The sequence below is a fragment of the Lissotriton vulgaris genome, chromosome 6 (assembly GCF_964263255.1).
Source record: "Lissotriton vulgaris chromosome 6, aLisVul1.2, whole genome shotgun sequence".
NCBI lineage: Eukaryota > Metazoa > Chordata > Amphibia > Caudata > Salamandridae > Lissotriton > Lissotriton vulgaris.
In genome coordinates, this window is record NC_141694.1 from 1,313,717,753 (window position 1) to 1,313,789,841 (window position 72,089).

Genomic DNA, 72,089 nt, shown 5'->3' on the forward strand with positions numbered 1-72,089 from the left:
TGATACCCTTTTGTGATTAATGTTAGGTGGGCATGTATTCAGAGCCGGTCATTAAATTGCCCATGGGTCCCCTTTACTGTATGTGGTTTGGAGGGCTGAATTATTAGTCACGTGAGTGCAAATGGTATGTCACTGTGACCGGGACCCTCATTTTTTGAGCATTTTGACATACTGCAAAGTCATTATCTTTTCAACAACTGAAGTTAAAAAGGCACCCAGAATATAACACCTGTGCCATATCCTTTGACTAGTCATATTGAAGGGTGCACTACCATATGTGGCCAAAAGAGGTCCAAAGGGACACCCAGTGACATCCTATGACACTGCACTTTCACAACATTGCTTGCTTTAAGGTGGAGTCCGAACTGCCATTTTCACTCCCAGTGCTATGGTACTATTACAGGTTTACTTTATAAAAAAAAACGCAACAGAGTTCTTTATTTATTTAAGGTGAGGAGATCTATTGCATAGGTAAAGAGCATTGGCATTTATAATGCCACTTTCTTTAACGCCAACAAATGCGAGACTATTGCATTTCGAATGCTTGTTTTGAAATATAATGGGGAAATAGAGGAGCGATATAGGGAGGTAGTTGATTAGGGAAGTGGAGGAAACTAACAAGGATAGTGGGTGAGGATGGCGTTGTTTATTTTTTCTAACATATGGGCAGTGGAATTACCACAAAATGGCATACATGAATGTTAGGACACCAGGTATGTTTAGTTTTTGTAAGTAAAGCACATGGTGGTCGGCTGAGACATGTAATGCCGTGTGGTTCATGATTCCCCCAAGAGCCTTCTACTCCTGCATTGCTCACCTGCTTGGGTAAGAGGGCATCCATAAAATAAAATTGTAGATGGTTAGTTGTCAATAATGTGGAGTTTTGCCCACTGGGGATCATTGGGCCACCTCTTACTGTCTTTCTAATGTCACTTGGAGCCCCTTGATGGGAAACATTCCACTTTTTTGACTGTTTCCCATCCATAATTGTATATATTCAGCATAGTAACGGGGCTTATTTTGCATGGTAGACTGAGTGCCGGTCCCAAATTCATTTTTGTATTCCACACTAATGAAAAGACCTCAGTGAATCAATGCATTTGTCAGCTATTGTACTTAGCTTGCTGTCTCTTTAACTGCAAGATGTCATCAGATAGAGTCCTGGGTACCAGAGATTCCTGATCTAGCAGTTGAAGACGATATTTTGACCTGAAGGCTGTGTACAGTGTTGGCTTGGGGTGGTTGCAATAAAGGACTTAAACCGGATATGTGTTGGAGCACTTCTTGACAAGTGGCGACAAAGATGGGATCCACCTTGATTGTAAGAACCCAACTCTCCCCTTCAAATATCGGAAGGGAGAAATTCCTGTCATGCTAATTGGCGCATTCCTATGTGCCCATAAGGACATCAGTGGACTTGACAAGGAATATAGGTTTTCTGAACAAAGGAGGTTTATGAAGTGACACACAAGTGTGATGTGTAGGAGCACATTACATATCAGATGAGAATGCTGAAGACATTTCATAAACAAAGTGAAGAATGATGCAAACTTTCCCCTTCTAATAAATAATTACAGTAAACTTGGCTATCTATAACGAAATCTGGAATACATGAAGTCGTGGTCGCCCCAGTGACATGGTGCGAGTGTCATTTATTTTGCATGTTTTTCCAGATACAGGTATTTTGGGGGGACACTCATGCATTTAGGTTATAGATGAGCTCTAAATTAGACATTTCCAATGTTTGTAAGCCTGAGGGTAGGCAATGAGAAAATGTTTTTTAGAGAGACATTCTCTGCTTAAATCAGACTCCTGACAGGACCTCATGAGACTTTTGTACACAAGATGTAGATGCACACTTGCATACATAACATTAAACCAGCTATTGAAAACCAAGATTTATTTGGAAAGTGTAACTTCACCTAATTTCATGCCATTTTCATGACATTTCATGATATTAAATAAATAATCACACAATTTTGTGCACATCGTTGCCTCTCCCTTTCTTAATAATTGACCCATGCACTTTGCAATGTGTTTAATGCATGAACAAAGGCACAGGCTGCTGGTCCTAACAATGGTGAGCGGCCGGTCTACCATCTTCAAAAGCACAAAAACCATCTTAAATTTTAAGGCAGTCCTCTCCTTACAAAGGAGCATATAGGCACTATGTAGGACAAACACATTTTTAAAAATGGAATCATCTCATTTGGAGCCCATGCAATTATTACATTGGTAAAACAAAACCAACAGAGTCGACATTGATTAAGTTAACCCAATGAAAGGAAATGCTTTTTTTAATTCTTCATCAGGCACAGATAGACTACCTGCACATCTTGAGGTCAGCCCAGTTTTAAGGCAGGACACAACTATGCGGCCATCTAGGCCAGCACCAGCAGGAGGAACCAGAACATCTCAGAAAGCATATTATCCTTTTTGTTTGAATGACAATACATTAAGGGAAAATGGCAGTCTGTTTCAGTTAGCTCAAAACATTTCACCTGCCTGGCTAGTGATTCAGTTCAAGAAAAAATATTGCTAAAATGAGCAAGTCAAATGTAGGAAATGTCTACTTTGACTGTTAGTGTTTCATTTAATGCACGAAATTGGTCTCAGTGCGTGGCATCCCACCTAGAGATTGACAGATCTACACAACCATGCCTAGAGTCAGAGCTGTCTAGAAGAACTAACAAATGTAAGGTGAACCATAGAGACAACATTAATTAGACAGAAGACATGTCACCTGTACTACATCCTGTAAATTCTACGCAAAAAGCATTGGTTGTATGACAGAGGCAGGCATGGCTAAACCTTGTGTGCCTCTACTACGCTGCCTAAACTATGAATGCGTCTGAACACCACATTTCTTTTCCACACATGACTTTATCACGACAACACCTGCCTTTACCATGCATTTCTTTACCACATAATTATGTGGTAAAGGCATGACTGGTATAGGGATGTGGGGTAAAGAACACACCCTATGCCACCTGTCCTTAGCCCTAACAACTACCCTGAGCCCTAAAAAGTAACTTGACCCACCCTGAACCCTTAAAAATAACCCAAACCCCGAGCCTTATACACTTCTCCAACCCTTCTGAGCCCTAAAAACGACCTCAACCCCCCTAAGCCTTAACAACTACCCGACCCCACCACTGAGCCCTAAAAAGTACCCCAATCCCACCCTGAGCCCCAAAAACTGCCCAACCCCCCTAAATCCTAAAAACTACCCTGACCCCCACAGCCCTAAAAACAACCCCGACCCCCACTGAGCCCTAACAAGTACCCAGACCCCACCCTGAGCCCTAAAATTCACCCATACCCCCCCCCCCCCAGCCCTAAAAACGATGCTGATCCCCCAGCCCTATAAACTACCCTGGCCCCCTCATAGCCTTAGAAACTACCCCAGCCATTAAAAAAGACCACACCACCCAAACCATGGCCCCAGATGTACTTCCCTCACTGCTTCCTCTCACTATCCTTCCTGTTCCTAGACCCGTTCATTCCAGCATCTAGACCGCGCATTGCCTTAACCACGCATATGCATGGTAAGGCATATGCATGGTTAAGGCAATGGCACTTGCGTTGGAATGGTATGCGTGGCTCTGCCCCGCGTTGCTCAGGCTGTTTTCCAAGGGCAATGCATTGCATGGGTCTTAGCATATCATCACCCAACTAAGTAAAAGTTTCTTCATAGATCCGGCGGATGATATTATAATTAGACAATGTAAATTAGCAAATCTGCTACAGAAATTTAAGCTCAATCTAAGGATTATAGACTATAACAAAAGGGCCAACACTGCCTTTTACATCATGGAGTACATAAAAAGAGCACTGTTCAGCTTGGTTGCAGGGAGAGGTGCGGCGCCACGGCCAGGGCGACTGACGCTGGGATCTGGGGATCACGGTTCCATCCCCGGCGTCCGCTGCAGATTAGCCCAGCACCATGTGACTCTGGGCAATAGCCTGCTTAATTTTCCTGACGGCCCCCAGCGCCTGGAGACCCTTACGGGGGATTGTTCGAGCTTTACAAATGTGGATTATTATATTATTATTATTATTATCGCATAGTGGTAACACTGGCCCTACTTAGATTTGTCATTATGTCTAGAAAAGCAATGGCTTCTCTAGGGAGGGGGAGTCTGTCATTTGTATTCATTGGCACGTTTCAACTGGAATAGCACGTTGAAGGTAGCAGGGCACACAGGTGGTGGAGGGAGACAAAGTATGCGTAATTTCTAACCTACACCCAGCATTTACATATGCTTATTTATAGCTATAGTATGCACTTCTGCACTTTTTAATTTATTGGATAAAAAATGACCTAAGCCCAACAATAATCTTTTTTAGGAGCTGCAACTACTTTCTGGATACCCTTTCCAACGGATTTAAGGCCCCAGCATTCTTGTTTGGCAGTCAGACACCACTTAAAATTGCACTGCTCCAGTCCTTTCCTTACCTACGAATGTCTCTATGTTTATCCTTGCCTAACTCCTCTTTCTTCTCTTCTGTATTCCCTGTTGCTACTAATGTATGCATCTGTTGCTTTATTGTGAAAATGCCCTAGTACTTTCTTAAGGAAGACAAATATATAAAACTGTTAAATACCTAAATGAATAAATAAATGATGTATAAATAAATACATATTATAATAAATAAGTAGATAAATAAATATTCATGCAAAGTATTGCAATGACTTCACACTACTGCAAAAATGACAACATGGGCTTCAACATGTGAGTTGTAGATTGTGCGCCATAGAGCAAAATGGTACAGTACAGATTTGTGTTCATATTTATCAATCTGCAAACTATGGCAAATCTTGAATGAATATAATTGTGAAGGAATATAATCAGAAGTGGTAGAGTGCGAATTAGATTTCAGCATAATGCACAGTAGCCACTGAATAGCTCCACTATGATATCCATTTTTTTTTCACATGCACTGTCGGCGAAAGCATTGTAAATAAAATAAAAACAGGGGTTGAGCCCACTCCTTGGTATCTGTTACTTATCATTGGTTGGCTCCCAGGTCACTCTCATTTCCTTGCTTTTCATTGGTCATGGCCACCTGCTGCTTCCACTTTCTCTTCAGTCCTTCTTGTTGCCCGGTCATCCATGGAGCTTGAACCATGTACAACTGACTGTCTCTGCAGCCAGTGTCCTTCCACTGGCTGCCACTTGTAGAGGTATTTTTTATTAATGTAGAACTCCTTAAGAGTGCATGTGTTTGCAGGCCATATCTACCCCTCCCAATCTATCTCCCCTCCAGTATTTGTTGTTTGCACTGTCCCTACTAGCCCTTCCTGCTGTGTTGTTGTCTCATGTAAAAAAAAACTTTGACAAAGCCAATAGATTTAACATAGGGGAATCATATTGGCTTGGCCAATGCTTGTTTCTATGAATGTGTAAACGAACAATTGTGACCTTTGGGCAACCCTCGCTCAAAATCAGTGCTTCTTTATCATGAAATTGACAAGCTAAAATGGCGGATTCATGAGCTTTTGGTACAAAGAACCTCTCTTATAACTGAGTACTAACGTTCAACAGTGTCTCTTTTATTTTTCTTCTGTCTATTGATATTCAGGCAAAATATAAATGACGACGGGCCACAATGGCGCTTGTGATGCTCTCCGTCGACATACAAAAAGACTCTCTAAGCACAAGTCAAGCCGGGTCTCTTCGAACACGACTCCTTCCTCAGCTGGTTGTGTGTTCATCCTGCTTCTATGAATGAATATGATGTTGAACAGCTCTTGCTCAAGAAACCAAGGCCCAGATTTCTCATTTGATGCGCTGCACAAGAGAGACATCAGCACAATTCTATAACTACAAAAATTGGCCTATAGCTGGTGTCATCCCCCTCACTGGTTCACCAACTAACTGCCAGGCGTGACCAGGGCCGGACTGGGAACCAAAACTGGCCCCTGCAAAGAGCTCGGCCAGCCTCCCTGGGAGCGGCTGAGCTGTTTGCCAGGGCCGGTTTCAGCCAATTTTGTTACAGGGGCCGGTGTTGGATCTATGCTGCAAAAACGTCCCTGTAACAACAAGCACTGGCGTTGCCAATAGGTCTCGCAGTAGGAAAGTTGGAGCTATTGGTTTTGTAAAGGACATTTTATATTCATGTGTTGTGATTTACAATGCCAATACTTTTAACTTTAGCAAATGTGACACTTTTAGCATTTGTAATGCCACATGTTTTGTATTGACGTGACTTAGATGTATTGATATTACAAATAACAATGGCTTTTAATTGTTTTGAATAATTAATACTTAAATAAAAGTGATTGTAATTTATAATGGCAATGGTACATTTTTGCCAGAGCTATTAGCTTTGGCAATGTATGTAAGCTATGTTCAAGAGCAGCTTGGCTGCTCTGAGGCATGCCATAAAGTTATAATAAAAAAAAGTGTTAAAAGCATTTTTGTTACCTTATTTATAACCAAGAAGACATAATGTAAAGCTGAAAAATGTTTATGCAACTGAGTTCAGGCCTGTTAAACTACCCACAGGGTAGCCTTTTATCAGGGTTTGTGTGGTATTTGAGCAAAGTATTTCCTTTCTGTATAAGGTGATAATCAGTTTCACATTATCGTGTTTGATAATAAGATCAAGGAGTGAGAAAATGAAAAAAGCATACGTAATGGTGGTGAAGATCACTGATATTGCGTGGCCAATGTGTGCAAGGGACTCATGCAATGCAATAGGTCTCGCATTAGGAAAGTTTGAGCTATTGGTATTGTAAATGACACATTTTTTATTTATGTGTTGGTTTTGAAAATAGCGAAATTAATAGCTTTGTCATTTACAATGCCAATACTTTTAACGTTTGCAAATGTGACACCTATAGCATTTGTAATGCAACATGTTTTGTATTTACGTGACTTAGATGTACTGATATTACAAATAAGAATGGCTTGATTTTTTTAAATAATACTTAAATAAAAGTTATTGTAATTTATAATGGCAATAGCTTAAACTTTTGTAAATAACTTTTGTGAAGATTATGTTCAGTGTATTTTATTGTGACGAAAGCCCAAGAACAGAAGTGAAATATTAACATCTTTTTGTGACATTTGTAATAAAGCTTGAAACATTGAGAGAACATATTTGAACCAGTTGTTGTTGAATGGTTGCACAGATTGATACTTTGGTGGCGCGAAGTGATGTTGTGTTGGCGACGAGGGATGCTGTGGCGTTCAGTGATGCTGTGGTAGCGCATAGTGATGTTGTGGTGCCCCTGAGTGATGTTGTGGTGCCCCTGAGTGATGTTGTGGTGCCCCTGAGGGATGTTGTGGTGCCCCTGAGTGATGCTGTGGTGCCCCTGAGTGATGCTTTGGTGGTGCGATAGTTAGAGTGCGGGCGATTGATAGATAGATAGATAGAGTGAGGGCAAAAGATAGATAGAGTGAGGGCGATAGATAGATACAGTGAGGGCGATAGATAGATACAGTAAGGGCGACAGATAGATAGATAGATAGATAGATAGATAGATAGATAGATAGATAGATAGATAGATAGATAGATAGATAGATAGATAGATAGATAGATAGATAGATAGATAGATAGATAGATAGATAGATAGATAGATAGATAGATAGAGTGAGGGCGATAGATGTGTGTGGTTGTGTCCATGTGTGTGGTTGTGTGTGTGGTTGTGTGCGTTTGTGTGGTTGTGTGTGTGTGGTTGTGGGTGTGTGGTAGTGTGTGTGTGGTTATGTGTGTGTGGTTGTGTGTGTGTGGTTGTGTGTGTGGGGTTGGGTGTGTGGTTAGGTGTGTGGATTTGTGTGGGGTTGGGTGTGGAGTTGGGTGTGGGGTTGGGTGTGGGGTTGGGTGTGTGGTTGGGTGTGTGTATGGTTGTGTGTGTGTGGTTATATGTGTGGCTGTGGTTGTGGTTGTGTGTGTGGCTGTGTGTGTGGTTGTGTGTGTGGTTGGGTGTGGGGTTGGGTGTGGGGTTGGGTGTGTGTATGGTTGTGTGTGTGTGGTTATATGTGTGGCTGTGGCTGTGGTTGTGTGTGTGGCTGTGTGTGGTTGGGTGTGGGGTTGGGTGTGGGGTTGGGTGTGTGTATGGTTGTGTGTGTGGTTATATGTGTGGCTGTGGTTGTGTGTGTGGTTGAGTGTGTGGTTGTGTTTGTGGTTGTATGTGTGGTTATGTGTATGGTTGTTTGTGGGTGTGTGTGGTTGTGTGTGGTTGTGTTTGGCTGGGTTTGGTTGTATGTGTGTCGTGGTTGTGTGTGTGGTTGTGTTTGGTTGTGTGTGTTGTGGTTGTGTGTGGTTATGTGTGTGGTTGTTTGTGGGTGTGTGTGACTGTGGTTGTGTGTGTGGCTGTGTGTGTGGCTGTGTGTGTGGTTGTGTGTGTGTGGTTGTGTGTGGTTGTGTTTGGCTGGGTTTGGTTGTATGTGTGTCGTGGTTGTGTGTGGTTGTGTGTGTGGTTGTGTGTGTGGTTGTGTGTGTGTGTGGTTGTGTGTGTGTGGTTGTGTGTGTGGTTGTGTGTGTGTGGTTGTGTGTGGTTTTGTGTGTGTGTGGTTGTGTGTCTGTGTGGTTGTGTGTGTGTGTGGTTGTGTGTGTGTGGTTGTGTGTGTGTGGTTGTGTGTGGGGTTGGGTGTGGGGTTGGGTGTGGTTGTGTGTGTGGTTATATGTGTGGCTGTGGTTGTGGTTGTATGTGTGGTTGTGTGTGGCTGTGTGTGTGGTTGTGTGTGTGTGGTTGTGTGTGTGGTTGTGTGTGTGTGGTTGGGTGTGTGGTTGTGGTTGTATGTGTGGTTATGTGTGTGGTTGTTTGTGGGTGTGTGGTTGTGTGTGGTTGTGTTTGGCTGGGTTTGGCTGGGTTTGGTTGTGTGTGTGTGTTGTGGTTGTGTGTGTGTGGTTGTGTTTGGTTGTTTGTGTTGTGATTGTGTGTGTGGTTGTGTGTGTGGTTGTGTGTGTGTGGTTGTGTGTGTGTGGTTGTGTGTGTGTGGCTGTGTGTGTGTGGGGTTGTGTGTGGGGGGTTGTGTGTGTGGTTGTGTGTGGTTGTGTGTGATTGTGTGTGTGATTGTATGTGATTGTGTGTGTGGTTGTGTGTGTGTGGTTGTGTGAGTGTGTGGTTGTGTGTGTGTGGTTGCGTGTGTGTGTGGTTGTGTGTGTGGTGTGGTTGTGTGTGGGGTGTGGTTGTGTGTGGTGTGGTTGTATGGGTGTGTGTGTGTGTGGTTGTGTGTATGTGTGTGTGCAGTTAGAGAAGGATGTCTGTCGAAGAGCAGCAGATCAGCACAGCAGAAGATAACAGGTGGGTAAAGAAGGAGGCGTGTGGAAGAGAGCAGCAGGGGACACAATATTCTGGGAAAATACTCTCACCATATGGTCTAATAGCAGTTGTGTTTTGTGGAATCCACTTGATTTTTGGAACATCGCCAGAGTTCCTTTCTTTTTTTACTTCAAGCTGTAGAGTCTGGAGGAGACGGGATTCTTAACTACGCTGCAGGTTAAAAATATAATACAAGAGAAGCGCTTATTCGGCAGAGGTGTGGTTGTACCGCATGGGCGCTAAAGATAATAACTGTGTGGGAGGAAGGAATCTCACGAGTCACGAACGTGTCTCTACCACCTCTGGGTGGTGGAAAGAACACCCCGGAGCCGGGAGAGGCACAGGCAATAGTAAAAACCCACCAAATCGCCATTTAACATTTGAATGTGATCCCCCCATTCACCCCGCTGTCAGCATTGCGCACCTGAAAGTGTCACCGTAGTCTGTTGAATATTGACAGCCAAACACCACACATAAAACTGTAAAAAAGACACAACAAATGTTAAGCCCCTGCTGGCCAGGGCTGAACGTGTGCCACTGCATCAGCGGCTTGCACTGCATCCCATCAACTTGAGACCTTTATAACTGGACTGCGCATCTTCAACAAGAGGCACCAGATATTGAAGGTGTCCCTGAGCGAAGCCTCCATTCACATGTCAGAGGCTAAACATCTATTGACCCATGGTTGGTGACAGGGAGAGGTAAGGTGTTTTTTCAGAGCTTGTGTTTTTAAAGATGTGGTGTTGGAACGCTTCATTACAGTATCCTTTCAGCATTGTTGAGAACAATGTTGGTGGCTGACAGCAGGGTAGCAGAGGCGATGAATCTCCTTAAGGAGCACAGACGGGTTGAACTCATATGTGAGGCAGTGGTGTCCACAGCCCATCAAGCATCAGCGCATTTGACTGCTGCAGTGGTGGTATGTTCGCCGCAGTGCATGTGACAGGCACCAGCTACTGTGAGGCTAAGTGTGAGGGACCAAACAGTGTTCAGGAGAGCAGCTTCTCAAGGTGCAGAGAGAGGAGGAACGTCAGTGTCTGAGGCGGGCCCGAGCACACCCCAGCTACCCCAGCGACCCAAGGGTGAGTAGAGGGCATGGGGGTTTCATCGCGGCTAAAGGAGATCTGGGCGCCTGGACAGTCACAGCAGTAAAGACCGCAGCCTGAGGCACCCAGTAATTGGGTGCAGCGGCCCCTTCATGCAGTCTGCCCATCACCGGAGCCAAGGGGAGTCGGATGTCTGGGAAGTGGGCAGCATCAGAAGAGCCGCCCACAATCAGCATTGCAGACTTAGCGGCACTCAAGGCAGCAAAGGATGCCGGAGTCTGTGGGAGGGTAGTGCATGCCCGGCAAGGCACGAAAGGGGGGAGAGATGTAGATGGTCGCTGGGGGAACTGATGCAGATTTAACTGCGGGCTGTGCATGGTGCACCGCCCGCTGTTATAAATCCAGCAGCAGGCAATATATTGCCAGAATTGAGGAGGGAGCACATGAGTTCTGTGAGGCAATGGGGTAGTACAGAGGCAAAGCAAGGCACCACCTTTTGGGATGACTCAGAAGTGAAGGGCACGGGGTGCATGAGGGTGCGGCCGCATAAGGGGAGTTATGTCACCGATATAGATGCAGGCACAGAAAAAAAACAAGCACATGAAAAGAAGAAAAAGATGCGAGCACAGTGTGAGGGTGAGGGGGCAACGCAGCGGGCAGGATTACAAACGCCACAGGAGAGGGGAGCAATTGGAGTGCGGCGAAAGCATCAAAGGGCTGGGAATGTGTGGGGGGAAGGGGCGCAACACAGTGACAATGTCACATACTTAAGATCAATTAACACAAGTTGTGAATGAAAGAAGGGACAGAGAGGAGGAAAGGTGGGAGGGAACACGGCCTGGGGGAAGCTGGCTGGGGAGGGGGAGGAGAAATACAAGTAAGGCTGTGTGCGGGGAGAGAGAGGGGAGGTGCTGGAGCTGGGGAACAGATGGCCGTGAAAGTTTATGGCCCAAAAGCGCGTGCCTGTGGCCACGTGAACTCGAAGAAAACCGCACCAAAAAGCCCTTGGTTTCATGAGTATTTTGAGCACTTGAATTCTTTCCATTTTCCATTCCTTCGGAATGGAAAAGGCGAGACCTAAAAACGGTCCCCAGGGGCCGAAAATCTGCCCCCACCCTAGAGGCCCACCTGGGAAAAGCCTGGTGCCCACTACGGTCAGACGGCCTTGTGCGTGACTCACAACCTCACACCATGATGCAGATGGGAGTGTGTGGTATCTAGCATATAATAATAGAAATAATTCCACATTTGTAAAGTGTGAACTTATCGCCCCTAAGTGTATCCAAGTGCTGAGGAGCCATCAGGGAGATTACATGAGCTAGTGCCAAGAGTCATATTATGCTGAGCTAAACTGCCCCGGCGACCGAACCATGGGCCTGCTCAAGGAGTATACAGCTCTGGCCACTGCGCCACACCCCCTGTACTGGAGGTAAATTCCTATAACCTAGATAAACTCTGAGCTCACCATTAATAATTACTTATAAGATCCTATGTGAAGCCGACAGAAAGCTGGTTTGCATCTGAGAACAGGTAAATGAGCTCCAGAACTGGTGATTTGAGTAATAATAATGCTTGTTATTTGCAGCTCCACGAAACACAGAAATTGCAGTTAAAGCTGCAATTTTGAAGATATATTTTGATTATTTGCCAATTGTTTGTTTATCTGTTCTTATCAATACAAAACTAACATGCCATATAGTGCTTAAATAAGCACAAACATGGCCATAAAAGACATCAGTTTCCCTGCGCCAGCATGGAATACCTTTGCACCACCATGGATGCGCTGTATTTATAATACGGCGCACCATGGCCAGGGCCGGACTGGCTACCGGGCTTTCCTTAATAAACAATGCAAAACAAATGTTTTAAAAAGTATGCTTTAAAGCTATTTGTTTTGCGTTGTTTATTTAGAAGGACCAGCAGTTCCCCAGCAACAAAATCAGCCCCTCAACAGTGAAACTGGACCCCACCCTGCCACCCCGCCAAAAAACGCCTGGTGTCCAGTCCGGCTCTGACCATAGTGCAAGGATTGACAGATGCGTCCGAAATTTTGACGCATCTTTTGGCCCAAAAGTCACGCATTGCTGGAGTTGATTTGCAAGTACGACGCAGGTCCAGCAATGCATGTTGAGGCCTAAACTCTTTGTACTGCATCACTCCTTACGCCTGATTCAAGCAGGAGTAAGGTTTTGACGCAGTGGTGCCCTAGAAGTGGCGCAGTGAAATCTTGTAGATTTCACAGCATCACCTTTATGAGGCTTTCCTTTGTGGGAACCCCCACCCTGCATACATTATACCTGACACAGGTATAATGTGACACAGGGCTTTACAACATGATGCATCTCCCTAGATGCGTGACGTTGCAAATTGGCTGAATTGTTTACGCTGCAGTTGTGTCACAAAAGTGATGCAACGGCGGCATAAAGTGTGCGCAAGGGGCTTGTAAATCTGCCCCTAAAACTGTACATACTGTGTGCTTATTTAATTAACCAATACATTGTAAAATGCTATTTTGGGCAGCCCAAATAAACAAGACCACTGCCGTGGTAGTCTCTATCATTATAGCAGTACGTGCAGTCAGTGCTTTAAGTGGGATGGAAAAACTGTGAGTTCTCTCAAAGGGGCGTGGTCATTTTATTTAAGGCGTGGCTTAAAAACACATAAGCTAAAAATCTGTGCTCAGCCTGGTGTGCTGCCCGACTGATATTTTGCTGCTTCTGTCATTGCATCCAGATATATAACACAACAGGTAACATTACACCTACAACAAGTCAGGACTGTTGGCTTTGTCAATGGCTGTCAGTTGCATAAAATAAATAAGCAACTTTGCCTTCCTTTTTTTAGGTCTCGGCTATAACGCGCTGAAAAGCGCGTTCTCGCCAGAGAACTATTGTCGGCGTCTCAGCAGTCTGAGACGCCGAAGTGAGACAAGACCTGGCGTCGCGCAGCGTTTCCCCATAGGATAACGTTGTGCGCGCGGCTTGGTCTTGTCTCCACAGCATCGCAGGGCAGACAGGATCGCGTCGCGCACCTCTCTGGAATGCAGGGGGAGTCTGCAGAGGGGCGCGCGGCGCTGTTCACGAACAAGCTGGCTGCCTCTCGTCTCACCCGCCCTCCCCCCTTCAGCCTCTCCCTCTTCAGCTGTTAACTCCTCCTTGTCGCAACATATTTGATGGCTGCAGATTTCACACCCTGAAAGCGGTGATGCATGCAACAATGGGAAGGTTCAATAAAGGAGATTAAGTTAAATATGCGGGCATCCTACAGTAAGCATAACTGTTCTTTACTAAACTGCTTGCACGCGGTAGTAACTGAACGTATCTAAAGCGCTCAACCAGCCTTTAAAAATTACAAACAATTACATAAATAAATACACGTGTAGTAAAAATATCGTGATGGGCAACATAAACAGTGTGTAAAACACAGTGGCCACACTGAGTCAGTAAAGATCGGAGCGTTGGTGCCAAAATAGGATCGAGCGGTTTATGCACTAGAGTGCGTGTCCCCACTAGCGCTTGTCAAAGCTTCGTGGCAAGTTGAGAGTGTGTGTAATGCTTACCGCTCACAAGCCGTGAATTCATCAAAATAATGCTCTCTGCACCAGTTACATTCCTTACAGTTCTGAGACAATGGTGCATATCACCCAACAATTGTGTTAAATTATTTGTTTCCCTAAAAGTGCATTTTTTATTAAATATTTATGCAAAAAGCTTTAAGTTCAGACCCCAAAATTCTTATTGAAAGGTAAGCATGTAGACCATTTGTTGCTATGTGTATGAATTATGAGTCTTCGGCAATTGCTTTTAAGACAGGCAAGTGCACAATAAACTCATTCGAGGCTATGACAGTGCTAATAGGAACAATGCAAGGCTTCTACTGAGCTAGTGAAGGAACAATTTGAAACACAGAGTGGTGTCAGAATATGTAATTAATGCGGCCAGAATAAGCACAGAGACTAAGGAGGACTGTAGAATGGCACTCAGGCGCTGCTTGGCTCCAGGCAGTGTGTCCTGCTTTAAGTGGAGGCGCCGGACCCCTCCCAGCTGTACAACTGGGTGTCAATAAATCACTTCATACTTGGAAAGCCCTGGCGCTGATGTGCGTGAGGAACAAAAGACCAACCACTGATACCTGCTCCTAGGAGGAACCAAGACATGAATTACAGTGTGCAGGCCAGAACTCAGGGCACCAACACAGGAGCTGGCAACCAATCTCCTACGAAGAGAGAGAGTTGGTTAATCCTGAGAAAGTATGATGACCATGGATTGGTTGAGAACAATCACGACGAGGAATTTGCTAAAGGCTGTTCTCCTTGCTTATTGGCTGTCGGGCTTCCAATGCTACACTTACCTTGGGATTGGCTGAACAGAAGCTTAGCAATTGTTCATTAGCAGGACGTAGCTTTGAGTTACACCCCTTGATACTATAGAATCTTGCGGACCCTCTATTCTCCCAGACCTTTTTATGTTTAGAAGGGCAGCACCTTGCAGCATGGATAGGTTACTTCATCTTTGCGCACTAGTGTATGCCCTTATGCAGGACTCAGATCCCACGCGTGAGTTCAGAGTTTCATCTACGTATTATATGTCTCTTGGTGTTCAATCCCCCTAGTCCCACAAGGTATCGGTCACATCTCCTCACTCCTAGGTCTTACAACATGCCAAGGGGTACTGTGTGGGGCGAGCAGTACACAGGCTGTCCCAGCACCCGGGACAGGGTGTCAAAGGCTGAGATGCTCACAGAACCATTGATAGATCCCAAAGTACACGAAAGAAATCCGCCTTTGTCTCGTTACATTGCGTGCAGGCGTACAATTGACGCCAGCCTGCTTCCAAAGCCACAGGGGAGTCGAAATATTCGTGCAGGAAATTAACTGCTTACCTTTTTTAACATGTTTAACATTTTCTTTTAAAGTTTAGCCATTTGTATTACATTTTAAAACAAGTTAAATGATTCGGCAACCAAATTGTGATGAAGAAGAGTAGAGATGTAAGAACTGAATTGAGGGCAACAAATGAATGTTATTGGTTAGCGAACGATAAGAAGCCAGGTTGGAAGGTTATTGTATGCAGCCTATGAATATGCAATCAATAATAAATGGTCTGAGGTCTCTGTTCACTTGTGTAAGTAGAAGTGTGAAAGGGGAAAACAGTATTGGTATAGAAATATTCTGTGACAAAAGCTGGTTTCGGGATTCTATATAATGAGGAACGGGCAACATAATTTTAATCACGTTAGGGCACAAGTAAGCTGGAGGATAAAATAAGCATGACAATCATTGAGGACTTAAAAAAAAGATACTAAGTTTGCTTTTTTTGTGTGCGTTTAACTTTGAACTAATTGACTCAACTTAATTGACACATCGTATTTTAAAACAACACCATTTCAATGTGGAATAATAAACTGTGGCCAAAGGACCTCTGGCGCTGGTGCCGATGAAGAAGGCCCCTGCCACCCCCTCAGCCCCACCCCCACGCTCTGCAGTGTGACCAGTGCCACCCATTTACAACAAGGTGACCTGTTTGCCAATAATTTCAGCTTCTATCTCTTTTGGTGCTACTTTCCATTTCCGACTCAAAACTGTGTTTAGTATCTCATGATGATACTGATATTCAATCACAAACAAGTACTCTGAAATCTGGATGCAGTAATAGTAACAACTGATCACATAACTTGGGCAGGCGTGTGTGTGTGTGGCTGTCTGTGCGTGTGTGTGTGTGGCTCTGTCTGTCTGTGTGAGTGTGTGTGTGGCTCTGTCTGTCTGTGTGTGTGTGTGTGGCTCTGTCTGTGCGTGGCTCTGTCTGTCTGTGTGCGCGTGGGTGGCTCTGTGTGCGCGTGGGTGGCTCTGTGTGCGTGTGGGTGGCTCTGTCTGTCTGTGTGCGCGTGGGTGGCTCTGTGTGCGCGTGGGAGGCTCTGTCTGTGTGCGCGTGGGTGGGTCTGTCTGTCTGTGTGCGTGTGGGTGGCTCTGTCTGTCTGTGTGCGCGTGGGTGGCTCTGTCTGTGTGCGCGTGGGTGGCTCTGTCTGTCTGTGTGCGCGTGGGTGGCTCTGTCTGTGTGCATGGGTGGCTCTGTCTGTGTAGGTGGCTCTGTGTGGGTGGCTCTGTGTGTGTGTGTGGGTGGCTGTATGTGAATGGCTCTGTGGGCGGCTCTGTATGTGTGTGTGGGTGGGTCTGTGTGGGTGCAAATGCAATAGGTGTCGCATTTGTAAGCTATTAAGCTATTGACATTGTAAATGACAATGTCATTTATTTATGTTTTCAAAACTAAAACATAAATAAAAATAATGTCATGAGCAAAGCCAATGGCTCGAACTTTAACAATGCCGAGACCATTGCATTGTAAATGCTTGTTATAATATTGAAGATGCTTCAGTTCTGACATGATGAAACTGTGAAAGATCTATAATGAGTCTCCTTGACTTTACATTAAAGGCAGAGAACGGTGGCACTGCTGCAGCGTTAATATATATTTTTTTCACCCTGAGGGTGAGGGAAAAAACTTGAGAGCCCGATTGGGACCTGTCTCACCAGCTGCGCTTTAGAACTTTCGGTGCTGAGCACTGGCAGGACCCAGCCTACTTAAAGCCCTGTGTGCAGTGGTACTAAGAGTGTAGGTGGGAAGGGGGCCAGGGTACTGCAAATATGGATTTTACTATTTGCTACCCAACTGCAGGGCAGGAGCCCAATTTCCATGCTTTCATCAGCGCCAATAAGAAATAATGCACAAGCGCTATACTGATGACAAAAGGAAAATCCTGGGTAATGACCCTTAAAAAGTAAAGAAGTGGTTCCCTTGAAAGAACATAAGAAAAGCTGTAAATCAGTTATAGTTTCTACAACAATTTCACGTGAATAAATCAAAGCCCCACTCCACAATATAGAAGTAAGTATGGTATATTTAAACAAACAAAGGCTCTACATAAAGTAAGACATTTATTAATTTACTCTACAAGAAAAAAAAGAGGTGCTTGAAAAACTACTCAGTGCCCATAAAGGGGTGATTCACACGAAGAGCGTTCAGGAAAATACATCAGCAAATGTATGACATACAACCTATAATAAAGAAAAGGTTGTATGTCGTACATTTGCAATTAATGCTAAATGAAGCACGTTTCTATATGTGAAAAATGTGCACTTGAATTCAGGAATATACAAATGCAATGAGACTACATAAGCAGATCACTCAAAGCACACGTCATTCGCTCCTTTTATTTTATTAGTATTTCACACCTAATCATGGAAATAACTTCATGAATTAGACCCGCACTCTTGTATCATATTTCCTTAAGCGATGTGTGAGGGTTACTACTACTAATAGTCATGGATGGATAAATAAAAAAAAGATACTCATGTTTGTTAGACAATACAGCTGTAATTTCCATATGTGTCCTCTTTTATTTGCATATGATTCACCAGCCCTGACATGGCATGTAGATGTAATATATGCATGTATGTATGCAATGTATGGCAATTAGATTTCTAAAGTACACACCTACCCAAAAGGCAACAAGCAGCCGAGTTCTGGGTGACATTTTTGTTCCACCCATTCCCCCATCCCCCCACTAATTTTAATCTTTGGAAAAAATCTTTCCTCTGATCTGAGGAAAATCATGACACCGAGTAGACTGTCTACAGTTATAATAATTATTTGAGGGTGAAGATTACACTGTTTGCACACCTCCCCAAAAAGTTCTGAGAATCAGGCCATGTGCGTCATTGAAGTTCACGGATTCTGATACTGACGCGGTTGCCTGAGCCTATCATCAGTCTGGAGCAGACAAAGTGAGCCGCATGTTTGATTGGGTAAATAGGAAATGCCATGTAAATGGCGTTGCATAAAAATGCATTATAAATTATAAATCAGTGTTGACCATGCATATAAAAATGTGCTGCAAGGGCGCTATCGGCTTCAATACAATCAAGGAACATGGACCTTCTTGCCCCAGATTGGGCAGTAAAACACAGACATGTTTGGGTGCATCGGGCCCATTACACTCATGGGCACTGTGTCACTACACCTGCTGCACTATTGCTAGTTAACCCTCCTGAATGGACATTGACCCTGAGGTGATGAGCACCAAGGGCCAGACCGGAAGTTGCCCTATAGTTTACAATGATCAAATAGTAAACCAAACCAAAACGCCATTGGTACTAGAAGTGACCTCATGAACCCTCTGACGTCTCAGGTTGATCCCCTGCCCCCACTCTTAGCATTTGGACAGACGCCTATTTGCTTGTGAGGGACTAAGGGAGGCCAAGAAATGGAAAGCATAAAAAGTAAACAGTGTTTTTAGAGCCCTGTTTACTCTTTATTCCTGCCGGTGCCTTGCTGACCCCCGGGATCATAGGTTGGAAAGGCAGTGACGGGGGGAGGGGGGAAGTACCAAAGGTCAAGACAGGGGGCAGCAGCTGCGACCTTAGCTATCCCTAATTGACGTCCTTGTGTAAACTCTTGCAGTGTTAGATTAAGCCCACTGTCCGGGTTTATGACTCAATTGAAATCGTTTTTGCAAAACGTGTTTTGTCACGTGGGCTCCAGTATTTCGCATTAAAATGCCTGCTGTTCCCAGACGGATCATTTCTCCTTTTACCCCGGTGTAAAGAAGGCGAGCGGCCGGCAGGCGTGCTGTGCGGTACAGTGCGCCTCTCTGACCTTTCAAGGCGGCCGAGCCAAAGGCCAGTGTTGGCAGACGACTGACCTGCTGCCCTCGACGCCATCACGTGACGTCCTATAAATACAAGGCTAAAGAGGTCGAGCCCAGCTGAGCCCACTTAAGGGCTTGTCTCCTGACATGACAACATGTAACTTTCCACCCAGTCAGGAAGTAATTCTTCTTCTCTGCTCTAGGTAACACGATGAGAACGTTCTGCTTTAATGAGGCGTTTTTTCCTGTTCTGGTGGTATGAAATAGTTTCCTTCTCTCGTCTGCTCTGCATTTAGGTTTCCATTAATTACCTAAACGCTTCCGCATCCCACACAGATATAGTAATCCCCATAGACGTGCTACATTTTATTTTTTTGTTGTTGCAGATTTATATAGCGCAAACTCGACCCGAAGGTATTGGAGCGCTTTACATGAGCACCAGTTAGTACACAAGGACACATTCATTTCTGGTAGCCCAGAAACACAAGATGCTCAGTCGACGCTGAGGCTCGAGCCTGCTTCCCCAGTTCCAAAGTTGGAAGCTCTTACCATAAGGCCACATCCTCTCCCCATCTTCACATTCATGTGGCATTCTGTGTCTCGCCACAAATGCTCGAAGTGGGGCGGATCTGAGCGCCCATACATTTCTTTTTTGTAATTTTAGAAAAACAGCCCCCCCCCCTTGTTTGTGAAACCACAACCGTCCCGGAACCCATAATTTCCAGAGTTGACATGTAAGGCAGGGAGTCTCCTGTGCTGTGACATCGAGGGAGGGGCAAACAGCTAAATAATTCTTCTCTCCAGGATGCCCGCCGCCAAAAATACACGGAAATATGTGCCATTTGTTAATCTGCAAAGGTAAAGAGTACCTGGAAGCCAGTATTGGCTTTAATTGATGGATTCACTTGAGGCCCCCTGATGACACACTTTTATTCTATAGGAGCCACCAGCTAAACTGAGAAGTGTGTGCTTTTAAAAGACAGTTATAAAAAACATTTCCAGTAAGTACAGTCTGGGTATTACTACAATCTATATTTTGGATTCACTTTTTTTTATCTTAAACGTTTTTGTTAACTTTGTAGCAGCCTATCCTATACTGTGAGAAATTCACATTTAAAATAATGACATATATTCACAGTGCCTTCCGCCACAGACTTGAACCTCATAGCACTAAACAAACACAAGCCATAATTCTCTACTGCACCAACCAGTATTTAATTCTGTGGCTCTCTGGTGCAGTGCATTAACTAATAAAGGCTTCATCATGTATGATAGTGTAGTTCCCACAGATTAACATAACTTGCATTTCAATTTCATTTAAGCTGTCCTGAAGGTGAAAGACCGGATAAAGCTACTGAATATTTCTTTTTTAGCCACGTCTTTGATCACCCCCCACTCTCACTCACTCCAGCCCCCACTGCGTGCAGCATCACAGTTACCATACATTTGTGAATGCACTTTTACCACTGCTCATTACAGATCATAAGGCATTGATAGCTCAGTAGGTACTCTACTTGCTCAGTTTTCGAATCACAACTTTGAATCCTTGCAGGCCTTCTGTGCTTCCTATCTGCCTATGATCAATTATATAATTACCATAAGGATGAACGCAGAGCTGGCCCTTGCTCCAATAGTGCCCTGGAAGAAATACATTTGTCGCTTTCATAGCTGCTACTAAATAAATTGAATCAGTTATCAACACCAGGGGCAGCCCTGAAAACCTGAGCCAGGGGCAAACAATACTAGAATCCTAACGGGCTCAAGGCAACACAATCAGTCCATCAAATTTTAAGGAAAAGCAAAGAAATTCAGAAGAAAACATTATAATATAAAAAATATGGAAAATGATACCAAGGAGGAAACAGGAAAAGAAAGAGAAACAAGGAAACCCATGTGTAAGTACATACAATTCATAGATTTTTTTTAATTAACAATGAGAAATAATTCAATTTTAAAACATGTAAGACAAAAGGCTCTCAACACAATACACAAACAAAGACATATAAACAATGAAATGTGTAAACAAACAAATGGCTGAGGAAAAAGTTTACAAAAATAAGAAGTTCAGGACAAAACTGAGACAACACAAAGCAAACAATTTGTTCTCTTCAATTTCGGCCACATATGTGCGTCAATGGCGTTTCGACCATGGAAGAACTAGTCATCATCAGGACAAACGATAATTATATGAGCATCCGTACCAATTTCAATAAAACATCTATTCTTAAAGAGAACCCAACCGAAGGTACAAAGATCGTATGGAGTCCTCTTGGAAATTGACTCTGTAGAATGATGATCCAAAGCAGATACTTTATTATAGTCCCCGGAGCTTATCCATAAATTCAATGGCTCCAGAAATAGGGGAAGTAATGGAACAGCCAGTTCCTTCAAATAATATTAAAAAGCCAAAATAATTGGCAGAAGACTTAAACCTCTATGCTTGTAGGTTGCATAATTAAAATCGTTTATTCATGAATAATAAACTGTCAGTCGCCTTTAATGAATTGGCACCAACATACGGTGGGCAAGACTCACTGGCTTAGTCCAGCCTAACAGGTTCTCGAGCTTTCTGTCCACATGATTTTCTCCCGTGATGTGATCTACAAGCAAGGAGGTTTAAGTCTTCTGCCAATTAATTTACACATGGGTTTCCTCTTTTATCTTTCTTTTTCTGTTTCTTCCTTGGTATAGTTTTCCATATTTTTTATATTATAATGTTTTCTGCTGAATTTCTTTGGTTTTGCTTTAAATGTGATGCACTTGTTGTGTAAACTCGAAACTCTGTTAGAATTCTAGAATAAATTGAATCAGCATCCCCTTTTCACAGGTAAATCCATGGCTGGCTACATCAAGGCAGCGATTTGCCTTTGCACACACATCTCCACACCTCCCGCAGCTCACCTGAATCAAGCAAAATATAGCTCCATCAAGCAGGTTCCAATTGGTGTGTTGGGTTGGGACACAGTGGGGGGTGATGAATGTGTCTCAGCAGAGGTTATTTCTTTTCTTTCTTTATAAAGATTTATATAGCGCAAACATGACCCTTGCGTGTATCAGAGTGCTTTACAATGATCTAGGGAGATGCATAACAATAACAACAACACTATTTAGCAAGGACAAGGTCTGTGTATCTCTCCTAGTGATCAGACAACCGGGTCCAGTAGAACAGAGTAAGAATATAGTTTGAGAGAAGTGAGCAAGCATGCAGGCAAGTTATAGATCAACCATGGAGTGTATTTCATGCAGCTTGGTTTGAAGACAGTGGGTTAGAGATATATTGGATGGCAAGATAGGTGGCTGATGGGGTGCAAGATAAAAATGATTACAAGCACTTTAACAAAATCACTGGAGCCGATGAAGTGGGTCATTGCTGTTTGCAAGACCTTTATGAAAACATTTTTTTTTCACCCAGCTGCATATTGGTGCCCTGGGCCTAGGCCTAGCTCTCCCATGCCAGGCCCTGGCCAAACATGTAACTGACAGAGCATTTGACTCTGTGCTGATGGTGCCTCCTTCAGAGCTGTGAGCTGTTACCACAGTGCCATATTTGCACTTCCTCGCAGAGTGAAGAATACTAGGTACTTCTGGCAGGAGGTGGAAAGAAGGCATAGAGGGAGGGGGTGTAGAACCAGCTTTTTGGAGACCCCCCACTAGGAGAGTCAAAGCCAGTGGTGCAGGGCACACCTTAAATCTACAGGGTTCTCCTTTTTCAAGTCATACATTACCAAAGAGACCAGGACAACCAGCCATGGAGGGAAGAAAGTTATTTTTTAGCTCGAGCTAAGGACATAGGTCCCAGAATGGTACAGAGACAATTCTACGGAGACTGCTGCTTACTTCACAGCATGATACATATTTATAGCGCTAGCCACACCCATTTGCACAGTACAACTTCACTATCCAGACAAGTTCCTCATCTGACAAGTTCTTCGTCAGTCTTGTGTGGTGCAATCGTGGCCGGGGGACATCTGTCTCTGATTGCACAATGTACGCAGCCCCCTGCTTCCTTGATCAAGTGGCGTGGTCATTGGACACAGCCTCGTGCTTCCTCTATCAGTTGGTGTGGTCACAGTGTACAGCCTTGTGCTTCCTCTATCAGTTGGTGTGGTCACAGTGTACAGCCTTGTGCTTCCTCTATCAGTTTGTGTGGTCACAGTATACAGCCTTGTGCTTCCTCTATCAGTTGGTGTGGTTTCAGGGCATAACCTTGTGCTACCTCTTTTAGTTGGGGTGGTCACAGGGCAGCTGGTGTGACAGGCTGAGTTACCAACAATGGACAGGATGTGGCTGAGTATCTGGCACAACTGGGGGGGGCACACAGGCAGGCTTCTTGGAATTGGCCCGACAACAAGGAGCAGGGGTTTTGCAAGATTCAATGAAGATGTGGAGGACAGTTTTCAGACAAGTTGCCGAGAGCATGGCAACACAAAATGGAATCATAAAGGTTATTCTAAAATGCAGTTCAAGAGACGCTCCTTTTGCCATGCCAAGGCAACAATCAATCGTGTCTAGACCAAATGTACATTATTTCCTGGACCTCTCTCGATCTGCATGCACTGTACTCCAGGACATCTTCATTTCCCTAATTACTTAACTTGGAGTTTAATAATATATATATATGTATTTACCGTAATTAGGTCTCTCAATGTACACACATATAACTTGAATAGGGGCAAAACCAGATCATCCTTTACTAATCAGAATGGGAAGCAATCCATGGGCCCTACAGCTAATAGAGACTATCACTACTCCATCTGTGTCAGTCCTTGTGTAGTATCAAATGGGCCTTAGGTATTAACAATGCTTTCAGGTGAAATGGGGATACTCTTTGTCTGAATTCAGGCCTGATACTGTTCTACTAAACAGAATACTACTCTTAAATAATGTCAGCAAACAGTAAGAACAGTCACACAAATCCATTTCTTGTTGGACCATTTTGGAACATATCTAACATTTGCTCTATAATATTAGACTGTAATTGCTTGTGCAACTCTGCTCAAAGTCCGTTCTAAGCCTCTTTGGTAGGCTTCTATCGTCCATCAAATCTGCTTCCATTTCCTCCTTCCGCGTTGGGCCTCTCGATCCATGCCTTTCCATGACGATGGTGCTTCTCAGTGTCTTTTGGAGAGCCCTCCTGTCAAACACTCACAGCTAAATCGAAAGTCTTAATGTCTCAAGGCAGTGCACCAATATCTCTCCTCTGTGGCAGGCACTACAGATATCATGCTCTTCGGTGGTCGTGGGCGCAGATCATATCGTGCGGACCCAAGTGCTGTTACTCAGGAAAGAGCAACAGGCTTTCACGTTCAGCAACACTCTCAGGCTCCAACACTTGTTATGCAGTGTCAGAAGGTGCTCGGGCTGCTCTTTCATTCTAATTTCCTTTCAACATGGGTACCACAAATGTAGTGCCTTTTGCCAATCTTGGATCCTCCGGTGCACTGCCCTTCCGTTGGAGCAAAGGAAAAGGGGGTGGGGGGGGCGAAATTCAGGCCAAGGGCGTCAGGGGACCGCATGCTGACAGAGGTTACTAGTATATGACAGGTGGGAAACTGAAGCCTCAAATCAGCCCTGCCATCAACAACAGGGATCCTTCTCTTTCTCTCTTTTGCACAGAAGCTTTCGTTCTGCCACAAACAGGAAACCAGCTCCTCCTTATTCTCTGATGTCCAATGCCGTCTGATGGAGCAAGCACAATGCTTTGGAGATACCATTGATGAAGCACTGGCAATCGCTATCCAGCCTTGTCACTTCCTGGGTGCTGGGACTGTAGGTTCAAGACGTCCGCCCCTCATTTGTAGCTGTCACTGACGGGAGTTTAGGACTCCTTTTCATCACCGTTCTGCAGGGTATCATGACTATTTCTTTTACTCTGGAAGATCCCGCAGAACCTAATGATGTAGGAAATGTGACACAGTTGTTAGTTTTCTTCAAAATAAAGCAAAAACAATTCATTGTATTTAACAATGCGACTGCAAGCAGGTGGCCTGCAATCTTCGAGCGATTGGCCATACGCCATGGGATTACTCTGGTCTAGAATGTACTGTTATTATCATAGGATATAAAAGAAAAGGCAGTACTTCTAATCTCTTCAATTGGGTACCCCTTCATTGTCCTCACTAACTACAATGTGAGAGCATATCCTCTGCCATCTAAGGGTAGATAGCTACATTGGACTTCATAGTGGCATTGTCTGCTAGAGTAAACATTTTGTTTTCTGAATGATTACATCTGTGTGTTCCTACATTCCTTATCTAAAACCTCTCAAAAGAAAAATCGCATGATACAGATTGTCAGAGGCATTCAGATACCTCTCTTTAACAATGGGGCATCAAATGCACGATGCAATACAGGCTAATGATCAAAATGTGGAAACAAAAGACAAGAACTAGAGAGTTCTGGCATTTCCATGATTAGTACACGTCTGATCCCTCCGAAAATCAAAACAGCAGGAACAAAAACCCAACTAAAATAGGCATTTAAATTATGTCATGTTCCAAAAAATAAACGTCAGATATTCTCTATTGAGGTGGAAAACTTGTCTACTATCCTATTGGGTCAGTTAACCAGTCCACCACTACTCTGGCAGTCAGACTATAAGAAACATCCAAGTGGGCATGAAGAAAATTCTTGAAAACCAGCCTGGTCTTACAAAAGGGACTTATACATAATATGGGGGTCCCTAATAAATCGCTACAATCTGGGAGTGTGGACCTGAACAATACACCAACAATAATAAAAGGGCTGACTGCTGAAAGGAATACAGAAAAGGGAAATGTGACTGGGACACAGCTAAAGTCCCCCATAACTAGGCACAATGCGACATTGATTAGGGGAGAGGCGGCAAAGGGAAAATCTATAGAAGAACTAAAAATTACTTAGGTGATAGTCAGGCTTTTGACACAACACCATGAGTGCAGGTGATACATAAAAACAAAATAGTGCACAGATTTTAGGTCACCTTTAGCAAGAGCCGCAGATTTATAATTCCTCCTTAGAATCCACTCAGGGAATATTTCATCAAGGGCTGCCTGTCCCTTAAGGGAAGGGGCAGTAATGGCTAACTGCAGGTGACACACTTTTAATCCTGTATAACTCTTTTATTTTTCTTCAATACCATTATAGCCAAATAGACATACACTGTTGAAGTATTGTCTGTAATGTTCACAGCATGAAATATCATATCTGTGAAATTTAGTAACCAGAACAAGTCCAACCAACTGTTGTGTAGCGATGGGCACCGTCATGACCATCCCATCACAACACAGGGGAGCTTGCACCAGTATCAAAAATAGCATTGTCAAAACAACACAAAAACAAAAACATACGAAAAATAAAAACACACATGCCAAGCCATCAGGTATACTTGCTGTATACCAAACACAGAAAGCATAGATAAATCATAATAACACATGCAAATGAGCAGTGACGCACAACACTATGTCATGAACTTCATGCATAGTGAACCTGCAGCCCAAAACCCAATATTCTGGCCTGCTTAATTTGTCAGGTTTAAAATAAAATAAAATCTATTTTCTTACTTCAATCACCCTCCTTTTGAAAGCAGGTCACCTTAGTGGTGATTGGCTGTCTATACAACTTACTGTGTCTCTTCTGACACACAGGACCAGCAGGAACAATCAATAAAAGGACAAAATGCACAAAAATAGAAAAACATATGAACATTTCTTTTCAAAGGAGTTATGCAAAAAATACATCTTCTTTCAACATACTGCTAACCGCACCCTTCTTTCTGCAATTTGCATGTTGATTAGGTCCCACAGATACATATGGAACACTTGTTCCCCCACTTCGTGGAATAGACCATCACTGATGCATTTGCTGCTGACCTCTGCTTTTCCACCACTTTCCTACACCTGTGTAACATTCTTGGTCCGTTCCAATCTTTTTCTACCCTCATTTCCTACCTATAGTCATTCAGGGCGCACATTTCACCTTTTTCCTCTTACAACTATGACCTTTTGTCAAACCAACTCACGTGTCTTGTCAGCCTTAAAAAACCACCCAGAACAGTCCATGAATGATCTGTGGGCAGAAGCAAAAATACACAACACACAAAAAGGAAACACTTCCCGTAACACATAAAAATATCAACTGTAACTTTAAATCAGAAGACCAAACATAATACACATTAACAAAACACAAAATCAAAAAAAATTACTTAACTGTAACCATCTTGTCAACTTAGCAATGACCGAAACATGTAAGCATGTTAAGCCACCTTAACTTTGACTGTCTAAAAGCAAAACTTTGTGTGTCCTTTGCGCCACAATTGTTCCGATAAAAAAAGAAATCTGAATTTGCTAATCTGTTTTACCTAGGCATGTAGCCCACAACATTCTAAGTAAGAGCTTCATCTTATTTTTTGTCTAAGATTAATAAAACATTTTATTTTCTGTTAAATGAAGGCAACTATGTGGACATAATTTTTCAAGAGCAAAAATACAAAGGAATACACTTCTTGGAGACAAGGCCCTAATTTATGAGGCTGCAGATGTCTACATGAAGGCCTCACACACCTTCCAAGAGCTAAGAATAACCCCTCAGCGCAGTACATTCTGGGCTGCTAGCCAGCCTCTGCCAGCATTCCTGGCCCCCACCTTACAGACCTCAGGGTAAAAATCTGCCTCACGCTCTGTGCTCCTCAGCCCCCTTTTTCTCCTCACTCTGAAGCTGTCATAGACAAAAAGCCTTCCTACTTTTCTTAAAATATTTACTGTGAATAATTCACAGAACATAATAACACACATACCAGAATAGTCAATTAAAATGTCTCATGGCTATTTCATAGACGGTTTAGATAGGCTCAAAAAGAGAATGAGGAAAAGAGAGAAGAGCAACCATATTTTGGAGACCCCCCCACTAGGAGAGTCAAAGCCAGTGGTGCAGGGCACACCTTAAATCTACAGGGTTCTCCTTGTTCAAGTTATACATTACCAAAGAGACCAGGACAACCAGCCATGCAGGGAAAAAGTTATTTATTAGCTCAAGGTCCCAGAATGGTACAGATACAATTCTTCGGAGACTGCTGCTTACTATGCATGATGCATATTTATAGCGATAGCCACACCCATTTGCACAGTACAACTTCCCTATTTTGACAAGTTCCTAATCTTACAAGTTCTTCATCAGTCTTGTGTGGTGCAATCGTGGCCGGGGGACATCTGTCTCTGATTGCACAATGTACGCAGCCCCCTGCTTCCTTGCTCAAGTTGTGTGGTCATGGGACACAGCCTTGTGTTCCTCTATCAGTTGGTGTGGTCACAGTGTACAGCCTTGTGCCTCCTCTATCAGTTTGTGTGGTCACATTGTACAGCTTTGTGCTTCCTCTATCAGTTGGTGTGGTTTCAGGGCATAACCTCGTGCTTCCTCTTTCAGTTGGGGTGATCACAGGGCAGCTGGTGTGACAGGCTTAGTTACCAACAATGGACAGGATGTGGCTGAGTCTCTGGCACAACTGGGGGGGGGGGAGGCAAACAGGCAGGCTTCTTGGAATTGGCTCGACCACAAGGAGCAGGGGTTGTGCAAGATTCAATGGGGACGTGGAGGACAGTTTTCAGACAAGTTGCCGAGAGCATGGCAACATAAAATGGAATCATAAAGGTTATTCTAACACATTAACTAATCATAGTTTGTGTTAGCGATTTGGTATTTGGAAGAGGTTCCTTTCAAATACCGAATTGCAGTGCTTTGTATGAATGTTCTGCAACCAAATTGCCTAAAACCAGCCTTGGTGAAGCGGATTTTGATGGACAATGAGGAGGGAAAATGATTTCTTTATTTAATTTTCCCTTGTCATCATCCGTCGAAATCCCACCGCCCCACTGCTCTTACCTGTACAGGCTGTAGCTGCCTAAAACTAAAACCAGGTTTGTCGAAAGGATGAAATTACGTCAGAGATACTGTTAATGAGAATGGACTCAATGTCACTGAAATAGAGAATATTATAAGAATAATTTCTCCTGACACTGTCTAGAATGGACAAGAGAACCCACTCAACATCATTGACTGGCTGATAGAACACCAATCTGCTCAACGAAAAGTTACAACTTCAGCAAGAATGTGCTAACTTTCAACAAGGTGTTAACGCCATAGTAATGGGAGCCCATTGATTATTTTTTTATGCCAGGGACTGCCAGGTTCTGCAAGAGGCCCAGGTCATAAAAATATGCTCCGGAAGGCCCAGCCTAAATATGGACAGTCTTCTGATGTACTATGGCAGAGGTATTTTTTTATTATTATTGTTTTTAATATAATGCAATTTTATATAGCGCAAACTTTACCCGAAGTTGTCAGAGCGCTTTACATAAGAACAAGTTGCAAAACATAAGGATTTAGGATTACATGCGTTACATAAACGATGCAAAAAGAAAAAATTGCAAATGTACAAGATGTAAAGTCACACAAGGAAGAGATACAAACAGAAAGAAAAATTGCAAATGTACAAGTAGTAAAGTCACTCAAGGAAGAGATACAAATGGATATACTCTAAGAGTCACATAGGAATGGTAGAGAGTACAAAGGTCTACTGCATATACTAGTGATTAGAGTTATCTCTAAATACATAGGGAAGGGATACGAATAGATATACTCTAAGAGTCACATAGGAATGGTAGAGAGTACAAAGGTCTACTGCATATACTAGTGATACACATATACAGCTGGGTCATAGATTTCTGGTGGCAGAGCCAGCTGAGACTTCACAGTGGAATATCTAGATTTTTAAACACAGGATATTTCTATCAATTGAACCATATTTATGAAGTCAGAGTTATGAAATGAGCGTACTATTTTCCTAAGAGAAAATGTTGGGAATTGGCTGACTGTTCATATTGATTAACCCTCAGTATGTGGTTCAGGAATTCATTAAATGCAGTAAGTAGAACAGGAGAAACTAAGATGCAGTATGTAGTTCAGGACAAAAATATGTACAAACCATAGTGATATTAGACAAACGGCACTAAAGGTGATGAGCTACCTGTGTCTAGAATATTTATTCATCACTCATTCTTTGTGAGTTGAGTAACTTTGTGCTATTCACTGCGGGAGATGGTAAACATCTTTTACGGAAGACAGTTTCATGTAAAGTTGTGTGGCATCTGCGTGATTGTGGGTGGATGTACCAAGATTCTATATCTTAACTCCCAGTGGATCCAACTACATGTTGAATTGTTGGGAGAGAATACAGAACCATGAGTGGCACCACATGAAATTGAAAACATCAGAATGAATCGAATCACATTGATCCTCTCAGTACCTTATTTGAGGAATTCGATGCATTTTTCATTGGTTGGGGGAAATACTTTGGACACGCAATTGGCGCCCTGAAATATTTTCGCTATGGTTATGGACTTAGAAACTTTATTGTATACTTGATCTTAGTGAGAGCAAGATTTAGCCGATGGTTGTTATTCTTGCAGTCGATTATAGAATTTCAGAGATATTAGGTAGGGGCAGCAGTTGCCTTAAATCTCTGTTCTCTCATTAATATTAAATTGCTATTGTTGTTTGTTCTAAGTCTAAAAATATAGCAGTTTAATATTTTAATAGTTGCAACAATAAGCAAGTGGATTACCTTAAAACTTATTTTTTACTTACAGTTTATTGTTTTTTGAGCAACTCTTACTGAGGTTTCACAACTTCTGTGAATACCTGATTTAATGTAACGAAATTTAACTCTGCAAAGCTTGCAGACCACTGGAGAACTGAAGGCTGAATTGGCCGGGCTGGGATTTGACCTTGTGGCCTGCATTTCACAGCACACATCAGCAGCAAGTTTTTTTCTACCCCCTCGGCCAGCTTAGTGATGCCTATTAATTTATATAATCACAATCAGATGGACAAGAGAGCTAAATTTACATGTAAGGCGACCAGTAGCGGCCCATCCCCCGCCAAAGTGTTGGGGCGGGCCTGAAGAGGGGGTTCAAGAGGGGGAAGGAGGTCGGGGTCCAACATAATAATAATAATTAAAAAAATACTTACCTGATCGCCGCCGTCTGCTGCATCGTGCTCTTCCAGGCACAGGCTCCCAGAATGCACTGAGGCTAATCATGGTGCTGGATGAAAGCAGCTTCAGGATTGGCCTGAGTGCTAGGACTTTGCACTCTCAGGCAGACTGGGAGACTGTGCCTGCTCTCTCCAGGCCCAGCAACGCAGCTGGGGCTGGAGAATGCTTCACTGTGCATGAGGGTTTGACCGGCCTGAACTAGCCGGCCAAACCCTCATGCGCAGAGAAGGGACAAGGGAGTGCACTACCACTCCCCCACCACAGTGTCATCCCCTGGACCCACCTGCAAGACTTGTCTGAGTCCTGGGGGCGGGTCCAGGTGGATTAAAATAAAACGGTACGAAAACAACCCATTTTATTATCGTTTTATTTTTCGGGTGGTGGAAGGGGTCGGTGCTCCTCCGACCTAATGGAGGGGCTGCCGCTGGTTAGGCGACTCCCTAGTTCAAATGGGGATCCACTACCAGCGTTGGATTGGTAACGGGGGCATTCGGGCCATTCCCGAGGGGCCGGTGGCCGAGTTCCACCTGAGGGCTGCTTTTGAGTAGCCTGGGGGCCGATTTGGGCGGTGTCTGTTGTTCGACTATACCGCCAGCGGCCCAGTGGGTGTCTAAGTGGCCTTTCTGGAGGCAGATGGGCACTCATTACGTCCCGTATAGCAGCAACAGGTAGAGGTGTCACCCCTTTTCTCTCGCTGGGCCTCCCATTAATGTAGGCATACTGAGCGGGACAGGGGGCCTGAGCAGAAGTGGCCTCACTTGTTTTCAGGTGTGTTTCACTAGTGTCAACTGATGCGTGCATATTTTTTTTACCCCCTCCCCTCTTTTATATGTAAAATTACGCTGAAGCAGTGATTTGAGGAAAGGCATTATGCAAATATGGCCGATTTTTTTATGCTCGCCCGGGCTGATTTTTAATCCCAATCCAACCCTATCCACTACTACTCGATCCCTGCTCTCTATCTCCACAGTAGATTAGTCCACAATGGGCACTGCACTCGTGACGCACTGCAGTGCACTATCAATAACCCTATTATATTATTTTATGCTTGAGAAGAATGAGAATGCAATATGTTATACCTTGTTCCAGACACGTCATTGCAGATGCCGGCAGAATCTGGCACCAATTTAGAATCTGACAGTTATTGTTTATGTCTTACAGCTGAAGGAGATACACAAAAGAGGCATGAAAGACGAGACTGGCCAAGGAACCTTCTGGAATAACAATGAAACCGGTAATGCATGAAAAAAAGGCGCTATGTTGTTTTCCTTCGCGTGTCTTTGCCATCAAAGAATGCTTGATTTTCTAGCCTTGTGCAACACCATGTTATCGGACTCTTTTTGATCCTGCTGCCTGATGGGACCTTCTACAATCCTGAACTTTGAACTCTTTTACTGCAATCCTACAGGGCCAGCCTTTGTATTTTAACACTGCAGCTGTTGCTATACCAAGCACAAATCACTTATATTGTTCTCCCTGCTAGTGTGACACAGCAAAAAAAAAAAAAAGAACTCAGTTATTTCCCGTAGGGAAACCCCGGGCTTAAGTGCACCATAAAGGTGAACGAAGACAAGTACTATGCTAGTTCCCCAATCAAGAAGACAAGATTCCGAACTGTAGATGAACCACAGCTTATTGAAACTCGCAGATGTTTTTTGGTCTCTAAACCTCGCTCAGTCATTTCTAATAAATCATGGACTTAAAACGAGACCACTCTGGAACGCTGTTTTGACTGATTGTATCTTTTTTTCTTATTCAAGTTCATTCCATTCCAGGTTTGGGTTGCAATTTGTGTATAGAACATTTGCAAGTGCGCCTTCTTAAAATCTTTCAGTTTTGTCACTAGGTGACAAACAAGTGGAAGGCATTTAATCCCGAGAAAAATCTTTAGATGGGTAACATGAATTATAAACTGTATTTAAATGTTGTTTCCACCGAACATATAATTACTGGCTATAAGAACCTGGGGAAAATGTTTTCTAGTGGGGTGTTACAGCTTTCACTCATGCTATCTGGACTTACTGAGCCTTAGGTCCGTGAACCAGCCTTCGGGACTGTAGCTAAAGAGTCACCAGTGGCTTTTGAAATCCCACAAGATTGTCAGCTCTATGCAAGGAACCCCTCACAACAATAGTATGCCGAGTACCTTTCCCACATAACATGCAGGGTGTTCCAGCAGACACAGATTGTCATTTGTGCTGAACCGGCATGCAATTCCACCATAGCTGCTTTTTAAAATGTATATATTTTTTATAGGTTTTCTGTAAATTTATTTAAAAAACATTGCCAGCGTAAGAACAGTCTACATTGATACACCGAACATGTAATATTTGCATATTTAGTAAATATCCATCGTGTCTATTCGGCACAGAATTATTCTAGTTTCCAGATACATTCGAATTATTCTTCAGGCTAAGGGCACCTAATGGCATATAGGAAAACACACATGAAACTTAAGAAGTTTTGCTTAAGAGTATATAAAGGTTTCCAGTTTCAGCTGCGTGGCCATCTAATAATCAGGGTGATAGCGACGCTGAAGCGAGGGCCCAAGGATGTATTACAGTTAACAACTGATGCCTTGGGATGGACTATCAAGGAATTGTGACGAAGGCCCCCACTATTGGTGTCGCAGGCCGTCCCGTCAGGCTACCTACTACGTCTCTGTTTCAGTAAAGCCTGCTACCGCCATTCGCTGCTCCACCAAGGGTTTCGTTCAGAGTCCCCTGCGTTCCTCCATGCGCAACATGGCTCCCTCTTAGTGAAGACAATCCATAGTAAATCACATTCAAAGAAAGCGCATTGTTATTCGCATCTTCTCAAAACTAACATTTTATTTGAGAAGGAACACATTCCAGTTTCTTGATCTCTCATTTTCTTGCTCTAGTTAGTGAGACCTAGTGCATTGCATCACAGACAACGGGAGGGAGGGGGGCACGAACAACTAGAGTGCGGGTAGAGGCAGGGGTTAGAAAGGGGGGAGAAGGCACAGAAATGCGGGCGGGGTGGGGGAAAAGGAGGCAAGAAGGTACTGGCAACGGGAAGGAGGGGAGAGTAGGAGAACCTCATTAAAGAAAATGGTGCTCACAGTCTAAATAACACGTACTGTGTAACACTCGAAGTAAAGGGGCCGTAGCCATGGGAGGATACAAATTACAACATGGCAGTAATAAGGAGGGACTAAAAAGCCCATAAATGAATCCGAAGGCAGCATTTAAGAAGGACAAAAACACAAGCCAATGAAACATATAGGGTGGGTAGTGGACGGGGCTTCCCTCATGTACTGAACTACCACAGATCTTCCCTTGAGCAGCACTTGCGACCTGACTCTAGGCTCGACCTAGCAAGAAAGCTTACTGAGGCTGGTGCGCTGTCCAGGGTTATTTTCACACCTCTTAATAAATATTGGCAATTCACAGTCTACAAAGAGGAGCTGGAAACCCTCTCTTTGTAAGACTTTTCAGCTTTTCTCTCCTGCCACCATGTGATATTTACTCCTCACTTGGAGTCACAATGTTTCCGTTTAGATTCTTAATCCCTCAATAGGAATGCGTGTTATTATCTCTGCACACCTCCGTTTCACTTATTAAATCGTAAGTAGCACTGTATTCGGCTACCTCCAAGTGGCCACCCTCATCCGGCGTTCCCGGGTGGAATAATCGCATTATTCCTATTGAGGGATTAAGAATCTATACGGAAACGTTGTGACATTGAGCACTGGAGATTGGACACAAAGTTAATACAGTAAGAAGATCAAACAACTGACGTTGTGTTCAGCAATCTGCCCTACCCGTAACAGGCTGGGACGGAATTACAACCAGCCCGAAGGTGATAACAATTGACAGCTATTGTATACAGCCCTGAGGAAGTCGTGGGTGATCTGCCCGAGTGACGAAACACGTGTCGGCTGGAGCTGGAGCATCTTTTTTGACAATTAAAAATATATCCAGTCAACGTTAAAAGCCAAATCTATTTTGTTGATATATGTATCGTGGTGGGCTAGGTTTTTGCTTTAAACTACAAGAACAGTTGAGGACGTTCCCTGCGGAATCTCGAACCGGGGGCCAGGAAAATGAAGTGCAAATGAGCTGAGCACCCAAAAATCACCAATTTGTGAGTATTTATACGCAATTGCAAAGTGTTGGACCCTGCCCTTTAGGCAGGTTCACCCCTAGACTTTTTGCTTTTTCCTAGCCTGTTTCTAGAACCTGGTGTTGGTGATTTTAGGCCTCTGCGCACTTTTTCACTGTGGTACAGTGTAAAGTGCTGGAGCTCTCTGTGTATGTATGGTGAGTGACCTGCCCTCCCATAGGAATGAATGGGGAATATGTATGCCCAAGGTAGTTCCTGATGTGTGGGGAGTGTAGGGGCGAGTTTGGTATGTACGAACTCGTGAGAATGAATGCTGCAAAATGATATATGCGGCATGATTGTGTCTAGTCTAGAAGCGCCACTTTTAGAAGTTGGCATATTTGTGTAATTTGTGTCTAGCGTGTGATTGGCTGGTGAGCCTGGCCCAGAGTGCCTGGGCCTGCTTGTGGATTTACTGTCTGGTTTGAGGATGACAGGGGCTGGAGAGCCCAGGAGGTTGTCTGAGTCAGCCCATGGATGAAAGGCAGCATCTGCTGCCAGGGAAGTGGGAGGAGATGGCACCTGATAGTGAAGGGCTGTGCCTGCCTGACTACAAAGCTGGCTCCACCTCCCGCTGGGCGACTGTCACCTCTGTCCCTGATACTGAAGGGACTTCCCTCTAAACCAGTCCAGCTGGTTCTCACACTGAGACTTCAAAGACTTCAAAGACTTTTCATTGTATAAGAAGGGGCTGTGTCCCCTTCCAAAATGTTCTTGTTTCTAACTTGAATCTGCCAGGGGCATGCTGCTGCTGGGGCCCAGGGGAATCCCTGGACCCTGCCCAGCTCCTGGACACCTGATGGACTGATGGGGGACTCTTCCTGACTGTCCCCCTGCTTACTGGACTCCTGAAGGACTTATTGCTGGGACCTGCTGTGTGCTGTCCTTGCTGGGGGCTGACTGGACTCTGCCCCCTTTGTTCCAGGGGGGACTTTATTGTTGGACTTGCTGTGTCCCTGGGACCCTTCTTGATGCAGGGGTCGTTCCTGTGGGCTTGTCTATGCCCTAGCGCCTTGAGAGCGCTCTTTGCGATATTACGGGCGTTTTGGCGTCTCACGCCCGATGCGTGAGACTTGGCAGGTGCCTACCCTGCGATGTTGCCCGTATTTGGATTATCTATCCTGCGAGTGCCCACCTCGCTTATTTTGGATTTATTGTCCTCTGGCAGGTGCCTACCCTACCAGGGACCTTGCCGCGATATTGTTGACTTTCCACGAGGGAGCCCACTCCTCAGGAAACTGTGCCTGCGCCTGCCTGTCTAAGGAAGGGGCCGCCGCGCTGCCTGCGGCGACCCGGAAGCGCTTGGCCGGCCGGCCAATCCGGTCGCGGCCGGCCGGAAGTCCCGCCCCCGCAGCAGAGAGAAGGAGAGAAGCTGCCCGGGTGAGGAGGCCGCCGTGGGGAAAGGAAGAAGAGTGATGGCGGCCGGCTTACAGGGCTCCCGTGAGCGGAGGGAGCCTTGCAACGAGAGGAGCGGCATGAGGACAGGAGCGGAGGGGGCACGAGGCACATTGCCAGTGCTTGCCCCCACCGCGAATGCAGGAGAGCCCCTGCTTCCCAGAGAGGTCGCCGCCCGGAGGAGCCCCGCCCCGGAGACAGCCCGGTGAGTCAGAAGGGCTGGGGGGGAGCTCAGAGCGGCTGCTGTTGGTGCCGGAGAGCGTCACATGGGGCGAGAACAGAGGTAGGGCGGCCCCAGCTGGCAGTGGGCCGCCCCAACATTTCGACGGAGCCTGAGGCTCCAAAGCCCACATCGGTGTGCACGAGTCCTGAGAGGGCTCCGGGGGCATTTCTGTGTTGACGAGTCCAGGAGGGACTCCAACGACGCCGCACATCTTTGCTGGGGCCCAGAGAGGCTCTTGAGGGCACAGTTGGTTTCTGAGCCTGAGGGCTCCAAGGGGGCATATTGCTTCAGAGCCTGTGTGGCTCCAATGTTCTGCACCATGGGGCTGTGTGATGTGCCCAGAGCCTGTGTGGCTCCAGCAGTTGGCCGCAGTGTGGGGCAAGAGCCTGTGTGGCTCCCACAGTTGGCGCAGTTTGCGCCTAAGGGCCAGTGAGGGCCCTGTCGCAGTTTCTCCAGCTGCCCAGCAATTAGTGGGCAGCTGCACCGTTTAGGCCCAAGATGGAGAGCGAGTCCCTGAGAGGGACAGAGATGGCACAGAGGTGCCCGGCCAGTCACAGCTGCGCAGCACTTAGTGCCAGCTGCAGCGTTTAGGTTTTGTGATTGTCCTCAGGTGCCCAGCAAGTAGTGGGCACCTGCAACATTTAGGTTTTGCGCCAATGGTGCACCCTGGACTGGTGCTGCATGGCAGCGCGCTCTGACATTGGACTCAGGGCATCTTTGCCCCACAAGGCCAGTTGGCCTAGGGACTGCCACAGGTGGTGGCTTATGTAAGTTATGCGCAATGGGATTCCTGTGTTTTTAATAGTAATTGCCTACTGTGTGGTTTTGCACTATTGTGTTGCTCTGGCACCTCTGAATGCTCTTATGCATTATGTGTCTTTCTTTTCATGCGCTGCACCTCTGAATGTTTTAGGCATCATGTGTCTTCTTGCGCTGCACCCCTGAATGTATTTTATTGCATCACGTGCTCTATTCTTAACACCTCTGAATGTATTTTAAGGCATCATGTGTTTCTCTTTATTACTCCTCTGAATGTGGATTATGCATCATGGGTAATGTGTTCTGGTAGACCCCTAAACGCTGAGTGATACTTAGGTGGTTGTCTTTTCTACTCCTCTGAATGTAGGTTTATTGCATCATGAGTAATGTATTCTTTCTTAGACCCCTAAATGCTATGTGATACTTAGGTGGTTCTTCTTTTTTTAGTCCAGGTGGTCCTAGTAAGGTCCTGGTTCCTGTTACCAGTGGTTACTGGTTGTTATCTTTGATTATTATTTTATGTTACATTCATTCTTTATTCTAGAAGTGATTTTATATTCTACATTTTATCTAGAAGTGCTATATCTGAATATGACAGTGGCCCATGTGACCCTGTCTTGTAAATAATCCCATGTGAATATTACCCGTGCCAGTTGGCACCATGTATATGTGTGATTTTATCTGATGTGTTTTTACAATACAAAAGTTATTTTTATAATAACCTTGTGTGGAGTCTCTTTTGTGGTGTGCCTAGTATGTTGTTGCTGTTGTGCGCTGGCGCAAATGCTTTACACATTGCCTCCGAGTTTAGCCTTACTGCTTGTGCCAAGCTACCAAGGGGGTGAGCAGGGGTTATCTTGGCGTGTGACTTCCTTGCCCTGACTAGAATGGTGGTTTCTGCCTGGCTTTGGCGTCAGCCTTAGCCTACCAGAAATAGCCAGTTCTAACACAAAGCCTTACATCCACTTCTTCACTTAAATCTGAACGAATTACTAATATCTGGCGTTGAATGTGAAGGACACTATATCGAATAACTCCAATTTGTGTATAGAAAGGAAAAAAATGTTTGTTACATTTCACACATTTTCTCATTCAAGATTTTTGATTTCCCTCAGTCCGAGACCGCACACAAACTCATGCTGTTAGGTAAAAAAAAGATGGAAATTCTCCAAATTATAATTTGTCTGCATGTAACTTTAGAAGTTTTGGCAATTGGGGAAAAAGTCATAAAGATATGCTAGTACAGAGTTCTAACTTTAAAGTTTCTATTCTGGCATAAACCTCTTCCTAATCATGCCGTTATTTTTCTTTTTTCATGCTTTCCAGAGCCAGGGCACCAGGACAATTGTGTAATGGCAAATTGCATTTCGTGCAATTGTAACGGTCCACTCAATTCCAGTTGTTGGACGTCATTCACTACTGGGCGCAAAAGGTGTTCAAGATATTGTGCATCCGGGACCCATGTATGCCCTGTGGGGATTCGTATGTTTCAAAATACAAATAATAGTGGAGGGTCAAAAGAACGAATTTCTAAAAAAACGACTATGTGTGAGAACCAGTGGCAATAGTCCACTAATCAGGGTACATCATTCGTGGTTGTTAAAAAATACCCATCAGTAGCTCTTCCTTGGCGCCCTTTTCATCATGTGGGTTCCTTCTAACCATGAAGGATGGTATTTTAGTATGGTCAATATCGACAGCATAAGGACCAGTGATGGTATAACTGGGTCACAGGGAGCTCCTGAAAAGCAGTGCGAGGGGGTGTGTTAAAGTGCAAAAAGTGCAGGATAGTGATATATAAAATTAGATAACTATGAGGAAAAATTATTTATTAAAGACCTCAGTGTTTCTAAGAATTAAAAAGAGCGAAATTGGTAGTTTCACCTAATAGCTACCAACAGGTTGGTCGACATGTTTCAGCAGATTTTCGGATCACAGAGGTATCCACTGCATTCCTCAGGACCTGTATCGCTACTGCTAGTGATGTGTTAAGAAAAGATATATAAAAAGGAAATATTTCACCTGGGTACTAGTGAAGAATCATTCTCCCAGCTGAGAAGTCCGGTGTAAAACAAACATAGTCGAAAACAGAGAAAAACATACAATTAGTATATCTACGATATCCAAAACACTTTATGGTATATCATATCTGTAAAGAGAACCTATAATGCAATCCTCTTCGTAGTACTTTTATTCCTACATATAACCACAATACCTCGAGATGATATGTAGTAGGACTCTCACTTACCATATTGTGCAGAAGAGTATTGCCTCACCTCACCTGGCTCACAGCGCAGGTAATTGAAGCACCGCTCTAAAGTAAAAAGAAAGACATACAAAGACACGTCAGCAGCCGCTGACTTCACACTTAATCACAACTTATTCTGGCGTGTTTGCGGGTCAATAGGCCAATATGCCCTGTTTAGGGCCTCGGCAGAATTTAATACCATGGCAAAGGCAAGACCTCCGTTTGCAGGAAAGGATGTCTTTTGTCGGCTGTTCTTAAAAGAAGAACGATAATATTCACTCATAAATAGGAGCTTAAACGGCATCTGTGTTAGCCCAGATCACCGCCTTGTAGTAACTCATGGTTAATAGATGTCGCTGTTAACTTACATTGTTAAAGATCATGTAATCAAGCGGCCATGACTGGTCCTTATGCTGTCGATATTGACCATACTAAAATACCATCCTTCATGGTTAGAAGGAACCCACATGATGAAAAGGGCGCCAAGGAAGAGCTACTGATGGGTATTTTTTAACAACCACGAATGATGTACCCTGATTAGTGGACTATTGCCACTGGTTCTCACACATAGTCGTTTTTTTAGAAATTCGTTCTTTTGACCCTCCACTATTATTTGTATTTTGTTCAGTTACCTCCGGGGAGTATAGTGCTGAGTGGTCGTAAAAAATAATCCCTGAGACCCAAATAACCCTTGTTTAATTGATTCGTATGTTTCACAATATCTGTTAAACAATGTATTGATCCCATTTTGGCTGTTAATTATCTCCCCAGTTTTGTCCTGTATTGCCCCCACCACTATTCTAGGTCTTTGCCTTGAGTCGCGTTGCTGTCAATTACCCTTAGTTTTACTGGGTAGAGTAAGGAGTAGCAAAGGTTCAATTGGCGCCGGTGAAGTTTAACCACAAAATATTTCTGGACCTCCGTCGTGTAGTTGAGGTAGGTATGCACTGAGGAATTATCTACTGTCCACGGTCCTTTGGGCCTGGCATTTTGCAGGATGTGATATTGGTTGCTGTTATTAAGGAGGCAGCCCACCTTGGGCAATAGTGGAGTCCCACATGAGCGCACATATCCCTGGACTCTGTGGGCCCTTTTCACTGAGTAAAAAGTAGAGCATTTACCCACCAGCCATTGCTCTAAATAAAGTTCCATGCTGAGACCCTCCGCATTTTCTGGTATTATACTTGCGGAATCGGCCTGCAGCTGCGTTTGAACTTCTTTCACGGTGCGTCACAATGTGGGTAGTGTGGATATATTGGTTTCTACACTCTCTTTCAGTTTCTGATGTTCTGCTCGGAGTAGGCCTAGGTCTATGACCATTGCATCTGTCTTGGATTCCAGGATGGTTTTTACATCTTAGGCCTGCAGGTAGACTCAAATTTACCAGTACGTTCCCAGAGTGTGGTTTTCATGGTCTCCACATTTGATCAGGATGGTTTCCCAGGTGGGTCACCGTGATCACTATGTTCAAGGGGTCACGTTCTTCACTGTTTCCCCATTGCCAGACGCTGCTCGAGAATGTGTGGAGGCATATGTTATCTCCTACGACTGTGATCAACCATGGGTTAGTCAGAGGGGAAGGAGGGGAAGGAGGTGAAGCAATAGTTGTCTGTGAGGCTCTCAAATGTGAAGCATGCAGCAAAGATCAAAGGTGGATCAACAGAGGAGAAGCCAGGATGTCCAAGTGTAGGGGGAGGTGCACAATAATCATCCAGAGGCGATCACATTAGCAAGTCCATGTGCAGCATCACCCTTTGTGCTCAGGAAAACATTATGACTTTCGCATCAAACTACATTTTACAGGGCAGAATGCCTTGCTTGCGCACTAAACATTTCTTTTCATGGTTAAGTCAGGGTGTTCACTGTACCAATGGGGGAGCAGCCCATTACCTGGAGTCCAGTTTCTCAACCATAACGTTGCATATGCCAAGCATAGTGTGTCCAGTGCCCAGTAGTGTGGCGGTGAAGCCTTTCCAGCTCCCTTCGGCAATCCCTGTTACTCTCAAGGCACACCCAGCACCTCCCAGCACCAAATTTAGTGCAATCACACCAGTTCAGTCTGGGGCCTCTGCTCAGTAGTTGGTCATAGACCCATTCATGGCACCTCCACCCAGGAAATCACTGACTTGTTCCACGTCAACAGCGTGGGGCACGTATTTCCAGTTGTCCTCCCATCAATGCTTGTCATACCTCAGCTCCACAAATGCCCCACCCTGCAGCTCAGGGGCCTGAGGTTTCCCCTTCGTTTTGAGAATGGTTGGGTCCTCTCAACAGGTGCCTTCATGCGGCCAATTGATGAAAGGCCAGTCTGCAGCTCCACTGTGATGCACTGAGCACCTCCAACTGTCGACGGGCCTAAGCACTGCCCATCCGATTCTCATACCTCCGTTGTAGTGCTGCTGTCCTTCTCACAATTATGGAGCTCAGGGACACCGCCCTTGTCCCAAGGATGGCATATCTCTTATTTCTGGAGAGCCACGTGGCCGAAGGCTGGGAGATCGAACCACTGTGTTGCAGGGGTGTATTCTGCTTCACAGGTTACCGGGCGTTGTCCAGCCTATCTCCTCACACCCTGTACCTCGTTTCGACGAGGGGAGGGCAGGACTGGGAACTCAAAGCAGCCTTGGCAATTTTGTTGGGGTCGGTCCCCAGGGGGGGCAGCTTGAAGAACTACTGCTAAACAAAACCGGCCTCCTTCACTGCTGCTTTTGTTACTGGGTGCCGATATTGCATTTTTGCAAAACCAGCCCCCCAGTAATAAAACTGGCCTCCACCACTTTTAAATCAGCCTCCAACCTCCCAACCTCCCAAGAAAATACCCGATACCTGCTACGGCCAGTCCGGCCCTGGGTGGGAGCAGTGAGAAAGACCTTAGGATTAAAGAGTCACAGTCTCCCTTGATCCCCTCTCCCTTCGCTCCCTCCTCTGCGGGACGCCCTCTTAGCAGCTTTCTTCTCTTTCTTTCTGTCCTCACCTCTCTTTTGCTTTTCTTCCTCTCTCTTTATTGTTGTACGATGGTCTTTGTTTTATTCATAGCAAAGTATATTAATATTGTCGCAGTGCGGAATGTTCCCTTTATGCGGGGGGGGGGGGGATTTCATCTTGGTATGGACCTTGTTTGCTTTGACCCTCTGTTTGACTCTCTGGCTGTGATCTTATGTCATCCCTCTACTGGACAATGGTTCCCCGTTTTGGCTGCTGCCCTTTTGTCCCTCACATAGCCCTCTTGGTCCTGGTGAGGGTTCCTTTTTGACACTGTCATTTGTGATTTGAGAGGTCATCGTGCCTTCATTGCATTTGTGTTTAGGAGTTTGTGGAGATGGGGTTGCTCTGTTGAGAGGACCCAGAACTGATTCCTTATTATGCAGCCCAGCTTTTGTTGCCCTCCCACCCTTGCTTGTCATTTTCTGCGACATGTATTTTCTATTTGTTTGAATTCAATAAACAGATATTAAACAAAAGAGTCACAGTCGCTGTAGATGGAGCCCGATAGCATCACGTTTAAATGGCCGCTTGCTTGGCCATGCCGTGTGTCCAGTTTTAGTAATAGAGCAAAATATTCAAGAAGTGACTTCAATATCACATGTAACACAAGTATCGGCTTTGATTCTGAGTTGTGTTTTACAAATAGCTATTGAATTTACAATTACCGAATATCTGCCACTGTTTCAGATTTTCCACTATCAAAATTGAAGAGGAAGTGGTGGGAACATAGGTGTTTCCCAGAAAGGGAAACGAGTGGCCCTTGGCAATGATGTAAAAAACCACAAAGGCTGACCTTTGTGTTTGCAAAAAAATCTAGTGGGTTTTCCCAACCAATTTACAGAACTAAAACCACTATAAAAACGCTAAAGATGGTGAATAAATGTGCCGTAAAACATTTTCAATATCCCCCTGTACACTGAGAGTGGCTGGGCATGCAGTATCTTCACAAGGGAAATGTTTTCCCAGGGGGAAGCAAAGAAAAAAAGCTCAAAATGCATATTTGCACCATATGAATGACTGTAATCAGATGATTTTTTCACAGGCATGCTGGTTTTAAGACAGGTTCAGGGTTAGGCATAGGGCCTGAACCTACGATTTTATAGGGTAAAGTGTGTATGCATTGACATTTTTGGGAAATCGCACGAACGTTATAAAACTTCTCAAATCGCAGGTGAAAATACACGTCTCTTAGCTTTGTAGCATTTTATTTACATTTTGAATCGCACCTCCGAATGTTAGAACACAATCTGGAATAATTGCTCATGGTCATTTAACATTCCTCCAGCAATTATGAGAAATGAATGTTCCCATTACCTGGGGCTGCTCCTCCGTTTGAGTGAAGGACGGTCTCCTCACAAGCCCCATGAGCTTAAAAATAAAAGGGGGTAAAATGTATTTATTACCATTTTATTTTTTAGCAACCTGTCCCTAACTCAGTGTCAGGACCGGCTGGAGCCAGTGCTTCCGAGTAACAACAGCAGGGAGCTGTGCACTTTAAAATGTGCATGTCTCTTTGGTCAGTTGCTTTGGGACGGCCAGCCAGACATGCGCATTTTAAAGTTCTCTAATGTAGACAGCTGGGTTAGATAAAGTGCTGGCCTCCAGTGGTCTGGGGAGTGCTGGGAGAGCCTGCTCTATCCAATCCTGGTGCTGCTTTCATGCTGTGAGAGCAGCACCCGGATTTGATAGTGCAGTTTCCAGCACCATTCGATTCCAGTAAGACACCCGGGGGAGGAGGATGTCGCACTGCAAAGGTAAGTGAATTCATTTATTTATTTAATGCCCAGCCGCCCATATTTCCTCCTTATTGAGTCTTGTGTTTTAAGCAGTTATCACATTATTTCACACGAACCCAAACCCACTCTCTCAAGTGTCAAACCATTGGATACCTTTTTGGGATTATCAGTGTCTACCCTGGCAACATCCCTCAACTAAAGAAATCTCAAGGACCGAGGTACTGCACTGCTTACGCTCTATGCCACCGCCTCTTCGGTGGAGGGTATCATGCTAAACCCGTAACTTGGAAATAGAGCTTAGATGGATTAAGGAAGGAAGGTTAGGAGAAGTGCCACATCCCTAGCTGGAGAGAGCAAGTTAGGCCGCAAACAGGTAAACAAAGATCTGCCAGCCACAGAGGATTGGAATGCAGGGGGTGCCACTGCCAACATGTATTGCCCTCATTCTAAGCCTTCTGATTGCCTAAACAGACCATTCAATTATGGGTGCAAATGGTATTAATGCATACTATGACATCTGATGTGACTAAAGAGACACACTGAAAAAGGTCAAAATGCTGACATTATGCACCAAACAAATATACTAAGCTGTGGACAAGCTCGATGCCATAGAAGAAAACAGTTTCATTATACATTTTATAAGAGTTTATGTTATAATTTTATTTATAGAGCTTCGTACCGCTATCACAAAATGTACAATCTAAAAAATGGCAATTCAGCTGCCATATTCATCCTAAAAAGAGAATAGGGAAAAGGGGATGAGAAGAGAAGGTATAGTGAGATATTGCTGATTGAATAGCTAAGTCTTCAAACCCTTAGACAAGATAAGGAGGCCAGAGCCCATGTGCAGGCTGTAGCCACAGCCACCGATAATAATGAGGCGAAACATGGATATTTTTCTGTTCAGTACTCCCAACACAATAAGGTGAGCAGAGCTCAGAAAACGTTTGTAACCTCAGGCTGATCATATTCTGGCTGGTAATGGTCTGAATATAGGCCCCCTTTTGGTCACTGTGGCTAGTTATCAATTGCTCAAAAAACTGAACAGTATTCTCAGTCCTTAATTTGAGCCAGTGGTTTCTGGTACCTTAAACAGGTACTTAATTGCCAATACTACTACTTATGACTAAGTCTGCCACATGGTAGCACTGTTTCTCTAATTTAAAGACAAGCTCAACAACAGTTGTTTTTTAATTCAATATATATTAAAAATGACTGATACTTGGTGTCAAAGCCATTAACTTGGCGTTTGTCGCCTTTAAGAGATAGAATTGTCATACTTGTAGTAGTGCGATGTTAGCAATTGTGGTGTACCTGTGATTTGTAGCGTTTTGCAGAAGCAATGGGCGGTGCAAGCGGAAGTGGACTCCTGACGATTAAATTCTATGACATCTGAAGGGACTAAAAGAGACACACTGAAAAAGGTCACAATGCTGACAGTGCTCGCTAAGCAAAACTACTCAGTTGTGGACAAGCTCGATTCCATAGAAGAAAACAGTTTTAATATGAAGTTATAAAATGTTATGTTATGTTATACTTTAGAGTTTTCATGCTGTTAGCAATTGTGTTTTACTTGGTATTTGGTAGCGCTGACAGAAGCAATGGGCGGTGCACGTGGAAGTGGACTCCTGAAGAGGGCTTCGGCACTGATTTTTTGGCAAATTAAGCAGAGTAGTCTTACGGTTGGCTCCAATCAGAGTGCAGGATATGCAGATCCTGATTTTTGATGTACAGACATATTGCTGATAGGTTCCTGAACATATTATTCCCTGCAATAGGTTGGTGACAGAAAGTATGTGCAGGGAAGCTGGTGGAAAAATCTATTAGCCAGAGCTGTGGACCTTGGAACTGGGGAACCATTTTCCAATCTGCTCAACATCCTTTGATTCTTGGCAAATCACATAATCTCCACGTGCCTTACAAAAACCAATTAATGTAACCTTGTGTAATGTGGTCTAGTGCTAGTGTTAAGCGCACCAGATCTTTGGGCCGAGTTCACGCTAAATAAAACTGTGATGAATAAAAATATAATATAGTTCCAGCAGAACATCTCTGAATCAGACACATGTTCGTGCATCTCTATGAAGGGAGCATTATTAAGACTACTCTGCTGACATATTTTAATACCAATGTCTTAACGGATGCCCTCTAAAGAAATGAATGAATATGGCATGATTGTAAAAAGGCATTACAAGAAGTAATTCCAAAATGCTTATCTGATATTCACACACAATGCATTCTCTGATCTTGAGAAGATAATAGATATGAGTTTCATACAAAGCAATACATGATTGGCAGGTACTGTGATGCCTAAATTAAAACTGAGATGGCACAAGTGACCTCATAATTAATTCATAAACCGTAAATGCACTGCTTTTATTTTCACTGCTCTGTTGAAGTGCATGTTACTATGAAAATACCAACGAATATTTCAAATCTATCATTTCTTGATCTCCTTTTTATTAAATGGAGAGTGAATGTCAGCACTGAAAGAAAATGAGAAATTGACAAAGAAAAATATCAGTACTGCTGTCATATGTAACCTTGTTAGTAGCAAGTGCTGAGATTCCTGCAGAACATAGAAAGATGGAACAAGAGAGAGGGTGGAGGTGCGAAACATCTCAGCTCATAATGCTACAACTAAGTGTCAGCCCGATGAGAGTGGAGAACTAACGTGTGCACATTCCGCCACATTGTCTGTTCTGAATGACCCGTGTGAACAATTCCCCACTAAAGTCATAACAAATAAGTTGCTCCTTAGTCATGTTCCAATCTACCTGGGTCATATGAGGATTGGCCAAGTTAGGGGTCAAGCTGCCCAAGGACACCTTTGAAAGACTGGACTTTCAGGTCAGGGTAGGGTGACAGAACCTAAAAGCTCACATATGGCTCTGGCTGGGTCTGGAAACACCCAGGACCTGAATGGATGCACTTCAGTCACCTCACCATCCCCATCATCCACTTCAAGGCTTCCCCAAACTTACAACTACTCTGTACTCAGAGATAACAAGAATCAGACTGGGAAATTGACCTGAAGGTTGATCCACTTGCACTGTTCAGTTGGCTTTGAGCAAATGAGGGGACAGTGAGACACTAACAACACAAAACTGCTGCACACCACGTCTCATTATATTACACCTTATATACCACACAATTCCACTTCACATGAGAGAGTTCAAAATCACATATGATCACATAAAGCTACTGCACACCACATGTCACAACAACACACCTTGCACAACAACATACTACACCACATCACACAATCGAATACCATATTTCACTATGATATACCATATCTCAGTACATCATATTAAAGTACACAACCCAACTTATTACAACACAACTAGCAAGCCGATATGTTACTACACCACTCTTTGAAACACTGCACAAAGCCAGACCACACCATACATTACTTCACCTCAAAACTCAACACTACCTTGTTTGACACAAAATGAAAACAACTTCACCTCACAACATAGAATACTACATCTCACCACGCCGTGGTAGAATGTACTGCATCACTCCACACCATATCACACCTTCAAACAAAATATTAAATCTTATTACTTCAATCTGTCAATCATCACGTCGCATCACACAACACTACATGCATGGTACAGCACATACAAATAAACCATATCATATATATACCACACAGTGTGACATCACACCATATCACACTATGCCTTTCAATATCACAGGCCAACACACTAAGATTTTTTGAAAGCCCTGCATCACACATCTGACACTAGATCACTCCACAGCACCTTAGACACCATAGAAAGCATCACATCATCATAATATATTGCCTCATTCCACTATACACAATCCAAGCCAACCCAACACAAAATCGTGCTATTACATCACATCAATAAATGGTGGTACATGCACTCCTATGTTAGAACAATGAGATTTGTCAAATTCATAAAGTTTTGCATGCAGATTGGGTATCGCTCTCTGGTACACGAGCGTATCAATAAACCACAACAGCATCCCCCCAGGGGAGACGTTCACTCAGTGCACAGCAATGTATCCAAATAAGTGGAGTGATTCCATTCAAAACACTTTTGTGTATATTGATTTCATCAATTGAATTTGTTCTTTCATAAATTCCTTTTTTTTCTGGTTTGTTGTAAGCAAACTTTCATTTAAATCCACAGAGGAGTAACATTTTCACTGAATAACACAATAATGTGGGTTCCCACTGGTCAGTCCCAATGGATTTCGGGCTCTAGGGGCTCTTCATCAGGGGAATATTCAGAATCTCATGGTTAAAAGCCAATGATTTAGGAAGTTGCCATAGTCGGAATCCGACTTCCGGCTTTTAACCAGAATAATACATGCAATTGATGAAATCAATATATGCAAAAGTGTTTTGAATGGAATCACTCCACTTATTTGGATACATTGCTGTGCACTGAGGGGACGTCTCCCCGGGGATACTGTTGTGATAGCATCACATCACACATGCTCAAATGCATCACACCTCACTTTGTTACACCACATATTATGACACCGTACCACACCACATTACACACTACAGTAGCACAGCTTATGAGCCAAATACCACTCCATACTAGACCACTCAATACAGTATTGCATGATACCATGAAACACTGAGCATGCTGCACTATATTGTATTACACCATTGAATACCACAGTTCTCCTCCACACACCACATCACACTGGTCAGAAGATTCACATGACAACACACTATATTTTGCTGTCTTCCTGCATACTACACAACATCACTTTATGCCACCTTAAAAGCATTTCACATCACAGAATATGTCAACATTAAAACTCATTACCAAGACCAGTACTATAATTTTTCAGGCCTGGGATAGAAAGGGAGGAGTGTGATGCCCCTCCTATTTGCATAAGACTTGACATCCAGTGGTGTAACAAAAGCCCCAGTAGGCCCTGCGGTCAGCCGCAGCCTGCCAGGTAAGAGAAGTGGGGCCGTGTGGGGGGTATTTTGACGGACAATGACAGGGGAAAATTAAATAAATAATTAATGTTCCCAGGCATGGGAGCTCCGGAATGGGTCCAGAGCGTGGGGGACCCCCAGCATGCACTTTGCAGCGCAGCCCCCTCAAGTTTCATTATGCCACTGCTGACATCACAGGAAGTAACATACTGGGAGGTACCCACTTGATTATTACTCCTCTTTAGCATAATCGAAGCAACTTTACAAATTGTAACTTTCCGGGTGGGGATAGCAGGGAATGGATAATACAAGAATTCATTTTAAAAATAATTAAAACAAATATCAAAATTTTAAAGTTCTATTAAGTAATCTCACTTTATGGAAAGCTACCTCTAAGAAGCATGACTTGCATCATTGACCTGTTACAGTTGATCAGTAGACTGTTTAGCCATTTATGAACGCAACAGCTATGAAGACAACAATAGTTAACAACTTGTTTGTGTTTAGTGCTTCACACCACACTTAAGGGCTATAAATAACAGGTGACAGTACACATAGTACTTGATTTATCATGCTTGGATCAATGGAAGGCTGAGCCAGCATTGCCAGGATTCAAATTCATCACCTGCAGATAAAAGCATGATTCAGAGGGGAGTTTTCAACTCACTGAGCCATCCTTCACGATCATTACCTCCGTCATATAAAGATAGCCAAAATAGTGGTAGTAAAGGGTATTGTTTTGATCAAGTATAATATTGCCTGTAAATGAAATACCATTTTTAAGCATCACCCCATAACCCAGCTCAAAATGAGGTGGTTCCCTAACAAAACTGAAAGCTATAGTTGCGCAATATAAAACTCTAAATAAATATATAAATAAATAAAAAGCACATGGTTGGACTAAGTCCAGCTTAGCGAGGCATTTCCCCTTTCCCTCTGGGACTTTTTTTCTCCGGGGTCCATATGGACGATGCGGGGACTTATGTCAATGACTTGGTTTTAGATGGTTCTGAATACCAACTCCGTAGCAACATAGCTTTGAAGTGACTACCTGATGCATTTTGTTATGCCATACATTAGTGGCTGACCATTTTGATCACAGCAATCTAAAGTCCCTGTAGAAGGGCACACTGAATGAACTAGTGGTTTGCCTATTAATCGGCTACGTTTACATACATATGTGTAAATTGGTGGAGCGAGAGGTCACTTTCATAAATTGATGCAATCATAATACCTTAAATAATGAAGACTCGCATGGAATTGAACCTGGGCCCCATATTTCTCTGCAGTAGGCTGTGGCAGGTATCAATTCGTTGAACTAACTTGTTTCCTCCAAGAATCTGCAATCAATGTAGGATGCTTAAAAACAACCTGGTTTTTATACCCTGCGTCAGTGTTGAAAAACCTATGATGAACCTATTCAGCCCTAAGGCCAATGATAAGGGGCCTAAATTATCCCCTCACCTTTATTTTCAGAAACCTGGAACTGATTAGGATACAACAAAGCCATGCATGGTCCAGAAAACAGAAGGGCTCTCTTGGCGTGGCACTAAGCGACTTCCCAGGCTGACCGTGCCTGGAGATGCTGCCTGCATGACACTGTCATACCTCGCAAGACACATCCTCTCCAAAATCCACACTAAACCATCCAACACTGCATCACGCTATTTGCTTTCATTGATGTCTGTACTCAGATGCACTAAACTGCACAGTTCAAACATAAATGATGGAGCACATTAATTCAGATGCTACTTTAAAAGTTCAAAACACATTTTTCAAATTAAATGTACATTCTATAGTGAGGTCAAATCTAAACTAAACACATTCAAATCAACCATGAATTATTTAATTGAGCATGGTTTTACATGATTCATTAGACTGAAAGCATCTGACAAGGCCTTACTAATGTTTTCACTTTTCATGCACCGAATACATGCGTTCCACTTTTAAAATACAATTTTAATTCTGAAACTCAAGGCAGCTTTTGTCCTTTAGCAATGCCTAAATCTGTAGGTGAAATCTGAGTGCCATCCTAAACTAAGGGGAACATGTGATGGAAGTCTACATATACCCTCTCCATAGATCGGAACTATTTGGTTCTAGTGCCAGAAATCGGAGATGATGCTGAGAAGCAAACATTTGTTAATTAAATGGTGTGAGAAAGTATGCTCACTAGGTGGATTTCATTTTCAGCATGTAATCTGGCACTTCATCTAGTTCCAGGGCTCTGCAGTGCTTCAGCCTCTCTTACTAGCCATTTTACAAGCTCTCCAGCCTCTTTCAAGTGACTAACATTCTCCCCTGACGACATTTTTTAAGAGCCTTTTTGGAGTAATGAGCCGTAATTCACATCAATTACACCCACACATAACAAAGTCTGGAGTACTTCAATTTAAGTTTGTTTCATTATTTTCTGTCCAGATTTTATACTCAGTGTTATACAAAAAAATAACATTAAATGGAAGGAATAGGACAGACAAATGGGAACTAGCTTTAGTAAGCAACCAGACTTTCACTCCACTCCCCTAAAATTCTGCTTTATTACAACTAACGTCTTACCAAAAGGAGTTTCCCTGTGCCATCTGATTGGTCATTATACAGTGCCTGTAATGTGACTTTATTTCACTTTAAGGACCCTTGGCTCATGTCATCATTTCTAATCAGTGTCTATCTCTGAAGTGGGCCATTACCTCTAGTGTGGCTCATCAGAATTCTTCATCACACCAAGTGACTTAAAAGGGTTTTAGACAAATCTGTATTTTATTTCATCTCAGTACTAATAGCATCAAGCTTTGATGTTGTGATTCGAGTGCACTGGATGCTATTATTCCATAATCCAAATGGGCACGCGAAAAGAGAATGTGAAAAACAATAGGCAAATTACTTTGTCGTGGCGATTTCCATCACAGAACTAAGGAAAGTGAGCAGTTTGATTACTATCTACACTCTCGCCAACATGAAAGTATCTAAGCAAGCCCTAATCGATGATTGAATCTATAATCTTAGTTTAGCGGGTTTGGCAAGCATAGATGTACAATTCGGGAACATCAATAGGTGTTTCTAAATCACCTGGGGCAAGTCATGATCCCCAAATATCTTGCCTAAGGCACCCAATTTTTGCATTTTTGCATCATAGACTCTAGCTGCCATTTATTTAAAAAAATGGCAAGTCCAGGCATATATATATTATACATGGCAATAATGTCAATGATAAAAAAAATAGGTCCTCTTTGGCTCTCTGTCCAATACTGGTCATAGGATCCAAGTCCCTTCTTCAACTATACACAGTACACACGCTGTGTTTTAGGAGTGAGACTATGTGCCTGATTCACAAAGTTAACTTACACTTTTGAGTCCATTTACTCTTTGGAGTAAGTAAGTATAGGCCCATCGCATGGCCTTTGATGGTGTAAAGTGCAATAAGCTTCTGTTAAAACTCACCAGATGGGGTATTTTTACCGGCCTCTTGTTTTATGCACGAAGACCTCCGCCCCAAACGTGGTGTTTTCCACAGTTGTGAAGTTACGATTAAATTATGTGTTCGTGAATACTGAAAAAGAGGAAACTTACACAAAAGTGTAAGTTTACCTTTGTGAATCAGGCACTCCAAGTGTAAACTCTCCAGATGGGGTATTCCAGCACCTTTACTTAGGGATAGTCAGTCTTTATATTAGAACACATGGGCTTTCAATAACCATGCTACAAAGAAGATAATGACAAACCGAGGCTTAAAACAGGGGTGCATATTGGCTCCTCTGTTTTTCAACCTCTATACTCTATATTGCAAACGTACCCGGTGTCAATATGCAGACGATACGATTATACTGGATCACACCACCAAAGGCCTCCGGAACGCTTTATTGGACCTTAGAAAATTAAATAAAGACAGTAAACTAACAATCAATGCTATTAATTCATCTGTTTTAGTGTTCAGCAATAAACTGTGTAAAGTGAAAAGCTGGGGAATAAGTAATGCTACAATTGGGAAGCAACAGAAATACTTTACTTCTGGATATGGATTGCCACAAGCGGTGATCACTGAGCATTGGGCACAAGTGACAGTAAAGTCTGCTTCACACTCCTTTTCTCTCAGTCACCTATATACCAACCCTGAGGCACCAACAATTACACCATTTCTTGCTGTGCTCAATGTAAAATTCTCTTCATATTTGGCATTCAACAGATGGCGTTCACAGGAATATAGAGCACATGGTTAAAGTGCAAACAATGCTCGCTGCTAGACACCTATTCCATTTCATAACTACACCTGTGAACCAAAACTAAGGTTGGTACTCCAGATTCAGCATCCAGCACTGAAACAAAGCTGAGCTGTATACAAGCTGACATTAGCTGTTTAGTTAAAGAGGTTGCAAGTAGACTTCCTAGTGTGCTACAACTCCTGGGCTCCGCAGGAAAATCAGTAATGATGGCCCTCAGTGCACCCGCAGTCTATGGCACAGGAATATGTCGAGGGAGGAACATGGAATAGTTCCGGTAAATGTATCAATGGACATAGAGCTCTTATTTTCGTATAGACTTTCCCATGTCTGTAATTCTCGACTAGACAATTTTGAGATGGCGCTGGGTACCTCTGACTCTGGGACCAGATTATGATGGTTGAGAGGCAAGGAGGGCGAGTGTAGGGTATCCAAACCCCTTGTTTTGTCCAGCTTGTGGCAGGCTCTGGATGCGGTTGTCATATTAAGAGAGACATGTGGGGAAGGCACCAAAATCAATGCTATCAGCGATCAGGCTGTGTCCGCCTCAACAGCTAATTGTGGAAGGAAGAGGACCTGGTGAAGCCAACAGTGTGCAAAACTTGCCTGGGCACATAGGTAGTTAAGTTCTGGCTCCCACTGTGAAAGGGCAATACAAGAGTATCCCATTTGATCCTAGGTCTCTTGTCTGCCCTTACTAAGCTAATAAGTACAGGGGCGTAACAAAGGCCCCCGCAGCCCACGCGGTGCGGGGGGCCCATAGCCCCAAGGGGCCCCCTCGGCACTGAACTCTGGCCTGGAGAGCTCCTGATTGATCCCAGAGGGGGCCCCCCTAAGTACCGTGCAGGGAGGCCCCCCCACTTTTCGTTACGCCAGTGAATAAGTAGTGTATGGATGTAAATGTTTGGACAGCAGAAGAGTAATATTAATATACATATATATCTTTGGGAGTATCAACATTTTCAAAAACATTAAAAACTCCATTTGGGAAGCCAACAACGGTGTTAAGACTGCCAGCGTTTAACCTCATTCAACACTGAACCCTTAGCCATTGTTCTCACAGTTCAGTGGCCATGTCCCGATTTATCTATTTATCTAAGTATCAAACCAGGTCACCACACCATTCTAAATGGAAGTATGATGTAAACTCTGCGGTTCCCTCTGTGAGCAGAAAATGTTGTGATTCTCTACAGTTAATGGTAATACCTTACAAGGCCCCAATTCTCAAATATTCATGTAGGATTTCATCCAGACAGTCTTTAGGGCATCTAAGATATGAGGTAATGTTGTCAGCATCTAATAAAATTAGCATGTGTCACAGATCATAAGGTTAATATTTTTGATCTAGCTTGGCTGCAAGCTACTTGAGAGCCAGAGCAAACCACATCAGGGATAAGGGGCAGCCTCGTCTCATATCCCTAGAGATGCCAATCTGGGGTGACAGTTGACTATTGATGCGAACCCTGATGCTAGGTGCCGTATGCAGTAGCCTAATAATGTGGTAAATGCAGCCGGTAATCCCATCCTGGTCAGACTAGAGAACAGGTATCCCAACTCCATGGAATCAGATGCCTTAGAGGCATTCACTCTCTGTCTTCTTTCTAGAGACCATTTGTTTCCTGGCCTCTGATCTCAACTTGATCAAGAAAAGGCCTACTTTGCGTTTTCTTTATCCTTTCTTGAAAACCCACGTGCCCTCATCAGGCAGTTGAAACTGATGCAGATAAAGGCATATCCCTTATTCACCCTGTGTGTTTAGGAACCACAAGGAAATCTTTCCACCCATATTCTTATCTCCTACCACTAAAACCATATTTTAAGCCAATGTTCTCCCCTGTCTAGTACCTGCAATGATAATCTCATTTATTGAGACATCCAGTTTGGATCCCTTGATTGTGCTCAGTATTTGCATTGTTATAAAGTACAATATACATTACATTTCACGTCTGCATGGAATCATATAAAAACCTTTACAAACAAGTTTTAGACACTCCAGTGGCTCTGAAACTAACAGATCCCTAGGAAGAAGCTCTCAGATTAACTTTTGAGGAACATGAATAATTATTCATATTTGTCCCAAATTACTCCAACAACAGGGTGGAGCACCTAAAGAAAGCCTGTTGACTGGCCTACTGTTATGAATGTGACAGATGAAACAAGGTGATAACATCTTTCATATTTGATAGGGCAGAACTTATCAAATTGGCTCCCCTCTTCTCCAATAGAGTTTCCAAGTCCTGTGATCATGCAAGATCACTTGTCTCGTCAGACAGTTTTAATATATAAGGCCGCTCTGTACTTTTTGCTGCAAAATTGTCATATTTGCAGCCAATTCTATGCAGCCAGTATCCACAACTTCCTCAAGATCATGCCAGAGGAGCACTCAGCCCCCCTACTCAAACATTGACAATCAATCATCCAATCAGCTTATTGTGAATAACACCAAACTCATTATGTTTGGGTGCAAAGTGTGAAGGTTGCTTGAGATATTATCCTCCCTTTCCTGTTTAATTCGCACTTCAATTCTCAAATTAATATGAAAGAGTGAGGTTTCAGTCTGGATTTATGTGTTTCATTGGCACACAAGTGTGAGTTGAGGTAGCAAAATGTTTATTCAAGCTATAGCCATTGAGGTTTTTCAGTTGTATGCAGGGCCGGACTGGGAACCACAACCGGCCCTGACAAAGTGCTCAGCCGCTATGCTGCAAAAACGGCCCTGTAACAAAAACGGCCCCAAGGGGACCAAAACCGGCCCTCACCCGTGCGGCGCACCGGGGTACTGCCCGGTGTCCGCTATGGCCAGTCTGGCCCTGGTTGTATGTGAACTGCACAGTTAAACCTCTTATTGCAAAACGTGATAGTCTCTAGTGCTGTCTACACAGGCCTTCCAGCTTAAGTTATCCTCATTGCTTCCAAAAGATGTGCCCCCGAATATCAACGCTAAAATATTGGGTATACCATGATATATATATATATATATATATATATATATATATATATATATATATATATATATATATATATATATATATATATATATATATATATATATATGTATATATATATGTATATATATATATATATATATATGATACAAATATTGAGAACAAAATATTGAATCAAAAGAAATCGACAGGTTAGTAAGTATAGATTTTCTGCACCCAAATCCACATATATCTTTCATGCCAAAATGTGTTTCTTCAAGGTATGTAGTTGTAGAGTTAGGAATAGTAAATCTATAAGTCCTCTATATACACTTACCTCTCGATATTTTGGTCTTTGATATTTTGTCCATGATATTCTTGTATTTCGATATCTTAGCCTTGATAGTCAGTTGTAGAGTTCTGCTGAAAGGATACCACAAACCTCACATCATACTCCAAAGCTCAGAGGTGCCACAGTTTCCTCCTCATTTGCCTCCCTCCATCTTCAAAATGATATTTAATGACTCAGTTCACTCATGTTGTGCCATGTCCATATTTGGGCTTCATGATATTTGTATTTTTAGTTAGGACTTCACTGATCCACATCTGTTTTGTTGGCTCCCTCTGAGATACATGTGGAGCCAATCATGATGTTGATACCCAACAGGAGTCTGGAATTTAATAACTGTCTTCAGTGGGGAAAAAAAAAACTTAAAATGCAAACAGGATTTGATGGGAAGATTGGAAAACATCGTTAGTGAGACAGAAACTTAAAAACTACACCGTGTTTGATAGAAAGATTGGAAAACACTGTTAGTGAGACAGTAACTTACATAACTTACAGAACATGATTTGATTGAGAAAGAGTGAAGATGGGAGCCTGTATGTCGAATGGGACCCGCATAATGTAATAGGAAGAAAGACAGTATATTGTATTAGACGTCGTCAAAGAGGACTTCTGTGACGAGAGGCAATGAAATGAGGGAATTGTTGAGCTGCAGTGAAATGACAGCTTCATATTGAGGAAGGAATGTAGATACCAGTGATAGAAGACTGCAGTGTGTAAAAAAAGCGAAGAAATGTGAAGAGTGTGAAAAACCCAAAGGGAGGTGTGTTTGTTTATTAGCCTTCAGCCTGTCCAGTAATTACATGCAAAATACAAGTTGCAAGAACCAGAATTAAAATGTTCAAATATGAACCTCTTTTGCTAGCTCCTGTGATTGCAGAACATAATGTACATTTAGAGTGGAGATTCTATAAAGTGCTCCTGCACAAAGTGGGACCAGGCCCTCCCTGTAACAGATAATCCTTACTGTACTCTGAGGAGGAGGTAGAATTGTGCTGGAAGATGGTTCCAGAGTTAAAAAGAAAGCAGTATGGCAGCTCAGTTTTAGACGTTGCACTGGCTACCCTCAGTGCTCAATGAGGAGATTTTTTCGGGTTATCCACTTACAGGACCACAAAAAAGGATAGGGATTTCGGGTCCAGACTGCCCTAGCTTGCCAAAATCACACTCCTCCCTAATGATCAATGGGGAATCTCAGGAGGTAAGTTTTGTGGCGAGGGACTATGGTGCGCCAATCACACAGTTGCCATCGTAGATGAACACTCAGCCACTAGTGCTAGTTCTGTAGCCGACTTGAGAATGTGAGGAAAATGGATCTTCCCTGAACTCCAGTTGCTGTGTAATGCACAGCGTCGCTTTCAGTATCTTCGGTGCTGCTGCAACTCTATGCTCTGGACTTTTATGCATACTGCGTACCGCTGTCAGTAGTTGGATGCACTGTGGGTCAAATTGGTCCTCAGTAGCTCATTTTGTCAGCAGTGCCTCGGTAATATCCACAGAACCTGGAAAGACCATCAGCTTCACCGATACTGATAGACGGCACACAACTCTGTGCTCTGTCACTGGGAGAGACATCCTGGCAAAAAAGTGACAACATTAAATTGTGCATAGAGCTCTATATTGTGATGCATTCGTGTACTATTGCTGCATGTTGATGCTATTTTCTAATCTTTGACTCATTTTCTTATGTATTTGATGCCGGGCCACATTCTAAAACCCCCTTTCCTTGATGAGCTAGGATTAAACCCGTGTGGAAGGGCCATAAGACTGTTCTGGGTGGCCCTCAAAAGGAGGTGGGGGTGCCTGTGCATCACTGGGAGAGGAAATATGAAAACACATCACACTCACTTATAACTCCTAAGATGTCCCCTGAAATTTAAATAAAGGGTGAGAGAAACAAATGGCAATTGGTGGGGAGTGTGGCAGTCTCCCAATCCCGCTCCCCCATTCTAACATCCAGCAAAGCACGTTGACTATTGCTTAGTTACTTGGATGGCACTATGGCAGTATGACCAAGGCAGGGATTAGGGACCTGAAAGAGTGGTACAAGGGCATTCCATTGCAGTTTATATTTAAGATGCTCAACATGAAGCTAGCTGGCATTTCACCCAATCATAAAAATACTTTGACCCCCAACTGCCCTGCTAAAAGATCTCAAATAAATTCTACAAATGTTCACACAAGGCCGCATATTTGAAGAAACTCTAATGTTTGTGTTCTCAAAGACCCTCTATAAATGTAATCCCAGCCAGTGTCTACCCCATGCTGGACCAACGATGAGGCTCTAAACAATGGATGTCAGCTGGCTTTGCCAGGAGCTTTACAGCTCACCACTATTTAATCTATTGTAGACAGATATGCAAGACAAAGGATGAGAATTGATGAAATGAAGGGTGAGGGACGTACAAGGGAAAGGGGGAGACCTCGTGGCCTAAACCTCAACACATTATCTTCTTGCCTACTTGTAATACAGCCAAGTCAACTGCTAAACACAACTCTTTCTTTCCATACCCACACACCAAGTATACTGCAAAAATGTGGGTACAACAATAGGATAAATCTTTGTGATTCCACCATAAGAGAAGGAGCAAAGCCATAACAGCTTACATATGTTCTTACTGAACATCTTAAGCTTTCCATCAAGGTCAACGGATAAGACCTGTGTTACTTTGAAAAGGATGATCCTGGCATGGCATAGTTTTCAGGTTGAAAATTACAAAAAACAATTTGATGGACAGAATGTAGATCAATGTCTTACATTCACCCCAGTACAAGGATCTGGGCCTAAATCCATCGTTTTTCGCACTCCACACCACCCAGGGTTAGATAATGGCTTTATGCAAATCAGCTCTGACCCTGTGCCCCATGGGAACAGTCCAGTCCGAACTACAACAGCCATATCTTTCCCAGACCGGAATCAAGCATCCGAGGACCGGACCGGTTTCGAGGTAACACCTCTCATCAGCCCGGCTAGCTTGACTCCAGTGGTGTGGAGGCTCTGGGACCCACGTCTGAGCTACCCCAGTACACTCAGGGAGAAAATTACAAAAAACAATTTGATGGACAGAATGTAGATCAATGTCTTACATTCACCCCAGTACAAGGATCTGGGCCTAAATCCATCGTTTTTCGCACTCCACACCACCCTGGGTTAGATAATGGCTTTATGCAAATCAGCTCTGACCCTGTGCCCCATGGGAACAGTCCAGTCCGAACTACAACAGCCATATCTTTCCCAGACCGGAATCAAGCATCCGAGGACCGGACCGGTTTCGAGGTAACACCTCTCATCAGCCCGGCTAGCTTGACTCCAGTGGTGTGGAGGCTCTGGGACCCACGTCTGAGCTACCCCAGTACACTCAGGGAGAAAATTACAAAAAACAATTTGATGGACAGAATGTAGATCAATGTCTTACATTCACCCCAGTACAAGGATCTGGGCCTAAATCCATCGTTTTTCGCACTCCACACCACCCTGGGTTAGATAATGGCTTTATGCAAATCAGCTCTGACCCTGTGCCCCATGGGAACAGTCCAGTCCGAACTACAACAGCCATATCTTTCCCAGACCGGAATCAAGCATCCGAGGACCGGACCGGTTTCGAGGTAACACCTCTCATCAGCCCGGCTAGCTTGACTCCAGTGGTGTGGAGGCTCTGGGACCCACGTCTGAGCTACCCCAGTACACTCAGGGAGAAAATTACAAAAAACAATTTGATGGACAGAATGTAGATCAATGTCTTACATTCACCCCAGTACAAGGATCTGGGCCTAAATCCATCGTTTTTCGCACTCCACACCACCCTGGGTTAGATAATGGCTTTATGCAAATCAGCTCTGACCCTGTGCCCCATGGGAACAGTCCAGTCCGAACTACAACAGCCATATCTTTCCCAGACCGGAATCAAGCATCCGAGGACCGGACCGGTTTCGAGGTAACACCTCTCATCAGCCCGGCTAGCTTGACTCCAGTGGTGTGGAGGCTCTGGGACCCACGTCTGAGCTACCCCAGTACACTCAGGGAGAAAATTACAAAAAACAATTTGATGGACAGAATGTAGATCAATGTCTTACATTCACCCCAGTACAAGGATCTGGGCCTAAATCCATCGTTTTTCGCACTCCACACCACCCTGGGTTAGATAATGGCTTTATGCAAATCAGCTCTGACCCTTCATAAAGGAATGAAACTGTTTACAGATAAATAAAACAAATCAAAAGCTTTATTTAAATAGTCCAATGGGAAAATATTAAGGGACAATTTGGAAATTTCTATCAGACATAATTCCATATGTCAAACATCCCTTGGGTGCCACAGGCTATCTGGAATTGTTTGAAATATTAATCAGGAAATATCAATCAGGATCTCTAATTCACTCAATATGATGGAAAAACTCAGCACAGGAGAAGGGAAGATCAGAAGGCCTTTAACAAGATTTTCAAGCAATTAATTTTTTTCATGAGATAACGTTGCAAAATGTCTGAAATTCACTTTCTTAAACATATACAAGACCTGCCCACTTAAAACAAAATGCCGCCGTGTGAGGAGGCGGTAGGGCCTTAGAGGTGGTGCAGCTTCATGTCGAAAAATTCCTGTGAGACACTATTGCTGTTAAACCCACCCACCTTCATCTCCAAATAAAACAGAAGCATGCTGAGGGTGCCAATGGCGTCATGGGGTATTTTCACAAGCCTTAATGGACATGGGCTACTTTGAGCCTCTAAAGAGCTAGGAACCCTTTCAGTGTACAAGATTCCAGCTCGCCTACCATTCCTCCACGTGATCTGAGCTCTTCACTTGGTGACCATGCAAGAGAAGCCGATATCGGATGACACATAGCACCATAAGCGTTGGCAGGTATGATAAACAAAACAACTGGATTAGTCACAAGAAGCGGCGGCCGACACAGGTAAGTGCGGTGAGATGGGGGGGGGGGGGAGCTGGGCATGATAGTGGCGGGTAGGTCAACAGATGATGAACTAGGTAACATTAAATAAATAAAACCTATTCCGTCCTCTGTTGACTTCTCCCCCACCCCGCTTAACGGCCCCACTGTGCTTACCTGCTCCGGCCGCTACTGGTCACAAGTATTTAAATTTGTAAAGATAACAGCAACTCAGGCTAGGACACAAAAAGAATGGCTAGTGAGAATACATATAAAAGTTACTTTTCTGTAGGAAAACATATGCATATATATATTTGGTCACAAATACATGTTTTTCAAATGCATACATTTTTGGACCTTTTTAAAAGCTCTAACGAGTGACACCAACTTTTCTTGATCTAATCATTGAGGCTCCGTTGTTTACTGAGAATAGCAGAATAGCTAATTAATTTGGTATCAGCAACGTGCCAGAGCACCGATGTTATCCACTAGCCAGGTATTGGGTAGACATTTCAGTTGATTTTTGAATTTGACCCGCATTCCAGAATATACTCTTTGTTTAGAGATGGAAGTACATGTGAAACAGCCCACTGAGGTTTCTTTGTTAAATTGAATGACGCAGTTGAAAAGGAGTTTCTTCAAGGAATAGCAGATTTTAAAGTATGACTCAGCGATATCAGATAGCATCTATTCAGACCCGTTGAAGTTGTCTGCTTTATTCTGAAGAAACAATAATAGTAAAAGAATATGGCATAATAGCAGTCGCTTCTCGTAAACCTTTACACACTCAAGTCTGCCTAGAGACATTTTTGTACTTTAAACATAACCGAGTGATACGTTAAAAGTTGCTGGTTCTCCCAAAAGCTAATGAATAGAAAAAAATCGCATATGCAATAAAAAAATAGAGGAGTACATATCTAGCTCTATGAATTTTTTCGTAAACTCAAGCTTTGTCATTTTCACCGTGCATACATCCTTGGTAGTTATAATTTGGACGTTCTCCTGTTTAACGACCCCCTGTGCCATTAATTGTTCATTTCAAAAGTGTTTTCAAACTCAGTCACCTTTAAAACCAGCCTTTCTTCATTCCTCCAGCCACCGCCAATAATGAAGCATTGTTCATCCCTCTGTGGATCCAAAGTGGAATGCTTCTGTACTACTTCTGTAAAGATCGATAGCAAAATATAATAAAGAGTTTTAAATCAAGCTCGGGTAACCACATTGTGTAGATTTACTCACATGTAAAATTAGCTTCGTGAATACCCCCCTAAGCTCCAATTTCTCGGAGTACTTCACCAGCAAACCATGACATTTTTTGTTTCTTTTCAGTCTCCATTTTATTTTTGACAATCCTTATCTATCACTTCCTCTTGTGCTCCTGGGTGCAATAATGGTGAGCTGTTGAGTCTGATTTTTCCTGGCCCGATGTTGCTCAGTGGTGAGTGTCCTGCTGTTCTTATGAGCTGATACACCTCTCCCTGAATCCAAGTCCCTTTTTCCCACAGCCATATGCTCCCTGCAGTGAGAATATCCCTTGGTTGCTGGTTTATAAAACAGTCCTCAGACTCGCTTTGACTGTTTTTGCATTAGTTTGCAATGACACAGATGTTGATTTGCAGGAAGTAAGACTAAGTGTATCGCATTACAGTGGTCACCTTCAGATGCTAGCGGGCTAGTAGTGTCCTGGTCACAATCTTTTCTATGATGGAGGGGAATGAGGGATAGGTTGAGGTTAAGGTGTTGACATTATGGTAAAGGTATGACACATGTTGGTTTACAGTTAGGAGCTAAAAAAAGAAAGAGTAACAAGAGAAGTAATGGAAAATAATAGAATAAAAGTTAGAAAAAGGATTACGTTATGGTTAGACTAAGTTAATGGTTAAAAGAGACAATGCTAAATATTAGGCTTAGGTAAAATTGTGGTGTGAGGTTTGGGTTTGGTATGAGTGTTAGGTTTAGGGCAATGGGACTAAAGCTTTATGTTTCTTTTGGAAATCATTGTCACAGACTTGATGTCAATATCATTGTAAGTTGATTAAATATTTTATAGCTATTGATCATGGATTCCCTGATTTGTTAGTGCGTTCTCATATATACTTTATCCAGCACAGATCTATGAAGGAATACATGGTGAATTGGCCTTCCAGCTGCCACTTTGCTCCATGCATTAGTTTAAATAGTACCAGTAATTTACAGTTTTCACCTCAAGTGCTTCTTAAGACGTTTATAATGTTCATTTATTTATTTGGTTTTGTATTTTTAAAGCATACACTCAATCTGCAGAGAACATTTGAACGTGCAGGATGGCGTACATCGATTTGCAACAGATTTTTAACATATGGCTAAACATGATTGGTAAATTAAAATTCCATAAGGTCCTGCAGGATGTGAAAAGGACCAGGTAGAAAAGGAGATGCATATGAAAAGACGAAAGGTAGCTAAAAACTGAAGGATTTTGGACACCGAAAAATAGATGCTAAATGTTATAGATGAAAGTAGAAAAGTGAGGTGAAAAGTTAACATAAGACATAGGATAGTAATTAGGGGTAGCATAACTTGACTAATTTAGTGCAGCATAATCACGTTAAGTTACAGCAACAATGCGCAGAATTATGCAGAATTATGCGCAAGGCATCTTGCAATTAAAAAAATAATCAAACAGTCCTTTTGGGTAAAAATTCAACTTGAGAATGTAATTTTGAGGTCAAAACGCTGCTGCTCTCATTCAGATTAGTAGTTCGGGGGACGAACGGCGAATTAAGCAGCGAAACAGACCCCGATCCTACAAACAAAGGATCTAAAACGAAGCATGAACACCAGGAGAACAAACTGATGCCCAGAGAAATCGAGCTGAGGTGGGCAGTAGGCAAGTAAGGAACCTCCGAAAAAACCACGGTACGAAGGGAACGAAGAATCCAAGATGGCGGAGTGAGACGTAAGAGAAGTGAACCACGAAGCGACAAAGCGGCGCCGATGGAAGGAATCACCAATAAACAGCGAGCAAATAGTAACAAGCGGGAAGAGATTGAAGAGGCAGTGAACCGCCAGCAGGACAACAGGAGCGGAGCACAGAGCCAAAACAACAACAACACGCTCCTCTGGCAACAAGCGAAAAAGAAATAGGACTAATGCAGCAGGGGTAAACAGAGTGGCCATTTTGAGCAAGGCAAACGCCGAACGGAGAAGGAAGGTGGAAGCAGCGAGGCCTCCGCTGACACACCCCTGGGTGCAGAACAGGTACATGCTAGTACATGCGAGCAAGGGCGGCGCGAGTGGCTGATGTAGGTGGAAGGCGACAGGCGAGAGGCTTGCAACCACTACTAAGCGGCAGCCGTCTTGAGGGAAGGCGGGCAGAAGACTACAGGCGTAGGCGTGCAACCCACCACTAAGGAGGCAGCCATATTGAGTGAGGACTGTACCAAAACAAAAACATACCGGCCACTCTGAGCAAGGCATACCGCGAGCAGAACAATTACACGCAAGTACATGCAGGCAAAGCGGTAGGAACAAGGCAGACCGCGAACAGAGAGTGGAAGGTGGAAGCAGCGGGCCCCCCGCCGGCGCACTCCGGAACAAGTACATGCAAGTACAAGCAACAGAGCGGTGAAAGTGGCGTGAGAGGCCGGAGGCAGGGGGAAGGCAACAGGCGGAAGGCGTGCAAGCCACCACTAACGGCGCATGAGCGCCAACATCAAATATAACAAGCGGAGAGAGTCTTGAGGAGGCAGCGCAGCAGGGGGGAAGAGAGCGGCCATTCTGAGCAGGGCAGACCATGAACAGAGAGTAGATGGTGGAAACAGCTGAGCCTCTGCCGTAACACCCCTGGGCGCAGAACCAGTACATGCAAGCACATGCGAGTAAGAGCGGCGTGCGTGGATGGAGGCAGGTGTAAGGCGATAGGCGAGAGGCGTGCAAGCCACCGGAAGCAGCTCCTACATCACCACCTAAGGGCATCAGAAGAGGACTCACGCCCAGACGCGCTACAACAGAAGCTCAGAAACACAAGCCGCACAATCGCTACCAGAGTCCTGGAGTCCGGTAAAACTAGAACAAGGACAGTAAGGTGGCCCAGCAGATTCTCCCTAGACGTAACGCCCAAGGTCAGACACAATACCACAGAAAGCAGCAAAGCAACCCAAACAAGGCAGCGAATAGACCAACAGACAAAGGGCAGTTTGGCGATACAACCAGAGAGGAGAGGCCTCGACAAGATGGCAGGCAGAGACGACAAAATAACCAGTGAAAGGAAAAAATCAGGAAAGACACATCGGAATCACCAGTCAAAACTAAGAACCCAACCTCAAACGAAGCAGCAATGGAAACCCTGCTCAAAAAGATCACTGAAGCCAAAGACCTAGCCAAAGCCACTAAGATCTCCATGGACAATGTCCAGTTGGAACTGACAGCCATAAGGGCAGACCAGAACAGAGTGGCTAACAGAGTGGGAGAAGTGGAGTGGAGAATAGGGAACGTTGAGGACAGAACAACGGACAACGAACGAGAAATACACCGGGTAATCAAGGCAACTAATGACCTACAGAGAATGTTCGCGGAACAAGAAGACAGAAACAGGAAGGGCAACATCAGGATCCTGGGGATGCCGGAAGACGAGGAACAGACTGCTGGGTCATGCGCTGCGATGCTGGAAATCCTAATCCCGAAAATGACAGGCCTAAATTTCGACAGGCCTTTTGAGATTGACAAGGTTTACAGAGTCCCAGCAATGAAGCAACAACACGCTAAAGAGCCAAGACCAATCATATGCATATATGGGTCTGTCGAGGGGAACATGGCGGCGGCAGGCTAACGGCTGCTGTGAGGCTCCGCTCCTAAGCCCTATAGAGCTTTTTTCGGCAGGTCTCGTATCCTGTTTTTTTTTTTGACGGCAGAGTGCGGATTTTCTCATGGTGAGATATGGAGTGCGATATGATTTGTGATATATTCTGCGATTGTTGAGCTTTCTCTCCTTTTTGTCAGCGGTCGCGGTTTGTAAAAACCGCCGAGCAAGGGCTGCGGAGAGAAGCTGTCGGCGCTAGGACCCACACTGGAATGAGAGAGGTGGACCGAGAACGGGAGCGAGAAGTCGTTCGGAGGTATGCGGAGGAGCCTACAACGGGGCAGCTGCATCGGCTGACAGGACACGAAGGGAATTGGGAGCTGAGGGAGACAGGACACGGCAAGACACGCGACAACAGCCAAACGCAAGTAGAGCAATACACTGGAATCCGGGTAAGCTGTAACAATGCTTGGCTGCGTTCAAGAGCAGCCTACTGGTATCGGGCAGCAGTATCTGCACGCCATGTCCCCACTGTAGCTATAGTGTTTTCTGCTTGTGTTGAACTGATTGAATGCATGGAGGCAGATAAAGCTGCGTCTAAACTTCAGTTCCAGCGCGATTTCCCTGATTTACAGGCTGCATCTAGTGGCAAATTTAAAGTTGGCTCTCTTAAACTATCCGAGCTGTCTGAGTTGCCCTCTGAAGAGACTGTTCCGGCCAGTGGTAATAGTGGTAATAGCGAGAAAAGAAGTGTGGCTAGGAATCGCTACCAGCTGCGCTCAAAGCATGAACTAAAGAAGAAGGGGGTTTTAAATACAGCTGATTTGTGCGAGGGTGGAAGTAGCGGTCTGGTTCCCATTTCACCCTGTAAGCAAAGTAAGAAAGGAGGGGCACGAAGGGGGAAGACTAAAGGATTAAAACTGACCCAAACTGCGAAAGGGACTCCTTCACTTAAAAGTTATTTCAAAATTATGGAGCAAGCAGTGTCATCCGGGGCAAACAACATTGAGGCAAATATTGAGACTAATATTGAGACTAATATTATAGAGGAAGGAGAGACAAGTAACCAGCATGGGCCCGTGAAGCCCGTTGGAAATCTTACCGAGAGTATGAACTTGACCACAGCTTCCCCTCTTTTAGCTATTTTTTCTCTGAGTAATAAATACACAGCTTTGAATTTAGCTAATTCTACAGAGGTACCTGAGGCAGCTGAAAGAGAGGATCCAGTACAACCTTCCTCGGAAGATACTGACATACATCAAATGCCTCAGAATATAGCACCCCAATCTTTTCTGGCAGTCCCCCATACAGCCCATATATCGGGTCTAGAAAATGATGGTCTCTTCTCACCCTCAAATGAGATGAATGGCCGTGGAGGTAGTGTTGAGACAGAGAAGAGTTTGGGCTTTTTACTTCATTCACTAAGAGCGGATCTGTTGGAAAGATTTGAGATTTCTGAAAAGAATCAGAAAGGACTGCATGATAGATTTGACCTCCTGGAGGCCAAAATCGAGGGTATTAGTGTTAGAACAAGTACTCTAGAGGGGAAAGTATCAGTACTCGCAGAATCCTCAAAAAATAACTCTAAGGACATTGCTGCCTTAAAATCTCAGAATCGAATTCTAACAATGGATCTGGAGAGGTTAGAAACTCAACAACGACGTAATAACCTGAGGATCTTAAAAATACCGGAAGGGGCAGAAGTGGAAGATATCAAGGGGTTTGTTTGCAGATTATTGCGGGAAGATATCCTTAAAGACAGACCAGACATCGACCTGGAAGCTGAGATTCAGCGGGTTCATAGAGATCCATTTAAGTTACATCCGGATCGAAAGGCGCCCAGGAAGATCTTGGTATACTTTCAAACTTACAGCATAAAAGAGTTGATTCTCACTAGGTGTTTATCCCGTACCTCCTTGCATTTTCGTGCTAATCCCTACCACATCAGATCGGATATAGGAAGTAAAACTGCTCAAAGACAGTGGGAATTAGGCTCTAGGATGCCAGACTTACGTTCATATGGTGCACAGGTTCAAATGAAATTCCCAGCGCTCCTTAAAATTATGTGGAACAATAAAATGTACACCTGCCATTTTCCTGAGGAAGCTGATGCAGTTTTGACTAAGATGAGAGAATCGGAAGAGCAGGAGGAATAGAGTGGAGGAATAGAATGTATCTAGGATGTTCATTGGGGAATCTACTATATCTCCTATTATACCTCCTATGATTTGCCCGATTTCAATCGAGTTTAAAATGGCTTAAAATGGCTGAGAGATGAGAGTGAGAGTAAAAAAAAAAAAAAAAAAAAAAAAACATAACAAGCTGAGGAGTGACTGATAAAGTTTTCTGAGGGAAAAAAAAAAAAAAAAAAAGGAATAATAATCATGAAAAATAATCAGTGTGGTGTGGTGAGGGAAGATTTAGTAAAATAGGTGGGGGGAAAATAAATAAATAAATAAATAAATAAATAAATAAATAAATAAATGAAAATATATGAGGGGAGAACCTCAGGTCAATAAATAAAAACAGTAATAGATAGGGATAAAGAGACCGATATTTCTTTCTTAATGGGGAGGGCATCAGTGGTTCGGGGCCTCTTAGGGCGTATTTTTCGCCAATCAGGAAGGGAGGGTTCCCCGGGGGGTGGGGGGGTTGGTTCGCTAGGGTTAGGGGAAAAAAGCAGTTAAAAAAGTCCTCATGTGCCACAAAATATTATTTCTTCTTTTTTTTTAAATTTAACTGTCAATATATACGCCCGAGACAAGCCACAATTTATAGTTTAAAATTTTGGTATGTCTCAAGTTAGACAAACTAAAATCCTTTCCTGGAATTTGAACGGTTTAGGAAATCGAAAGAAACAATTAAATGTTCTTCATTTTTTGGAGAGTAAAGGGGCCTCCTTGATTTTCTTACAAGAGACCCATTTAGAAGCAGATGATTGTAGAAAAATTTTTAATAAGAGCAAATGGGTTCAAGATGTTTTTTGTTCTAAACAACTAGGTAATACGAGACGGGTAGCAATAATAATTTGTGCAAATAAAGGAATTGTTATGCATGATTGGGCCACAGATCAAACAGGCAGGTGGTTGGTCGCAGTTGTTTCAATCAGTGCAGTTAAATTCCTATGTGGGGTTTATTATGGCCCAAATGATGATAATCCATTTTTTTTACAGAAACTAGAAAATCATATGTTGCAATATACTATGCCCATTGTATTAGGAGGTGACTTCAATTTACTATTAGACCCCGCAGTAGATCGCACCTCTAAATCTAAATATAAATGCCCCAAGAAATCCATGTTAGCTCTGAAAAATATTATGAAGGAGCATTTGCTATGTGATGTGTGGAGAGTTAAGCATGGCACCCGTAGTGAGTTTTCCTTTTTTAGTAAAAAATACCATCAATTTTCTAGGATAGATTTCTTTTTGGTTAATAGATCATTGCTTGCAGATATTAAATCCATTTCCTATATTCCAATCGGGCTGTCTGACCACTCAATAGTTGAGTTAAACATTAATTTCCAAAAGAACTCTTCAGAATATAGGTGGACTTTGGATAGGACAATTTTGTTAAAGGAAGAGTATAAGACAAAAGTCAAGGAGAATATACTAGAGTTCTTTTTGTTTAACCACAATACTGCCCCAGATAATATAATATGGGACGCATTTAAATCTGTATTAAGAGGTATATATGGTTCCCAAATGGCTCTGACTAGAAAGTTAAAAAAAGAAATGGATATCAAGGATCTTAGAGCGATTAAATTAAAAGAACAGCAACTTCTTTCCGCCATCCCCAATGATCAATTTGGCATATCAAGATTGGAAAAAGAACTTTCTGAGTTACAAACAAAGTTCAGGCTAAGAAATGAAAAAATAATTAGAGATAAATGGGAAATAAGCAAACTAAGAAATTTTGAATATGGAGAAAAATGTGGGTCATTGCTAGCTTGGAAAGCCAGGTCGGAGAGGACCAGGAATAACATCAAAACGTTAAAACAAAGAGGAACGGGTCTTGCCTTGGCTGAAGATGGTGAGATCAGGGAGGAAGCTAGATCTTTTTACGAAGAACTCTATTCAGAAAATATTAATAACTCAACGGATGAGTTAGAAAAATTGGCGATTTTGGGATACTTACCACAATTATGCAATGAAGATATAGCCTTTTTGGTAAAGGAAATAACGGAAGGGGAAATTAGATCGCAAGTGAAAAAGATGGCAAGGAACAAAGCAGCAGGCCCAGACGGTCTGCCAATAGAGATATATAAGGACAACATAGATGAAATCTTGGGCCCACTACAGGCACTATTTAACAATATTTTCATCCAGGGAAAACAAATCCCGCCCTCCTGGTCAGATGCTACAATCTCTTTAATTGCAAAACCGAATAAAGACCCGGAAATAATAGGGTCGTATCGACCCATTTCACTTTTGAACTCTGACCTAAAGATTTACTCGGGCATACTAGCAAGCAGGTTGGCTAAGGTTATAAAGACTATTATTCATCCTGATCAGCGAGGATTCATTCCTGGTCGACAACTGAATGAACTTACATTTCAAGTGATTGGCGCAATTGATTATGCAATCCAGAAGGAAAAGCCACTTGCGATTGTGGCAATAGACGCTGCCAAAGCTTTCGACCAAGTGAACTGGTCTTATCTATGGAGAGTGATGAAGAAATTTGGCTTTCCTGAGATTTATATTAAAGGCATTGAAACCTTATATAGGGGCCCGAGAGCTAAGATTTTGGTGAATGGGGGTCTGTCAGAGTGGTTGAATATCTGCAGAGGGACAAGACAGGGATGTCCCCTGTCTCCATTATTGTTTGACATATACATCGAGCCTTTTGTTTGTGTTTTAAGGCAAGATCCCATAATTTCCTCTTTTAGTATTGGAGAATTATCTATAAGGACTGCACTATATGCAGATGATCTCCTTCTGTATACTTCCAATCCACTAGTAGCAATCCCAAGATTATTTAGTTTAGCTGAGGACTTTGGTACTGTTTCCGGTTATTCTATCAATCGGGATAAAACCGAGGTCATGTGTTGGAATATCCCAGTTCCTATTCCAGAAGCTAAACCAAAGATGAGATATTTAGGTGTCTATTTAACCCAGAAATTGGAGGATATTCCTAATACTAGTTGGGAAGAGGTAATAAAAGAGATTAAAAGACTTTTGTCTAGGTGGAATGCACTCCCTTTCAATATTTACGGTAGAGTTAATTTGGTTAAAATGATTATATTACCAAAGGTGACGTTTTTGTTTAATTCTATTCCTTTAATATTTAATAAAAAAGATATTATGAATCTACAAAGCAGGATAGGATCTTTTATTTGGGCAACTAAGACTCCAAGGATAGCCTGGAAGAAGTTGAGGAGAGGATTGAAAGTAGGAGGATTATCTCTTCCAGACTTATTATTTTATTGTTACGCCTTTCAAATTAAAAATTTTAGGTTATTAGCCAATAAATTGGACTCAACTTCCAACAGTTTGTTGTTTCAGGCAATGTTGCAAGATCTACCATATGATGCAGATTTTT